This window comes from Budorcas taxicolor, chromosome 25, assembly GCF_023091745.1.
Source record: "Budorcas taxicolor isolate Tak-1 chromosome 25, Takin1.1, whole genome shotgun sequence".
Lineage (NCBI taxonomy): Eukaryota > Metazoa > Chordata > Mammalia > Artiodactyla > Bovidae > Budorcas > Budorcas taxicolor.
This window is the reverse complement of record NC_068934.1, coordinates 50,071,191-50,138,409: the sequence shown is the minus strand read 5'-3', so window position 1 is coordinate 50,138,409 and position 67,219 is coordinate 50,071,191. Positions and strand designations below refer to the sequence as shown.

The following is a 67,219-nucleotide window of genomic DNA, read 5'->3' as shown; positions in this document are numbered from 1 at the left end:
GCAGGCAAGGGTGGCAGCCCTGAGCATGCTGGGCCGGGGGTCTACAGCGCACTGAGGGGCGGCATAGGGCCCAGCAGGTGCCACTTTGCAGCTCAGGTGAAGAGGCCCGTGGAGACACCATGGGGTGAGCAGCCAGGTGCTTGCCCAGGGCCTCCAGCTCAGCAAACGCAGTCCCACCCGGGGCTCATGCTCAAGCCCAGGGCCCTTCCCGTGTCCTCTTCACTCAGCAGGTGGTCGAGGGACAGGCGCACAGGGCGCACTCCTGAGAGGGTGCTCAGGGAGCCGGACGCCCGCAAGGACAGCGGTCCCAATCTGGACAGAGGCAGCCAGCACCCAGGCCCTCAGGCAGGGACACCACGCGTGCTAAGCCAGCCCCGGGCCAAGCCATCACGAGGAATCTGCTTGTCTGCAAGGAAGCCAAGACCAGGGGCGGGATGGTCTATGTTTCAGAAGGCCACCTGGCCTGCGAGTAGTGGTCAGGAGTGGAGACGCGCAGGGACCCACCGGTGGGAGATGTGGCCCCCCGCCGCACTCTGTCCCTTCAGAACCCTTGGTCTCTGGAAGTGTGTCCTCATGTAACTCGTTTCCTCGATGACACTAACGGGATGGCCTACAACTACAGAAATGCAGTCTCGCCCAGTCCCCGAGGCCAGAGGCCTGCAGTCAGTTTCACCGGGCTAAAATCAAGGTGTCCAGGGCCAGGCTCCTTACAGAGGCTCCAGGCGAGGGTCCTTCTGCTTCCTGCCTTGTCCAGCTTCTGGGGTTCCTGGCTTGTGGCCGCGTCCCCCCAGTCTCTGTCCCATCCTCACACGGCCCCTCCTCTGCGTCCTTCTCCTATCCTGTCCCTGGGTCTGGGCCCTCCCTAAATCCAGGATGGTTTCATCTCCAGACCCTTCACTTCATCACATCGAAGACCCTTTGCCCAAACCAGGGCACACTTGAGGACTCTGGGGCTTAGAACTGGACATATCTTTCTGGGAAGGACACTATTCAACCCACTAGCCCACCCCGACAGAAGTCCCTAAATACTCCTTAAGTGAACGATGGTGGTCTCCGATCTCATTCCCCACGCGGGCCCCCTCCCCCTGCGGCAGCCCCAGTCCCAGCCCAAGATGCCCCAGTTCTTCACCCTCCCCCCAGGGGGCCACACCGTTGCCTGCTCCAGGCCCACATTCCTGAGTCACTCTCTCCTCCTGAAAATCACCCCAGCTTCTCCCTCCACGACACTGAGCCTGGGGCACTGCGCATGGGCATGAATGGACGAATGGAGCCCTAAGGGTGCCCTGAGAGTTTGCAGAGAAGGCGGAGGGGCAGAAAGGGGAGACTGGGCACACCAGGGCACCTGAGACCTGGCTGCACCCAGCCAAACGGGGTGGGGGTGGCGAGGGCAGTGAGCTGAGGCTGGGGCTACTCAGAAGGGCCACCAGAGCAGGGCTCGCTGCGCCCAGGGCTGCCCACCAGAGGGAGGTCACAGGGGTCTTGGGGGAAGCGGGGTGTGGGCAGAGGCGGGGGTGACTCGGCTGCAGTGGGTGAGCAGGATGGGCTGCCCAGAGCTGGGGGGAAGGGAGCCCGTGGACCCAGCAACCCGAGGGTCCCGAGGTGCGGGGGACACCGCGCTGGGCTGCACGCACAGGGCTGGTGGGAGACAAGCTCTGAGCTTGTCTCAGCAGCAGGCGGTGCTGGGGAGAGGGTCCCGAGCTGGGTCCACACCCCAACCCCAGCTCACGACGCTCCCCCATCCAGCACAGTGCTCCCATCATTCTTGATCCCACCTCCTCCAGGCAGCTCCCCCCCACCACACTGAGCTCTCAGTGGGCATGGGCAGCGTGGCCACCCCTGGAGACACCCTTCGAGACCCCCCGAGGCCACAGTTCAGCACCAGGCCAAGTGGTAAATATCAGAGAAGGAGCGAGTGGGTTTACGTGCAGGGCCTCCCCGACCCAGATGGGGCAGAGAGCCCTGGTTGCCCACCGGAGGCTGCCCGGCACCAGGCCCAGCCACTGCCCTCTGCCCACCGGCGGACCTGCTGACCAAGGGCATGGGGGTACATAAGCGGGGGAGGGTGGCCAGCCCTCAAGCATTTCTAGGCCAGCCTCACTGTCTTCCGAGAAGCGTGGGTACTTAGAAGTCAGAGGGGTCTGGGTGCTGGTGCAGGGCCAAGCGGGGGAGGGCTTCTGTCCTGGGGGCAGGGGCTCCCGTCTGCTCATGCAGGTGGGCACACAGGTGATGAGAGTCTCCAGATGTGAGCAGCCCTGGGTCTCCATCTCTGGCAATGGCAACAGTGTCCAGAAGCTTTCAGAGCCTGGCTGACCCCCTACACCCTGTCCCCCGAGGTTGGGAGAGTCCCCTGGGGTTGACCGACAGTGAAGGCTCTTTGCTCCTCATTAGTGGGCTCCTGCAGAAGCCCCCAGGACCCTGCCCACCCCTGAACTCTGAGGATCTGGGCCTTGAGATGGCCCTGGAGCCCCCTCCCAACTGCCAAGGGCAGCAGGCCGTCTGGTGGTTCTCCCTACACCCCATCGCTGTGAGGGCCCAGAGAGGTGCCCCCTGAGGGTCTCCCTGCCCCCTCTTCCTATCCCACCCCCTTCCCAGGACTCAGACTTCCCCTCCCTCCCCCGAGCAGGTACCCCAACAAAAGAGCAGAGGACTCAGAAAAAATAATTTTAAATGCTTTATTGGGATTGCGAGCGATAAAGGTTAAAGACAAAACCCAGGCTGTGGATTCTGCCAGAAACAGCAGGTTACGGGCGAGAGGAGGAGAACACAGCCGCGCGGTGGATGGGGCGGCGGGCACGATGATTCTAGGTGTTCTGCGCGTGGGGGTCCTCGCATGATGGCTCAGAGACCCGAGAGGGGGTCCCGCTGAAGACAGCTGGGGGACTTGGGGAAGAGACAGGATGGAGGGCCACGAGCTGGGCGCGGAGGTCGGAAGGGGCCCCGGGGTCGGGATGGAGCTGACCCACGGAGAGCTGCCCGCTGTGTCTGGGGTGGACTGGCACAGCCGCCCCCTGGGCCGTGCCAGCCCCGTCACCGGGGCCCCGAGGTGTCAGGCCTCTAGCTCACTAGTCGGGCTGCTGTGCAGGGGGACTGCGCTGGGGGCAGAGGCGGGGGTGAGGTAAGCCCCCAGCCGCCCGGGTCCCTGCCACAGCCCGAGGTGCCGAGAGTGGTGGCCGCGTCGTGTCACCAGACCCGAGGGCCTCGGGGCCCAAGCGACCCAGCGCTCAGAAAACTGCGCAGCTCTTCTGCTCTGCAGGGCCCGGCTCTCCCGGCCTCTCCTACCACCCAACCTCACCCCGCCTGGACGCCAGGAAGCCCCGCGGAGCTCTGAGCTTCCTGGGGGCAAGACGGGGCGCTGAGGGGGCGGGCAAGCTGTCCCCGAGGGGTACGGGGGGAGCCTCCCCAAGTGCTCGGAAGGCGGCCACCTGCTCCCGCCTGCTGGAGCCCTTCGCTCACACGTCTGTAGCCCCTTCCCCCCTGGCCCGCCGGGCAGGCCAGGAGCCCCACCTTGGTGGCCACCGAGCACCTTCCTGACACCTGGAGAGACGCCTCCCCGCCCCCTCCTCCGCCCCTCAGAACCCCCGGGGGACCAGCCACCGTCCCCCGGGGGCCAGGCCGGGCAGCGGCCGTCTCCATTCCCCTGACTTCTCTGGGGGGCACAGTGGCCGACACCCCCACAGAGGCTCCACTCTCCACTCAACCCAAGCGACAGGGACAGATTAAAAAAAAAAAAAATCAAAAACAGGGCGATAAATGGCGGAGGGCAGGATGGCGGCAGGGCCGCGGTGACGGCGGTGACTGTGTGTTCCTCGTCCTTGGTCACTGCCCCCCTGTTACGTGGGGTGGGAGCAAACTGATAAAAGAGCGCGCAAAAAGCTAAGGAGGGGTAAAAAAAAAAAAAAGGAAAGATGCCCCAGGAGTAATTAAAGAGGGGAGACAGATCAATTGGCGTCAATTTGGGTTCTGATTCCCGTCTGTAACTCTGCAAGCGCCTCGCCGTTCCTTCCCCCCGAACGTTTCTCTCCGAAATCTTGCTGGACCACTTCCTGCCTCGGAATGTCCCCCCACCCAGCCCCCACTGCCCCCCACCCACCCCGCCATCCTCCAGACTTCCCACACTCCCCGTCACCTTTGCCAGCCTCCGGGGGGGCCCCTCATTTCTGAGAGGCTTCCCCAGGAGGCTGGCAAAGATGATCCCTAGGTGTGCTCGGGGGAGAGGGCTCCCCAGATCTTGCAGGAGCACACCCAGGGGGTCAGGCCACGTGGTAGGGCTCGTCTCGCTTAGCTGCAGCCATCTCCTGCCTGGCCAAACCGTTCCTCGCTCTGCACGATGGTCGGTGCGTGGATGCCCCTGGGGTCTGGGGGCACCCAGGACTTACATTCTGTGGGCTGTGGGGTCAGGACAGGTGCCGAGAAGAGGTGGGGATCATCCTCTTCTCGGAAAGATGGAACCACCTGCCTGAGCCCGAGACACACCTTCCCACCATGGCGCATCCCAGGGGACCAGAGGGGAGCACGGAACAGGAAAACCTCATCTCGGGGCAGCTCAGAGAATAATTTGGGATGGAATTCGGTCTCAGCTGCACAAGGCTGGACACAGGTGTCCCTAGAGAGTGTGTGTGTGTGTGTGTGTGTGTGGGTGTGTGGGTGTGTGTGTGTGTGCGTGCATGGATGCATGTGAGGCTATGTGGGTGAGTGTGTGTGCGTGGATGTGTGTGTGCGTGCATGGATGCATGTGAGGCTATGTGGGTGTGTGTGTGTGCGTGGATGTGTGTGTGTGCGTGCATGGATGCATGTGAGGCTATGTGGGGGGGTGTGTGTGTGCGTGGATGTGCGTGTGTGTGTGTGTGCGTGCATGGATGCATGTGAGGCTATGTGGCTGCGTGTGCGTGCATGGATGTGTGTGTGTGTGTGTGCGTGCATGGATGCATGTGAGGCTATGTGGGTGCGTGTGTGTGCATGGATGTGTGTGTGGGTGTGTGCGTGCGTGCGTGCATGGATGCATGTGAGGCTATGTGGGTGCGTGTGTGTGCATGGATGTGTGTGTGGGTGTGTGTGCATGGGTGTGTGCGTGGATGTGTGTGTGTGTGCGTGCATGGATGCATGTGAGGCTATGTGGGTGTGTGTGTGTGCATGGATGTGGGTGTGTGTATGTGTGCGTGCATGGATGCATGTGAGGCTATGTGGGGGTGTGTGTGTGCATGGATGTGGGTGTGTGTATGTGTGCGTGCATGGATGCCTGTGAGGCTATGTGGGTGTGTGTGTGTGCATGGATGTGTGTGTGTGTGCGTGGATGTGTGTGGGTGTGGGTGTGTGTGCGTGCATGGATGCATGTGAGGCTATGTGGGTGCGTGTGCGTGCATGGATGTGTGTATGTGGGTGTGTGTGTATGCAGGGTTGCATGTGCTTTCCAAGGTACGGATTGTGATGTCAGATTTTGGAGGGTGGGGGTGTTTTGCCAATTCGATTCTACCTGCGCGATTCGGGGTTTCTGCTCCGCACTCCCCTCCTCTGGTCTCACAGCGTCCCCTCACTGCTCTGTAGGGTCCCAGTGATGGAAACTTGGAGGAGGAGCGGGTTGGGGTCTTTGGTGTCACACTGCCAGTGCCCGGGGAGGGCCTGGCGAGGGGGGCGGAGATGGCTGGCCAGCAGGGACAAGCCTACCTGGAAATTTGGTCCCTTCCTTTCTCTTAGATGATTATATCAAAGCCAATTTAAGTCCAGATCCAAAGGGAATGAGAAGGAAGGGGGGGGGCCGAATTCTTTTATTTTGCCAATTGTTTTTAAGCCAATTTATTTTTAGTATTTTTTTCAGCCAATTGATTTTTTTTTTTTTAAAGTTTTTGGAAAGCTAGTTTGCTTTTCTGGTGTTGCTAAAAAGCCAATTCATTTCAAGGGGGCTGATTGAGGGGTTTATGATTGCAATTTTGGTTGTATAATTTGGGGGTAATTTGGGGGGTGATAATTTGGGGGGATATTTAAAGCCAATTGGTTTTGTACGTTTTTAGAGATGTTGTTCTGATCCCCTCGGCCAGATGGAAGGGGCCGAGGGGGACTTGCCTGACATGGGGAGGTTGGGGCACAGAGGCCGGGTCAGGGGAGCCCGCAGACAGGACGGTACAGGGATTTCAGAGAGAGACCTAGTGGGGCGGTCCCGGTCAGGAGGACGGCGCGAGGTAGATGGTGTCACTTGGCAGAATTACGACACTTTGGCTCACTTCTAATCGCTGGATGCCTCGGAAGAGGCGCCCCCGTGGGTGGCAGGGTCCTGGGTAGGCAGGGCGATCAGCGGACGGTGACTCTTGGCCTCTCTGAGCGCCTCCAGCTCCTTGGCGAGCGTGCGACCCCGGCGTGCTCGCAGGAATGCGGGCAGGCCCCTGCGCAGGCGCTGGGTGGACTGCTTCCAGGTGTCATATTGGAAGAACTTGCCCACGGGGTATGCTGTGAAGTCGTCCTGGGAGAGGAAGAGTGAGTCAGGGGCTGCCCAGGCCCCGGGGAACGCGGCGGGGCGACGCCTAAGCTGCCCCGGGTGCCCCAGGTGTGATGGCAGGTGTGACAGGCCAGTGCCCACCCGCGCTGCTGGCCAGCGCCCCCAGTGGGCAGAGTGGCAGAGTGTCAAGGACTCCCTGGCTGCCCTCTCAGCTCAGCAGCTGGCTGTGCCCTGGTCCCCTGGCTCCAAGGTGACAGCCCCGCGGGGCTGCAGAGGGAGAGAGGGGAGGGTCCCCCTCGGGGCTGGGCTGGAGCTGGGGGGCTGTCTTACCGGAAGCACGGTCGTAGAGGCAGACACATCCCTCTCGGACTTGGCGGGGGCGGCACAGTAGGTCTCCAGCAGGGCCAGGTCGCAGCTTCGGAAGCAACACTCTTCCACGATGCCACGGCTGCGTCGGTTTATGCGGCTGGATGGTCGGCCTGGCGGTCCCCCAGGGAGGAAGGGCAGGACAGGTCAGTGCCCGCACCTGGCAGAGGCGGGGGTCCTCGGCCAGCCCCCCGCCCCCACCCTTGGGACGGGACCCCCGGCGGCCCTGCAGGCACAGCCAGCCGCAGCCTGGAGGGGAGGAAGGAAGCAAGAGGCGGGCCCAGAAAGGACAGAGGTGACAGTGAGCGTGAGTGACCGGAGCCAGCCCCTGGCGTCCTGCGCCTCCTCCCCGAACGTCAGGTGGGCCCCGGCCCCGCGTCCCGGGACCCCGGGGGCCCGGCCCGAAGGCCGGCTGGGACCCAGCTGCCACCCCGGAGCCAACCAGGAGCCCTGGAGACGCCACCGCTGAGACCGGCCGGAATGGGAGGAAGAAGGGGAGGACGGGAGGCGAGGAGTGAGGAGATGCACAGACCACGCCCTCCTTTCTTCCCGCCCTCCCCTCCCCCCGCCGCGGCTCCAGACTCGGCCACGCGAAGTCCCCGCCCTCCTTCCGCGTCCGTGGGGGGGGGGCGGGAAGGGAGCCCCCAGTAAGGGGTCCGGCTGCAGGGTCAAAAGGGCCGGGGGCTCAGCCCAGCCCACCCGTCGGGGAGGCAAGCCTGGTGCCAGGGCCGGCCAGCGCTAGGCGCTGCGGTGCCACTTCCTGCCCCCAAGGGTGGCAGAGAGAGAGGCCACGGGAGAAGCCAGGGCAAGCAGGGGCCTCGGAAGCGCGGAGAAGCGGGTGTGCTTTTCAGAGCGAAGCGCTGGCATGCCAAGACGGGCGTTTCCGGCCCATTTCAGAGGGTGGGTAAGTAAAGGCTGTGGAGGAAGGTGCCTCGTGGGCGTGGTGGGCCGGGTTCGAGCCTCACGGCCCTCGCCCGGCTGTCCCAGCAGTGTCCCGCCCCAATCCCCACGGCCCGGAGAGGCATCTGGCTGAGCCCAGGGAGCGCACGTGCCCCACCCTGAGGGCCAGGCTGCCCCTGCTCCCCCATTTCCCCTGGAAACCACGTGGGCACTCTCCCAACTCTCCTGACAGTAAAGAACCGGAGGCCCAGACTACGGGGGGTGAGGGCAAGAGCCCACGCTGAAGGAGAGGTCACTTCCATCGGGGACACGCCCTGCAGCACGGGGCCGCAGGGCGGAGGGGGGCAGAGGGGTCCGTGTGCCCAGCCAGGCGTCCCCGGTCCGAAACCATGAGAACCAGCCCAAACGCTCAGGCCAGCAGGCAGGCAGCTGCACCACGAGCCGCCCTCAAGTGTGGGTCCCGCCCAGGCCCCGAGCCCTCTGCCTCCCACCAGGGCAGCGGGCCCCCCTCGTGGATGGAGCCACGTGCCCCCCAGCACGCACACTCACACCCCCAGTGACAAGTGCTTTTATTCTTAATGGCATTCAACCCATTTGATTCCATCTCACATCTAAGAGTCCACAGATACGTGCCCATCGCCAAGACGTGGACAAAAGGTGCGGGAAGCCAGTGCCCACAGCTGCCCGTGGGCAGGTCAGGGAGAAGCAGGAGGGGAAGGGTTGTCTGCGCCCCCCGCCACACCGGAACTGGGCCTTCAGCCCCCTCCACACCCCACCCGCACTTGCGGCTTCAGGTCTGGCCACTTGTGGACACACCTGTCCATTCTCCCTTGACTGTGAGTCGTGTGGCTAGAAGCCTGGGCCCAGTCCCCCGAGCCAGGGAGGCTGGAGGGCCTGCAGAGGCGACTGAGGACCGTGAGGAGGACCCCAGCATCTACACGGGGCCTGCTGCGCCCACCCCTCCCCTGGCCCCAGGGAGCTACTCACTGAAGTAGAAGCCGCGGTCCCCACAGACAAACTGGAGGGTGTCCACCAGCTCCCCGCCGCACAGAGTCTCGCTGGGGCGGTAAGCAGCATAGCAGCACGAGGCGAAGGCCAAGAAGGCAAGAAGCACCAGCATCGACTTTCCTGCTGTGATCCCCATTGATGTCTGCGGGAGAGACAGAGGCGTGAGCCCACCACCCCGCCCAGGGCCGGCCCGCCCTCCGGCAGACCCCCGGATGGCTCAGCCAGGACGTGCCGGCTGCTCCCTTTGGGACCCTAAGCCCAGCCACCTTCTAAGTCCAAGCCCAGTTGCAGACTTAAAGCCTGGCTTTCTCCTTAATCTTAATTGCTTTAATTACAGGAACAACAAGAGCTTTCTCTGTTGAGGCTGGTGGGATGCAGAAATCACCCCACGAGGAGGGAAGGGCTGGGGGCGGAGCCTCTCTGATGGGCCCCAAGTGCTGGTCAGTACCTTCACGTGGGGATCACTGTCCCCCTCGTATTATTGCCGAGGCTTGGCCACACCCAGAGCGGCAAGGGCCAGTGCTGGACACTGGACCTGGCCTCCATCCTATGAAGTCATGGGGGCGGGGCCAGCACAAGGCAGTGGCCACTTCTTGAGCCTCCCTGAACCAGCCAAGATGGCAGAGGGCCCCACCCCAGCACAGAACATGTGCACCCCAGAGGCCCAGCCGGGCAAGGGCGCCAGGAGGACCAGCCTCCCTCCCAATGCGACGGCGGGGGGTCCCGGCCCCACGCCTCTCCCTCCCAGACGGCCTTTCCCAACTTCTCGGCCTGCTGGTGAGCAAAGGTCAAGGGTCTGGTGGTTGGCACAGGGTGCCAGCCATGCTCCCGGGAGCCTCGTTCTCCGGCGTCTCTTAGTCCCTGGACCCCAGTCTTCCCTGGGGTCCCCAAAACACACACGAAAACCAAAAGCGTTCTTTCCAGGCCTTGCATCGCACTCCCAATGGCCAAGGGCCTCAAAGTCCTTCCAGGAACACCAGAGCCGCTCCCCTCTTGGGATGCCAAACCCCAATCGGAGAGCTGAAGAGAGCAGGTCAGGCCCCACCCCACCCCGGGGCAGGGGGACCAGACACCAGGTTCCCTCAGGGCCCATCTGGGGGAAGAGATGCACCTCAGGACACACCCCCTCTCAAGGCTGCGAGGCTGAAGACTGGGGTAAATAGGCCCCGTAAAGGGGAAGGATCTTGGCTTCCCTTTAGACACAGCAGCCACTTCCGCCTCTGCAAAAGGTGGAAGCCCCCCAGGCAGGCATTCCCAGCCTGTCCTCGGCAGGCCCAGCTCCAAGCCCCTTCTGGGAGGACAGTCACGGCCCGGCGCCCCTCAGCCGTGGCACCCTGGGCTACTCAAGCAAGGGCCCGGGTGGGCTGCCGACATGTGTCCGTCCCAGACACTGCACCCAGTGAACACACGGGCGCTGAGCCGCACACGACTTCCCAGCCTGGAGCAAGGTTGTTGCCTGTTGGAATTTTGGTGCAATAAATCGTGTAGGAAATGAGAGGACTGAGGAGGAAACTCAGTCGCGCTTAAGCTCCTGACGAGCAGGGGCCAGCTCCATGGAAGATCTAAACGGCCACCTCGCCCACCACCCCTCGCTGGACGAAACCCCAGCCTGCTTCCCCGCCGCCCCACGGCCGCCCCCTCCAAATTCTGAAAACAAATTTGGCCAGCTAGGAATTCCCGCTGTCCCAGCGGCAACTCCGTCTTTCTGCAAGCCCAGCCACTTGGTGTGGGGTCCAGTCCAGGACACCAGCGGAGAGCCGAGACTGGACAGGAGGCAGGCAGCCACGCAGGCCAGGTGAGCCAGTGGGCAGAGGAGGGGTGGGGGACAGAGGCAGAGAGGAGGGGTGGGGGGCTGAGTGAGGGGCGGCGGGCGGGAGCCAAGCGGGCTGCGGCGGGCGGGAGCCGCAGCGCAGCGGGGTCCTGGCTCCAGAGCCGCTGTTACCTGCAGCTGGACAGGAGGCTCGCTGGGGCTGGAGGAGGATGAGGAGGAGGAGGAGTCTGGAAGGCTGCCTCCGAGGAGAAGCTAATGTCCAGTTTGCAGGCTGGTCAGTGCCTCAGCTTTTATGTCTGGGCCGGCTCCTCCCAGCCCCGGCTCCACCCTGCCCCCACCCCGCTCCCAGCTGACCACTCCCCCCGCCCCCTTCGCTCCCGCCCCCTCCGTCCTCCCGGCCAGCCCCTCCTCTCCTGCACCCCCAACCGCTAGCCCTAGCGTCTCTCAGCAAAGTACCAGGGCGGGGGAGGGGGGCTCCTCCTGCACCCCCAGCCCATCTCGGCACAAGGAAATGGGGGGGGGGGGGCGGTTCCGGAGGGGGCTGCTTTCCACCTCCTTGTATGGAAACTTCCATCTGCCCACGGGGGCAGGGGCAGTTACCCTCTCCGGACGGTCCATTCCGGGCCCCTCTGAGCTCTGGACCAGCCCCCCTCCACCCAGATTCCTGGTTGGAAATGTCGGGGACCGGGAGAGGGAGGCGGTGGGGGGGGCGCGGAGGGAATGTGGCGTCTGGCAGGACTTTCTTGCCAACTCGGCCCCCCTCGCTCCATCCTGGCCCCGCCCACCCAGTTTTCCTCTCTCGGTCTTGCTGGCAACGAGTCAACATACCAGGGTGGGTTTCTGAGATTTGCGCCCCTTCTCATTACACGGCCGCCGCCCCCCCCACCCCCCGCCCACGCCCGCCTTTGCCCCCGCACGGCACAAATCACAAACTTTCAGTAACAGCCCCCTGCACCCGCAAGGCGACCAGGAAGTCGGCGTGCACAGAGCTCACACCTCCCCCGGCGCTCCCCAAGTCCCTCCCCCGCCCCCCACCCCTCGCCCCTTCCTCCGCGGCGCGAGGGAGAGCGCGGGGTTCGCCCCGGGGGACGCGACCGCCAGCACCCCAGCCCCGTCTGCCCGGGCCCCGCCGCCCCGCCGGGCCCGGCCCGCACGCCGCTTACCTGGAAGCCGGCACCGGAGCCGCCCACCTTCCTGCTGCGTATTGCAAACCGAACAGCGGGCGAAGGCCCTCCTGCCGGACACTCCTCTGCCAGCGCCGCTCTGACCGAGTCGCGGGGGCCGAATGTGCGACGGGGCAGAACGGGGGGATGGCTTTTTTGGGGGGGGGGGGGAAATTTTGTCTGATTCTTTAGGGAGGACGGGCTGTCTGCGGGCCGGGGCGGGCCAGATGTTGTACTTTTAGGGGGGGAAAGGGTATCGGGAAATGAGGTCAGCTGTTGTATCAAGGACAGAGAGGGGCAGAGATAGTGAGAGAGACAGGGTGAACGTGAAAAGGGGGGGCCGAAGAGAGGGCGAGAGGGAGAGAGGACAGCGAGAGGCGGGCAGGCTCACAGCGGGAGAGAGCAGCGCAGAGAAACAGAAAGCGTATAATTAATCCACTTTGGGACGGCGAAGGCGAGAGGGCGGGCGTGGAAGGGGAGGGAGTTGGAGGCAAGGAGCTGGGGGGGACGGGAGGGAGCGAAGGGAAGGCTGCGGAAGAAGACAGGGGGCCGGGACCAGAGGCCGGAGAGGGGCCGGGGAGCGCAGAGAAGCCGAGGAAAGGGCGCAACGTCGGGGGCCGGGGAAGGTGCTGAGGGGGGCGGAGCGGAGGCGTCACCCGGGCCGCGGGCGCCCAGCTCGGCTTGGGCCGACGGAGCCCTCGGCCGTCGCGAGCCCGGGCCTCGGGGGGGGGGGTGGCGGTGGCGGCGCCGGGGCCGCTCGGGACGCAGCGAGGAGGGGGAGCGGCCGGGCTGCGCGCCGGGGGAGGGCCGGGGGGGAGCGCGGGGGGATGACAACGCCGGCGGCCTGCGAGCCGGACTGCCTGCGGGGGGGACCGCCTCCTCGGGCGAAGCGGGACGGGCGTTGAGGTAGACGAAGAGGAGGCGGCGGGGAATCCGCAGGCCGGCGGAGCGCGGCCCCGCCGACGGCGCCCGAGATGGGGGTCAGCAGCGCAGCGGACGGCGTCGACGCGGGGCCGCCAGCCGGGTGGAGGCGCTGGCGGGCGAGGGCCAGGAGGCGAGGGCGGCCGGAAGGGGGGGCCGGGGGCCTGCCTGGCCTCACGCAGCTCCGCCGGAGAGCAGGCGAACTCTGGGCGCCAACGCCCGGCTCTTATAGTCGAGCCACCCGCGGCTCGGCGCCCGCTCGGGCCCCGCTGGCCGAGTGCCCGCGCCAATGGGCGCTCGAGGGGTCCTCGCCCCGCCCCCGAACCGCCTCTGCAACTCGAGCCAAGGGGGGGCCAGGCTTGGGGTCCCGGGGGGCAGCGGTGAGGGGGGGGCTGTGGGGTGCGCGGGGACGAGATTGGAGTGGGGGCAGGGATCCTCAGAGTTCGAAAGAAATCTAGAATCACTATTCTAAAGTGTTTGGGGGCCCTGTCTGAGGTTCCGGGGTGCCAGAGCCCCGACACAGTACACGGGGGACCCGGGACGACCAGGGTGGGCGGCGTCACATGCCCTAGCGACGGCCGGATCCCCGCGCCCCACCGAGGGGCTAGGCGGCGAGGGTGCCCTGTGTGTGCGGGCCCAGGTGGCGGGTCCCCGAGTCCCGCCGGGGACCTGCTGGGGAAGTGGGGAGTCTCTGGGCGCGGGCGAGGCGCGCAGCCTCCACCTGCCCGAGCAGGCGCAGCACCTCGAGCTGCAGCCGGAGCCCGAGCGCCCCCCGGTGCCGCACGGGAACCGGGGAGGAGCCTCGGCGGACGCCAGGTGCGGAACGTGGAGAGGGTCAGCCGGGCCAGGCATGGGGCCGGCCCGGGCTGCGCCTGTGTGCCAGGGGCGAGACGAGCAGGGCGGGGAAACGTCGTTCAAATCCTACCTGAATGGCCGAGCTCACCGGGGTGCGTCTAAGCAGCTCGCCTTTGGGGCCCACCCAAAATATCCGGATAATGGTTCCCCTGTCCTCTATGCGTTGGACTTGCGTAGATTCGGGTTCAGCCCCGGGGGCCACCACGGTCATTTGAGGGTCTGGGGAAACCATCTCCTAGAGGGTTTGGACGATGTAAGAAGTCGGTGTGATTTTTTTCTTTTTACCAAGTCAAAACCACGCACGAGTCCCCGCGCCCCGCCCGCCCCAGGAGCCCCGACCACGCGCGCCTCTCCAAGGGGAAGGGGCTGCAGGCGGCGGAAGCCACAGGCCGGCTCGCCCCCTCGCTCCGCCATCAATCACGTCTCCCGCGCTCGGCGCGCGCCTACCCGAGTCCTCCGCCGGGCGGCTGGAGGCGCCCGGGCGGCTGGAGGCGCCGCGCCGCCTGAGCGGGGGTGCGCCTCTCCTCCGCGTCCCTCCTGCCCTGCGCCCTGCCGGCCCCGCTTGGAGGTCGCCGAGGCGCTTAACCCCCGTTGTGATCTTTGCACAGAGCAAAGGAAAGCGGCGCGGGTCTCCGGGGCTCGACCCAGCGCGCGGGGCGGCCGAGGGGCTGGCCCGCCGCACGGCTCCCGCGCCCCATGCCGGTGTCCCCAGCAGCCGCTCGGGACGGCGGGACGGCGGCGGGTGGGTTTGGGAGCCAGGCCCGGACGCGAGGCGGCGGGGAGCTCACCGCGAGGCTGGAGGCCGAAGGCTGCGTCCGCGGGCGCGGAGGAGTCGAGGCAGCGAGCGAGCGATCTGCGGCGGGCGGTAGGCGCGCTGAAGGTGAGCGAGACCCCGGGGCAGTCCCCAGCGTCCGGGGGCAACGCCCAGTCCGTTGGAAGACCCGGGGACAATGCCCAAATTTGGGGGAAACTGGGGGCAATGCCCAGTCGTTCTGGACGCGGGAGAAGCCCTGCCTACGTCCTGGCGGACAAGCTGCCCGACCGAATGTGTGTGAGGAGGACGAGAGAAACTTCCCGCATCCAAGGAGCTCCGGGGACTTCGTAGCAGACGCGGAGAGGCCCAGAACCGGTGCCCGCGGGGTGCGGGGCCGCGGAAGCTGCAGAGACCGCGCTGGGGCAGGGAGCAATGCCCAACTGCCGGGAACGCAGTGCGGAGCCGCCTGGTTTGCAAGGAAGAGAACGAAGGTCCTGAAGTGGGGACCCAAAGGAGGGTGCGTCGGGGTGAGGAGCTGTGATTAATGACTAAATTCGAGACTCCAGAAAAAGAACCCGAGTCTGGGGGCCGGGGAGGCCGCTCCCTGCAGCCGGGGGACAGGGGAGCCGAGTCTACCCTGTGAGGACCCAGGCATGTAGGTCAGCAGGCTCGTGGGGCAGCCCCATTTGTAGGGCAGTAGGTCTGCGGATGACCATGACCGGAGCAAAATCCTCAGTGTGGAACTTGGGAGGTTCCAAAAGGGCAAAGGGTCTAAAATTCGGGGAAGAAAAACAGTGGGTGGGCCTTGGGGATCCAGGTGCAGTGGACAGGAGTGGAGAATCATTTCCAAGATTTAGAAATTCAGGTTAGTGGACGCTTGCAGCGCCCGAGGAAAATAACTTCCATAATTGTGGCTTCTGGAAAAATTCTCCATGTCCTTGAGAGACTCAAGAAACAATCTAAATTTGGGGCAACCTAGGGTGTGATCAGTACATTTGGAGAAGGCAGAAAATCAATGTCTTTTTAATATTTTAATTTTTAAATTGGTTTCGATTAGTTTATTTTTGGTGAACAGGAAAAAAAAATTTTTCCTGGGCACTGTCTGCATTTGGGGACCCCCCTAGGAAGCATTGGCCCAAGTGTGGGGGATCCATGGAAATTGTTCAGTAGAGACTGATATCTAAATTTCAGGGAACCTGGTTAATAGCAAGGAATCTTATAGGATGCAGGCCTAGGATACCTGAGATTTCCAGGACCTGGGGGTATTTTTCGATATCTGGGCAATTTCATTTTGGGAGGCCTGTGGAAAATTGCCTAAATTTAGGACTCAGGGTAAGGATCATAAAATCAGGGGACCCATAAATCAGTGCTCAAAAAAGTTCAGTTGTTTTGTGGAGAAGGGGCAAAAAGTCTCAGTTTATTTTGGAGGGCTAGCAGGCAGCATCGCAATCCGGAGGCCCCAGAAAATAATTTTTGAATCTGGGGCTCCAAAGGAGTCTTTCAAAGTCCCCAGGAGAACAGAGGGTCAGTATCGAAGTTTTAGGGGGAAAGGATTAAGAATTCCTAGGTGGTGGGGCCTGGTGGTCTACAGCAGATCGGCAGTGTCTGAGACCCAGGAAGTGTTGACTGGGTTTGGGGTGACTCAGTGAGTGCCTGGAGAAATGCTCTGGACCCGAGAAATAGTGCCTTTCTGTGACACTGAATGTGTTTGGGGAGCTTAGAGAGGGCGATGCCTAATATTGAGAGCCCAATGTGTCCAAACAGAGGGCACCGGGAAAAGGTCCAGTGTCGGTTGGTCTGGAATTTGGGATCAGTTCTGAATTTTAGGAAACCCGGAATCTTGTCAGTAAGCTCGTGGGGCCCAGGGAATTTTTTAATATTCAGAATGTTATGAGGCGGAGAAAATATTCAGAATATTTGGTTACTGGGTCACTCAAAAGAGCTTGGTAAAACAAGATATAGGCTCTGTGCAAGGGTTTGTTTTGTGCTTGGTTTGACCCCGGGGACCTGAGAGAGACGTGATTTGGGGGGACCGGCCTGACCCACGGTCACAACTGAGCACACCTCGGATAAGTGCTGTGTGTGTTTGGGGGGCCTGGGTAACAGCGTCTAAATTTCAAGGAACCTGATTAGTGGCAGGAAGCTTGGAGAGCCCCAGAAATGAGTGCCCCATGTCTTTATGACCCACCAAAAAAATTGCTCGGTGAGTTTTGGGGACCAGAAACCATCTTCTCAATTTGGTGGAACTCAGGAAATCAGAGCACACACTGTTTATGATTCAAAAAGAGGGTCACTGTGCTTTGGGTTTAATGCGTAAATTTTGGTGAGGCACAGGCAGCAACCTTCCAACTCTGAGGGGCCTGGGGAAACTGCTCCGTCTGTTGTGAGGGGGTGGCAGGGGTGGGGGGACCTGGGATTCTTTACCTAAAATTTAGATAACCCAGTTTGGGGCCAATACATTTGTAGAACTCAGCAGATTATATCCTAAACTCTAATGAAGCGGGGGAACAGGGCTTTGGCAAGGGGGAGCTGGGACAGGGGCAGTAAGCTTGGGAGCCCCTGTCGACCAAAATTATGGGGACACAGGAAAAGAGTCCTCTTCTTTGGGAAAGATGCCTTAATGCCAAAAAAACACCGGGTTCATCCTGGGGAGTCAGCCTGAGCCCAGGACCTGGAGTTAATGTTTAAATTTTTCTGAATAGGGTTTGGCACTGTGTAACTCTGTAGAACCTGGGGGTGGGGGTGGGATGGGGGGAAACTGTTAAACTGTTAAGAGCCTGGGTGGGAGAAAACACTCAGTAAGTTTGGGGACCCAGGCCTTAGTGTAAACCTGGAAAAGCCAGTAGGGGCTTACGTGTTTTCAGGTCCCCAGAAATTAATGTCCAAAAAAAAAAAAAAAAAAAATCCTGTTACTTGGAGAAATGCTGAATGTATTGGGAGAGATCAGGGAGGAAACCTTAAATTTGAATAAGCCCAGAAAAAATAAAATAAAATAACGCCTGCCGTCAGCAGGAGCGGGGGATGCCGCGCGGTGGTCTGGGACCCTGGGGATGGAGAGCTTCGTTTGCGAGGCTGAGCTCCAAGCCAGGGAAGCACCGCGCCGCTGCGGATCCGCCGCCCCGGGGACTCGCGCGGAGCGGGGGCGCCCTCCCCGGGGATCGCGGCGCGGGTTGCACGCGGCGGCGGCGGCGGCGGCTCCAGGGCAGCACGCGGGGCTCCCTGGGACGCCCGCCGCCCGGCGGGGCTGGCACGTCGCTTCTCCCGATTTTGCCTCCTGGCCCCTGACAGCGCTTCCGTGCGGCAGCGCGTCGGGTGGAAGGGAGGCACCCCGGGGCGGCAGGGGAGCGCCGGGGCGCTGCTCCCTGGCGTTCCGGGGGGCTCTGGGCTCCCTGCTCGGCTGCCTCCGAGGAGGCCCGCGGGCTCCCCGCCGCCGCTGCGCCCCACGCGCTCCGCTCTGCGAGCCTAGGCGAAGCCGCGGCCCGGCGACCGCCGCGGGCAGGCTCGTCCCCGGCTCGGTTTGGGGGGCCCCGGAGCACCCCCGGCGGCCGTCCCCGCTCGCCCCCGGCGCTCCGCGAGCGCCGTCCGGGCCTTCTCGGGCCCCTCGACGAAGGCGAACCCAATTTTGGTTTGATAACGCGGGAGAGTTGAAGCACTAGGGAAGAGGAAGAGAATGGGGGCGCGGGGGGGCGGGGGGAGACAGGAACGATGGTGGTGGGGGTCAGGGGTCTCCTTTCGTTTTCTCTAAGAGAACGTTCACCGCAAGCCTCCCTCTCCCGGCTGTGAAAGTCGAGTTCCTTAAGACAAACAAGAGGAGTACTGAACCCTACCCAGCCCCACCACACTGGTGGGAACCGGATCACCCCTTTGGAATTAGGCAGTGTTGCGGGTGGGGGGCGGCCACCCCCTGCGCATCTGTGGGTTGAGGATGTTGCCAGCAAGGGGGTGCTGCTGGGGGCAGCAGGGTGATGGGGTCTCAGGGCCAGCACACCAGTCATCACCTGCCCCCATGGTCACCCCACAAAGGGGCCCCAGCTAGAAAGGAGGCGCCTCAAAACCTGACCCTCTGGGGAGGCAGGGGTTAATGCCCTTGGACAGGTGTGGGGACTGGGCAGGGCTGAGGCAGCCCTTTCAGAGGAGTTTGGCAAGATGGGGAGGACCCCCCCACACACACCATGAAAAAAGCAGCCCACTTCCCACCCGGAGCCCAAGGCACGTGGGGAATGTTCCCCCTTCAAATTCCAGTCCACATCAATCACCCCGTGTCCATTCCAAGAACATCTGGCCTGTCTCCCCCCACCCATCACTGCCCCGCTCCCTCCCCACCAGCCCTCTGCAGTCCCCAGGCCCTGTCGGTCAGGCCTGTGCCTATAGAAGGGAGGGCAAGAAGGGGGCCTCCCAGGGAAGCCTGGGAGGGTGGCTCCCCAGTATGTGGCAGTTGTCATTTGGGGATGAGGAGTGTTTTTAGTGTCTGTCTGCAGACCTCAGATCCCTGGGACCCCAGAGCGGATTTCAAGTCCTGGGTGAGGGTCTCCACTTCCCTCGCCCTACTCCCGGCTCCCCACCTCTCCTCCAGGCCTGCTTCCCAGGCTGGGGACGGCAGGGGGGCCGAGGTAAGGCCTGTGCCAGTCGGGCTTTCTGGGCATCTTCCTGCCGGTGCGGGGGGGCCCTTTGGGGACCCTTCCCTGCCTTCAGTCCTGAACAGGCGCCAGCCCTGGAGAAGCTGCGGCCCAGTGCTGGGAGACTTGTGCCTGGACCTTGGAGGTAGGAGGCCACCCTGGGGTGCTGGGCCGGCCTCAGGCCGGGAGGGGGCACAGAGGCACTTCCTCCTTGTGCAGGCCTTCAGGCTGAGCCCTCGCCTTATTTAGTCACAAGTGCGGCTAAAGGGGTAGGGTTGTTGGGGGCAGATCCCGGTCACCGTGGGGCTCAGAAAGGGCACTGGCCACCCCCAGCCCGGACCAGCCGCCCAGGTCGCCCCAACTTCTAGTCCCCCACCACAGTAGGAAGGGCACAGCCCTGGTATGTTGTGGGGCTGGGGGTTCCCCCAGCACAGGGCTTGGCTGGTGGAAACTTTGGCCCCAAGCACCATCACCTGCCCCTCCCTCCAGCTCTGCAGCAGCCCTGGTTTCCGCCGCCGCCCCCCCCAGCCATGTGCCAGCCATATTCCAAGAGGACAGTCACCCCGAAGACTCAGACTCACCCCAGGAAGCCCAGCCCCGCACCCCGACCTGGCTCCAGGCTCCGGCTCTGCAGCGGCTCCCTGCTCCCGCTCACCCTGCAGCCTGCCTTCCCTTTCCCCGCTTCCTTCCCCGGCTCTGGCTCCAAGCTGGCCGCTCCCCACCTCCCTGGGACCAAGCCCAGCATTTTACAAACCCGGCTCATTCTCCAGAAGTCCCCTGAGTGCCCCCTCCCTCAGCCCCCACAGGGCGCCCGGGCGCTGCCCTGCCCGGGTGAAGACCCTGCCCTGGATGTCAGAGGGATGCGCCTGCTCCCAGCAGCAAGGCTGGAAGCCCGGGGACCCAGGCCCCAGCCAGACAGAAGGCCAGGACCCGACGGCAGCACCAGTCACCCAAGGCCCCAGGCACCGCCAGCCCCTGACCAATGGACCAACGTCGGCTGTAGGAGTGTGGGGCACCCGGGCCCCAAGCTGCAAGGACCCAGGCGTGACCGCTGTTGTACCAATTTATGTAGCGTCTGAACTAAGGACACCTTTGAAAAACATTCTCGGTTTCTCTCTCTCTTTCTCTCCGGTGGGCAAATCGGCCTGCAAGGGGGCACCTGCTGGGTCCCCCACAGCAAGCCCTGAAGAGTGACCTCTGTGGTTTTGGGGTCAGGACCGGGAACACAGCCCCCTCTCCTCCGCTTCCGGAGACCCTGGATCGAGCCCGCTCTGGGGCAGCTCAGCCTGTTGCCCCCACCCCGGCTCCATCCAGCGGTGTCAGAGGAGGCTCTGGCCGCCCCCCAGCCTTTCCACTGTCCCCCTCCGTTCCCCCAGCCGGCAGCCTCTGTCATTACCTCGCACAGTAACCAACCACCCTGTGACTGTCCCCCTACTTTGACAGATGGGGACACAGAGAGGTCAAACCACCCATGTGAGGCCCCACAGCAGTGGCCCAGGGCAGGGAGGGCCGGGTCTGGCATGCCCAGCTTCCCAGGATTCCCCCTCAGCTTGCTGGAGATCTCTGCATGCTCCTTCCTCCAGCTCTGCCCTCACCCGTCACCCTTGACTCTCCCCTGGGCTGCCCGCTCCCCCTTCCTCTGCCCTACCAGGAGCACGCCTCTGAGGACCACTCTGCCCAGGCAGCAGGGGGCCTGCCCTGCCTGCAGCTGAGCCCCCAGGGGCTGACCACCGGAACCCAGATTCCTGCTGTGTCACCCTGATACGACCCTAGCCCCCTGGAGGCCCCACGCCTTGGGAAAGGGGTGATGGCCACAGGAGCTGCCCGAGGGGGCTCTGAGCCCCGGAGGATAGCAGGCCCCTGTCCAGAGCCTGTGGCACTGACTGGGCACGCGGTCCTGCCTGGGAGCGCCTGGAGCACTCACCTCTGCGGGCGGGGGCCACGGGCCTCAGTTCTGAGCAGGTGGGGATTGAGAGCCACGGGTCACAGCAGCTGACTTCCCGGGCTGGGGTTTCTGGCCTGCTGTGGGCTCTGGCCGGGGGGCAGCCTGGGCAAAGGGCTGACCTGGCCTGGGTGTGGGGCCCTGGGGCTGGGAGCCGAAAGCCACCTCCTCGTCCTCAAGGTGAACAGTGACTCTTCGTCCCCTGGGGGAGAGAGGGGTGTTCTTAAGATGGTGTCTTTTAAAACAAATCCACACTCGTGCACACACCCAGCCAGGGCCCTCGCCCCTGCCCCTCCACTGGCTGTCAGGTGGAGAGGCCCTCGGGTCACCTTGTCAGGGTTTGGGTGACGGCTCCCCTGCCTGTCCCTCTGGCTGCCCAGCTCTGCCTTTTCTGAAGAAGGGAGGAAGAGAAGTGTCCACAGTTCCCCAGAGCTGGACTTCCCCATGGGCAGGCCTGCAGAGGTGCCTACGGACCCGTCCGTGGGACAGGCTGCCCCGCCCTGTGGCAGACTTCTGCCTGAGCTCGGGGGCTAGTGGCTGCACACACAGCCTGCCTCCTCCCCCCAGCACATCCCCACCTTGAACGGAAGCAAGGAGGGAGCCAGGCACACACAGCTCTGCCATGGGGAGGCAGCTGAGGGTGGCGGGAGACTGCTTCTGTGGGGAAGTGAACCCCTTCCCCACAAACGCCACACGGGGAGTCTGGGTGGAGGGGAGGCACACACTCCATGCACAAAACAAGAATGACCCAGGGCAGGGGAGGCTGGGGGGGGGGGGGGGTGGCCCAGAGCAACCGGCACACTGTCAGGAACGTTCCTCTTTAGATCCCGCTCTGGGGCCTCAAGGGGCAGCGCCCCTTCATCGTCCTTCTCACCATCCTTTCCAATTACATGGTAGGATTCTCTGGGGGAAGGGGTGGTGTAGGGAGTGAGGACAGAGGGAAGCTTTACTTTTTACATGGTATGAAAATAACTCCCAAACCCCCGGGCCTCAGCGCCCCTGCAGTGTCTCTGGTTGGGATCCCGTAAGGCGGGGTCGCAGCCAGAGGGAACCTCTCACACAGGAAAATTCTTTTACTTTTCCAACAGCAGCTGTGCCCTCAAGCTGAAGACAGTGGCCTTATGCTCCAGCCCACCCCTCCCATTTTGCCAGCTCAGAGAAGGAAAGTGTATTTTCCATGCAAAAGGCCCTGTGGCTCTGGGCAGCTGCCCTGAAGGGCTCCCTCCCCACCTGTCCTGTCTGCTCCAAAGTGGAAGCTCGCTAGAGTCCTCTGGCAGCGCAGGCCCTCCCCCGCCTGTTAACTGCCCCCAGCCCCCTACCCCTGAGCACTCAGAAGGCAGCCTTCTTACCACCTAGAGGGGAACGTGCAGGGTAGGGACGCCCAGGCGCCTGCGCTCTAATTGCTGCGTTGTTGCTGAAGCTCCCTGGGGTGGTGGATAAAGAGGACCGGGATGTCGCTGGTGCCCCAGGCTCTCTGCTGGAACTGCCGGGGCGCTGGCTGGGCCAATAGTAGCAGTCGCTGCCAAGGCAGGGGGTGCTCAGACCCTCCAGCAGGCTTGACTGGGAGGCAAAGGAGGGGGATGAGACTGAGGCTGGAGAGACAGTGAAGGGCCTTTTTAGAGCATGCATTGTAATGGCCCCCAGAAGAAGAGCCTCTCCACCACGGAGCACCTGCCCAAATGCCAGCGGAACCTAGAGTGTGCCCCTCACCTCGTCCCCACCCCACGCCGTTCCCCAAGCCCCTCCAAATTTAGGTAGAATTGCGCCAACTTGGTGGTGCTGGGCCTGCTGGAGCAGCCGGCTCTGGCCCCTTCCCACGTGAAGGCATGGCGCATCAGAGGGTGGAGACTTGGCCCACCCTTAGCCTGGCAGAAAGGCGTTAGTGGGCATGGGCATTAGCCAGAAGTACTCGCTGCCAGCTGGGAGGTGGGGCTCTGCGGAGGGGGGTTGAGGGTGGGCGGGGCCTCCATTGACTGACACTTGGCAATCACCGGGCATGCCAGTGGGCGTGGCACGGGTAAAATGAGGGCGGGGCATCTTGGGGAAAAATTAGGGTTCGAGAACAGTCAGAAAAATCTTTCCTCAGGTGCTCCCAATGCAGCTGCAACACAGGGCGGCCAGGTTCGTCCTTCTTTCAGAGACAGGGGGCTCACCTGGGGGCTTTCTCTCTCCCCTGGTGGCATCTGACGCCACCCCCTCCCCACCCCATAGGTGTGGTGCAAGACACCGAGGGTGCTGCAGCAAGCGGCAGGTGGCAGGTGGCCAGCAACACATCCTGCTCACAGGCACCCCTGGGAGGGATGACTGGGGTCTACGGCCTTCTGAGCTTGGCCAGAACTCCAGCTGAGCCTGGAACCCAGAAATGTCAACAGCTGAGTGAAGGCCCACGCGGCCTGGACCAAGTCTCACTGGGAACTTAAACCTCCTCTCTGAGCCTTCAGGTGGAGCAGGAGGCAGAACCAAGGTGTCCTCGGAGGCGACGATGTGTGTGGCTCCCCGCAGATCGTGGTCCCCAGCCTCCCTGTGCCCCTGTGCCCCCGTGCCCCCAACTGCCAGGCTGTGCTGGCGTTTAACTCTCTCCTCTCCCTTCATCTTTCAAGCCCTCGTCTGAACTTCCTTCTTAGCTGGAGCGATAGGTCATCTGCTGAGAGGACAGGGCTTTCAGTGGGGAAGAGAGTCAGACTTGGCTGGGGGAGCGGGGGGGCTCAGATCTGGTGGAAGTGTCCTAAACAAGACGCAAAAGTCCCAGAGCCATACCATCCTCTGGGAGGAGGGCAGGTGGGCGTCTCCCTGGGCCCTTGGGTGGGTGAGGAATGCAAGGGTACCAGAGGTCCTGAGTCAGGCCCATCACACACAGAGGGGAGTCAGTGTGTGAAGTACCCATTTTTTAGGGGTGAAGCAGTCACTTGCTCATGCCACCCTGGCCCTGTCTGGGGACTCTGTGGCTTAGAGTTTTCACAGCCTGTGCCACGCGCCCCCGCCCCCTGGTGTCTGCTCCAAGACGCCCAGATGTCCCAGGGGAGCTGCTTGCAGATCCATATGGGAAGCCTTAGCTGGGGCTCCCCACCCTAAGGTGGGGCCAGCGAGGGGAAAAGGCTGACCCCATGCCAGATACTGAGGCTGCATGCGAGGCCCACCAAAGGGGGAATCCTCGAATTGAGAAGGTGGGGGCTTCCCCGGTGGTCCAGGGACTAAGACTTCACCTTCCAGTGCAGGGCTTGTGGGTTCAGTCCCTGGTCAGGGGAACTAAGACCCCATATGCCACAAGGCCAAAAGACCAAAGCAGTGAACAGAAGCAATACTGTCACAAATTCAATAGAGACAAAAAGGAAGCAAGAAGGTGGGCAGCTCAGGGGCTGAAAGCGGAGAAGCATCTCAAACCCACAGACCAACCTCCTGGAAAGTGGGAGTCCCCACCTCTAAACCAGTGCACTGGGTCTGAGCCCTGCCCCGAGTCCAGACCTCTGTTTCTGGCACAGCCCCAGAGGGGACCACACCCTTACAGGGCAGTTTTACTCCATCAGAACCTTGAACCCCAAAGTGTTCAAGCAGAGAAAGGGGCTCCGGGTGGGGAGGCCCCACGGGGGACTGACCAGAGCTTGGTGCCACTGAGGCAAGACTGGAGGCAAAGCGGCTATGAGGGTTGTGACCTTGAGCTTGACCTATTTACCGTCTATGGTGGGACCACAAGGCCTACGGGGAGAGAGTGAAGTAGGATGGAAGAGGCACATTTGGGGTGCAGGGGACACCTCACGACATAAACTTCGTTGCTCCACTGTCTCTTAGGCCTGGGAGGGGGCTACCCCGGCCTGGGGTTCTGGTCAGATCCTGTTTATGCAGGAGAGATTTGAAAGGCTCTCAGAAATCATTCCCTTCTGCAAGTTGCCTCCATTTGGCTGCTTAAGTGGCCTCATGCTGACACCTCGTGGCCACTTTTAGAATTACAGCGCACGCCCAAAAGGTCTTGAGGGGTGACTTGGGGCACCCTGGAAAGGGGGCTGGGGGGCAAACCAGTAACATTCTTCCCACAAGAAAGAGGCCCCCTGCACTGTTGGGGTTCAGGTGGGCCTTGCACCGTTGCACTCGGATCTGAGGCTTTCATCAGGGCCCCGCCCTGGCGTTACAGAATCGATGGTGGAGGGAGGTCCTGAGGGTTCCCCAACCCCAAGGGTGTGGCAAGGTGGGTGACCCAAGCGGCTGAGCCCGGGACGCCTTCCTGAAACATCCACTGTGTTCTGGGAATTAGAGAAAACTGCATTGTGTTTATACCTGAATACAATCAGATAGATATAGATAGATATAAGATAGGTATCTGATACCCAGCCCGCCCCCAGCTGCGTCCTCAGGCAGGGTCCCCGAAACCAGCGCGGGGGGCGGCAGTGGGGGGCTGACTCTGGCGTCTGACTCCCGCTCCCTGAACTGCTTTCCAAACCTGACCCAAGCCTGACACCTCGCGGCCACATCGAGAGATGCAACCACAGGCTTATTAGAAAGCACCTGGCTTTTCTAGAAATCGCTATTGCCGGGAGGCTAACAGAGGAGCCGCTTCACCAAACCCAAGAGCAGGGGTAACAGAGCCCCCATCCTGACATCCTAACATCACTAAGTGTCCCAAGACCCCTGCACCGTCGGGAACCAGGTGACCCGGCCACCTCCATGCAGGCGGCCGGAGAGGCCAGGGTGAGGCCGCCCTGGGCAAAAGAGCAGGAGGACCGGGGGAGGACGGGGTGGCAGGGGACCCAGAGGCTGCAGGGGCGAACCTGTCGCCCCCAGGCATCCGTGTCCCTCTGACCTCACAGGTTGACGTGCTGGTGCCTGGATGCCCATAGGTCGGCGCCCAGCCCAATCCACCTACTGATACCTGTGTATCATTGCTCATCATTACGCTGTCTCAGTGCGAAGGTACGTTTGCCCAGACTCCCTTGACCACACGGGCATTCTTTCCTGGGTGTCGGTAGCTGAGTCACTGCCAGGCTGGTCCTGGGACACTGTCCTCTCTTCCATCCCCTGCAGGTGAAACCTGCCACCTCACAGGGCTCTGGAGTGTGGCGGGAGGGAGTCTGGCCCTGGCCTCTGAGCACACAGAAGTCTGGCCCAGGCACACAGGAGCCCCCAGCCCCCCTGGGACGCACTCTCCTTCCCCCAGCCAGCCCTCCACCTCCTTTCAAGACATGTGGGCCCTGCAGGCCCCCGAGCCCTGGGCCTCTTCCCTTGGGGGGCTGGTCCGCCTGGCAGCCGCACCCACGGGGCACCCCGGGAGCCCTGGAGCCGGCTCCTTTGCCGTGGAAAGTGTGTCAGCGGCCTCTTGCCTCTGCTGCCTAGAGGAGCGGCGGGCCTGCGGAGCCCTGAGGCCCAGAGAGAGGGGGAGACCTGCTGGAGAAGCAGAGCCCGCAGCCGCAGGACATGCCCTGCGTGGGCCGCCCGCCCTGGGCATGCGTCGCCCACACGCCCGGCCCACAGGCGCCAACACGGCACGTGCCGGGGCTGAGCAGGACGTCTGAGGCCATGGCCTGTTCCACTGGGCGGGAGCCGAGGATGCGATTCAGAGGGCCCGCTGTCGCCACGGCAACAGGCCTGGGGGTCCCTCACTCACACGTGTCACCTCGCTGGACCCTCAGCCACAGCAGGGAGAATCTCCATGGGTTCCCTTTTGATGGATGAGGAAACCAAGGCTCAGAGATGCTGAGTAACTGTGCCAAAACCACACGGTCAGAGCAAGGACTTACGCCCAGCTTGCCTTGCTGACCAGCTCTCGCCCTTCAGCCCCGCACTGGCCCGGAGTCGACCCTCCTCCTGGCCCCAGCACGGTGAGGGCTTCTGGGGAGCTGGGGCACCCACAGGACTTGGCTCCCTGTGTCCTCCAGACCTCAGCCTGGCCATCTTTGTGCCCAGACCTGGAGGATGGCATCTCTGCATGAACACAGCTCCCAGTTGGAGCCAGGGAAGGCAGGACCAGCTGTATTTGCCCCACAGCTATCCCTAGGTTTGGTCTGTACCCACGGCAGTGAGAGCGAGCGTGGACTCGATCTTAAGGTCAAGGCGCCGGACTGGGGACATGGGACACCTCCTTCAGGAAGCCTCCCAGCCTGCCTGCTCTGCCTCCTCCGATCTGTGCGGCGGGAGGGCGGCACACTGGACCTTCCGGTCTCCTGACTCTCTGCTAACTCTTCTGCCACTGAGCCTGGCCTCTCTGCTTCTCTGTCCCCAAAGCAGGACCTGGGTCCAGGAAGCACCCCCAGCAGGCAGCCAAACACAGACCCGTCATCTAGGCCCCAAGGAGGGAGCCCGCCTTCCACCACCTCCCTCTCCCTGACACTGGAGGCCTTCCGTGGGCAGGTGAGCCGGAGACTCAGGTGGCGCTACAAAGGGTGGAGAAGGCCGGGGAGGCCATGAGGGCTGAGGGGGTCAAAGGAGACTGAGCGACCGCAGAGGACGAAGGGGAGCAGCGGAGGCTGAGACTCCACGGAGGACGAAGGGGACTAGAGGAGGCTGAGAGACCGTGGATAATGTAGGGGACCAGAGGAGGCTGAGGGGGCCACGGAGGACCTCGGAGGGTCGGGAGGCCAGGGAGACCCGGGCCGTGGACTCAGGGCCTTGGGCTCAGCTGGGCCCCCACATTCCCCTCCTCCCTGCCCTATTCTGACTGCCCACCGAGCCTCCTCTCGAGCCTGACCCCAGCTCAGGACCTGAGGCCCAGAGAGGGAAGGGGACTTCCAAGGTCCCGGGCAAGTGGGCCTCGGGTGTGGGGGGCAGGCAGGGTGCTCCGGGGGAGGCCGGGCTGGAACGGGGTCAAGCTCTGAAGTGAGGCCGGACTTTGAAGAAAGCCGTGTGCTTTGAGACGCAGTGTGAACAGCCCTGGGCTGCACAGCCACCTGGGGATGCCGGCTCTGTTTTCTAAAAACACAGATGGCCCGGGAAGGGGGTCAGAGTGAGGCGGGCGGAATGTGCCCCTCCCGCCGCCGCGAGGTTCCGATGGCTCAGCAGCCTTGGCCTTGAGGGTTGTGGAGGGTGGGCCCACCCGGGGCTCGTGCGCTCTGGACCCCCGGGCTGGGGGCCTGGAGGCCCATCTTCGTTTCTGGCAAAGCACAGAGCTGGGCTCCACCAGGAACGGATGACCTAGGGTCTGAGCATCTCTGGGTGAGGGGGGCCTCGGAGGCCGCACCCACCTCTACCCCAACCCTGAGGGCCCAAGGGTGGCCCCAGGATCCCATATCTCAGCCTTGCGCCTTGGAGGGCGGGCACTGTGTGGTGAGAATCCCAGGCCCAGCTTCTGGGGGCCGCATCGGGGACCCCTCCATGGGCTGCCTGGGTCAGATCCTGGACAGCAGCAGATGGTAGAGAGTGGGGCATTTGAGCCTCTGCGGGGAGGGGCCAGGGGACTGCCCGGGGGGAGGTGAGCTGAGGACCTGAGGCATAGGGGCTGGCGCTTGCCTGCGGAGGGGGCCGTGGGGAGGGGCCTCCACCTCGCCACCCTGCGCTGAAGCCAGAAACCACAGCACCGAGGGAGGGGGCCCACCCCCCCGCTTTTCTGTTGGCTCTCTCCACAGCTCCCGGACCCCTGGCAACCCCCTGCCCCCAACATCCTCTCTGAAACTGGCCTCTCTCTGCTCCCAGCACTGGGCAGCAGACGGACCTGGACATGAGAAAGAACCCTGACCCGGCTGGACCCCCCGCCCGTGGCCTCCTGGGCCCCGGTTCCTATCCTCAAAGCCCCCGTCTCGTGTGAGCCTCTGGCTCCAGGGGTCGAGGTGGCTACGAGCAGAGCAAGGGATGCTTTGACGGCGACAACCACCCCCTTGCCCCCAGCCTCAATTCACCCAGGCCCAGGAGACTCTCAGCAGAGGCTGAGTTTGTTCAGCCGCGAAGAGGGCAGAGGGGGAGTTCACCCCCACAGCCTCCCGGCCCAGGTCTGATTCTGCAGCCAGAGGGTCAGACTCTCCTGGAGACATAGTCCAGAATGCTGGGGACCCGGCACCTTGTCCAGCTGCTCCCCCAGAGAGCCTGGGCTCTAGAGGGGTGGCTTGACCAGGTGGGGTGAGGCTTTGGGCACCGTCTCTCCTTCCTAAGCTTTGCGGCCTCCAGAGCCCCCGGGAGCCAGCCTGCTGGGCATCCCGCACAGCCCCTGCGTGCCTGCCCTTGGTAATGTAGGCGGCGGCGGGGGCAACAGACCCCTGCAGAGGGGACACCACTGGGACTGCCGCCCAGCGCAAAGGAAGTGCCGCAAAAGTGAGGCTTTGGTGCCCTCTGCTGGTTCTACCTGCAAATTACCGCTCTGACTGCCCGCCTGCTGGGCACAGGGGCCCACCCTCCCAGGGTCAAGGGGGCTCCAAGGTGAGGACTCCCAGTCTAGCTGGACACAGACTCTGCTGGGGGCTCAGCCTGGGCTCTGCACGGGCCTTCTGGAGGACCTCAGGCCACCATATCCTGGTCTTTCTCCCTCTTCCCGGCCTGGCCCTCAGTAGGCACAGGGGCCCTCAAGGGCAGGGGCCCACCCCAGCATCCTCGCGTCCACCGGGGAACACAAGACAGCAAATATGCGCTGCCACCCGGAGAAGGCAGACACGGCCAGCTGTAGGTGCCAGGTCACTTGTGCCAGGCACGGACACAATCTGGGGTCTAGCCTGGAGGCCGCCACCCCAGCCAACGTCCTTAGTGGGTGGACAACAGGGGGCCTGACCCCAGCCTCCAGGTCCCCACCAGGAGCACAGGAGGAGCAGCCCCACCCCTGCCGTGCGTGGACAGTGCAATGCGGAACAGACACACAGGGGAGTGAACCAGACGTGTGCGGGGGGCCGCACTCGGTCCTTGGACCCCCCGTGGCCACACCAGGGTGACACACAGGGCTGGACACGGCGGGCGGCCACAGTCAGCCCCGAGGGCCAGTGAGGCCCAGCTCCCAAGGGCAGCCCAGGTCGGGCCTCCAGTTCCCAGAAGGGGCGGAGCCGGGGCCTGGGTGGGTGGCAGAGCCAAGGTCCGTGGGCCGGGCTGCCGCGGGGGGCGTGCAGGCTCCGGGAAGCAGGGGTGTCTGGGGTTCAGCGGTCAAGGGGCGCCGCACAGGAGATCCAGCCTGACCTTGTCCTGGCCCCAGGGGCCCAGGCGGCCACGGCAGCCACTTTTCCCTCCCTCTGGGACCTCGTCCCCGCCAGGGGTGTGGAGGGCCTCCAGCCCTCCTGCTCAAAACCACATCACCCAGGCCCAGGGGCTGGTGGAAGAGACTCGGGGGGGTGGTCCCTGGTCTCAGGGCTGGGACGGGTCTCAGGAGGCGGCAGGGAGGCAGGCCCCTCCGGGGGACCGTGACCCACAGCCTTGCCCCCGTACACCCCTCCCCCGAGCCCCCAGCCCACGTCACCCAGGGCATCCTGCACCAGGGCATACTGGGACGGCCCCACGCACCCCGGGACCCTAAAGGCCTCCTTGCCCTCTCTACAGAGTCTGTTGGCACCAGAGGGGGAGGGGGAGCGTCCAGGTGGTCCCCAGGGTCTAACCGGCTGGCAGGGCCTTGAGGGCAGCCTGGCGATGACCAGCCCACTTCCCAGCCCCAGTTGCCCCCTGCCAGGCCGCTCCAGGCACCCACATACCTCAGCTCCTGCGGGGCACCCCTGCCCCAATCTGCGCGCACAGGGCCACCCGTGTGAGCCTACGGGCAGATCACTGCTCATCCCAGCCCCCCGCCCCCTCCTCTTCCGGGTCCAGTGTCCGGCCGGCCACCTGCCTGCACAACCCTGGCCTTCCCCAAGGGGCGGGGCCTTCTGGAGGCCCTGGGGGGTGTTGATGTAGCCCCGAGGAGGGGTGACAGGGTGAGAGCCTTTGGGGTACACAGAGGACTGCCCCGCCAGCCGGGCACCAGGCTGGCATCTGAGTGGTCTGCAGCCACGGGAGACCAGGTGCCCAGCCCCAGGCCCAGCCACCCCAAGCCCCGGCCCGGGTGGCGCCTTCAGGAGAGGAGGAGATTGGTTTGGCCTGGCCGGCTGGCAGGCTGGCCAGACCTTGGTACAGCCAGGTCACCCGCTGACCTCCGGAGCCATGGCCAACCCGGGCAGCCCCGGGCTCTTGGGTGTGACGGGTGGTGGCCTGGGCAGGTGCCCTGTGAAGCCCACCTTGGGAGCAGAACCCCTGAAGACGGGAGCGTGCCACCTTGGAGGGCCCCGCCTCGTGCACCCAGCACGCGTGGAGGCAGCTCAGAGAAGCTGGCGCAGCGAGACCAGAAAGGGGTCTCGGGCTGAGGGCCCCACCCTCCCCGCCCCCTCCCCGCCCCCTCTCCACGGGCGCCGGGACACCAGGCCACACAGGGACGACAGCAGGCTCGTCACGGCTTTATTGGCGGCGGGGCAGGCCTAGTTGCAGTAATTCTCCAGCTGGTAGAGAGAGCACACGCCGGCACAGCACTGCTCCACGATGCCACGCTTCTGCGGGGGCCCCTCCAGGCCGCCCGCGCCGGGGCCTCCGGCCAGCTCCAGCGCCCCCGCTGCGGGGAGACGGTCAGGTAGCGGACGCCCCGCCGCCTGCCCTACCTGGCCTTGGAGCGGGGCCCTGCCCAGGCGCCCTTTCCCCCCTCCCCTCCACCCCCCTCCAGCCCACCCGGAACGGGGCCCTCTCTCCGGGTGACGGGGCGTCTCCCATGGGCACCACCCCATCGCCACCAAGGGCTGCCCACCGAGACCCTCGGCCCCTGGATTGGCCTCGCATCGTCAGATTCCCCCCAGAGCTGCCCTCATGTGAGGAAGTGAGGGGGCCCGGGTAAGAAGGCAGGATAGATGGGGTGAGGCCCCCTTGCGGGTCATCCTGGCTTAGCCCCTAGGGAGCTGGTCACTTCCAGGACGTGGACAGGACATGGTTTTCCTTTTTAAAAATCTCTCTTGATTTCCCGCCGGGCGCCAGCAGGAGGCCAGGGTAGGGGCCAGGGGGACCGGGGGGACCGGGGGGAGCGGGGGCTCACCCTGGGGGCCCTCCACCTCCCGGCGGGCCTTGGGCGTGTAGAAGAAGCCGCGCTCTCCGCACACCAGGTACAGCGCCTCCACCAGGTGGGAGCCGCACAGGTGCTGGTTGACGAAGGCGCGGGCCGGGGCGGGGGCCCAGAGCGCCAGCAGGGCCAGCAGGGGCACCAGGCGTGTCCACAGGGCCATGGCGGGGCTGCGAGGACCTGGGCAACAGCGGGGGCTGAGGCTGGGGCGGGGCACCCAGCACCCTCAGTCAGGGCTCGCCCCCAACCCAGCGCCCTCAACCAGTGCCTGCCCCCCAAACCCAACAGCTCAACCAGGGTCCCCAACCCAGCGCCCTCAACCAGGGCCCCCAACCGAGCACCCTCAACCAGTGCCTGCCCCCCAAACCCAGCCCCCTCACCCAGGGCCCCAAACCCAGCACCTCAACCAGGGCCCCCAACCCAGCGCCCCCAGTCAGGGCCCCTAACCCAGCGCCCCCAGTCAGGGCCCCTAACCCAGCGCCCCCAGTCAGGGTGCCCCCCACCAGGGTGCTCCGAGAGAGCACACATCCTCCTGCTGCTCGGTGGACCTGGGCCCCGATGCCCTGAGCCCCAGCGGGGCAGCCCCGGACCCAGGCGGACGCAGAGCCCAAGGACGGACCTGCTTGCTGACAGCCTCGAATGCAGCCGGTCCTGAGGGCAGGGGGCTGCCGCGGCCTGCCGGCTTTATAGCCCCTGAGCCCGCCACCTGGCCTGTCATCAGGGCCTCCAGGAGTGCGGCAGATGGCCCGGGGGCTGAGGCTGCAGTTTCCGGATCATTTCCCCGCTGCCAGGGCTGCGGGAGCCTCTCCTTGGCCGTCAGCACCTCTCGGGGCCGTGGGGTCATTAGAGTCTTAATGAGGGGCCCAATCCACGCCAAGCTGTCCCCTCGCACCGCTGGGGGCGAAGTCCTCCGCCCGGCCCTGCCTGGGCCCATCATCCACGTTAGTCCAGGCAGTGGGGCGAAAGAGGGACCCCTCCTGTGTCCCTGGGCTGCCCCCGAGGCCCCAGCGATGGTTCAGGCCGTGGGGTGGGCAGCGGGCATGTCCCAGCCCCACCCACCCACCCCAGCACAGCAGCCTGGCAAGACCCCCGGCTTCCCAGGGGACGCTGAGGGGCTGAACCCAGGGACCCACAGCCGTGAGGCCCCTCAGGCTGGCCCCGATTCTCATCTTCAGTTCGGAGGCCACAGGGGCCCCCACCTGCCCACCCAGCTGCCCTCTAGGCCCCACCCCTCTCCCTGGAGCCCCTGCCCACCTCTTCCCGGCTGGACCCTTTCTTTTTGATACGTTTATTTACTTATTTAGCGTTTGGCCACCCTGGGGCTTCGTGTCTCTAGTTGGAGAGGGGGGCCTGCTCCCCAGGGCACTGACTTCCGTGTCGGCTCCCCGACTCCAAGGAAGGGGCTGGGCCCTGCCTTCCCAGGACATCACAGTGTCCGGAAGCCCCCCTGCAGCCAGGAGAGATCCCGTGGCCTCTTTGAGAGGGGTGTGCCGGGCAGGGGCTGGATGCGGGAAGACCCAGGGGGAGGGCAAAGCCCAGGGCCCAGCGGGGCAGGAGGGAGGGGAGCCAGCCATCAGCCCTTCCCCGGGGTCTCGGTGGGGCACGTCACCCCAGGAGTGACCCCATTGGGGGCCGCACAGGCTGTGGGACATGACTACGGAAGGGCTGGTCACAAACCAGGTACTTGAGACGCGGCTGGAAGGACAGACCCTCAGGGAGGATGAGAGGGGAGGGTGTTGCCTGGAAGGTCTTAACGGGAAGGAATTTCTGGGATTAACATCCCCAGAGCTTTGAGCCAGGGTCCTGGCAGTGGGAGGGGGCGATGGGGGGCACCAGAGGGAGTGAGAGGGCCTGGAAGATAGGCTGGTGTCTGCCTTGTGCAGGAAGTAAGGAGCCAACCGCCTCCCGGGAAGCCCCAGGCTGCTGGCTCCGAGGGCCAGTCCTGGAGGAAAAGCTGGAGGTTCTAGCTGGAGGCTGTGTCCTGACCCGGCAACGAAATGGAGTGCAGAATCTAGCACCCGCCCACCTTGCTGGGTGACTGAGGCCCGGAGAGGCCCCCCGGAGCCAGCCCAGCAGAGTTCCCTGCTGGCATGTCCTTTGTGGGGGCCGTTCCCAGGTCCCGCTCTAGGCGGGTGGGGTAGGAGGATCAGAGAGACCAGAGCTGAGAGCCCTGCCCCTGGAACCCAGACCAGCCCCCCGCCTCCAGGCCGTCACCCTACCGAGACGGGACAGCTCAGCCCGACTCCCGCGGCCCTCTGCGGGTCCTCTGGGTGAGCAGGTGACCCTGGGCTGCCTGGAGGAGGCTGGCAGCAGGGGGAGCTTCTGAGCGGGACTGGGGCAGTGTGAGGGGGGCCCGGGGCTGTGTGCTGAGCCCACGGCACGGACACAGACCCCGGGCGGGCACTCAGGGCCGAGTCTCTCTTTTATTGAGGTTGCAAGCAGGCAGCGCAGCACAGGGGCAGCAGGCGGGACAAGGAGGCCGACACGCAGCTGGCAAGCGCTGGGCAGGTGCCCTCTGGCAGGGGCTTCTCTGCGGGCTCTTGGGGCACCCTGTGAGCCAGCCCCTCATGTGGGCAGGCGGGGGCAGGCTGGGAGCCCCAGGCCGGCCCACTGGGGCCTGTGGGTGGCACCCCGTGTCTAGCTGATGGCGTTCAGAGCGTGGGCCAGGGCCTGCATCTCATCCTGGACGCCGTCCAGGGCGCGCCGGATGGCGCGGGGACTGTCCAGAACGTCGATGGCCAGTGTGTACGGGTCAAACTTCACAGAGAAGGGGCGCTGGGTGCGGGCGGCGTAGCTCCTGTGGGGGGGGAGGGGGACAGCCGGCAGGGACCTTCAGTCACTAGTGGGGTGGGGCTGGAGGGCGGGAGCCTGTCTCCTCCATCACAGAGGGTTCAGAGACTCCAGGACTTTTCTGAGCCACTTGGGCCCCCAAAGCTCATTCCGTCCAGCCACCCAGACAAGTCTGGGGACCAAGACGTCCTGCAAGGGCTGGGGGGTATTTTCAGTGGGGAGGACAGGCCTCTTCCAAGCGAACCTCTACCAGGCACTCCATCCCGCCCTGCTCCTTCCCAAGGGAGGCACAGCCAGGCCTCCTCCTCCAGGAAGGCTTCCAGACATGCGCTCTGGAGAGTCTATTATGTCCCTGTCCCTAAGCTCGCGCGTGAGAGCCACAGCCCCTGTACTCCAGGCTCAATAGATCCTGGGCCTCAGTTTCCCTCGTGACAATGGGAGTCTGGCTAGAAAGAGGCCCCTCCCAAGGGTGACCGGGTGGGGTGTGTCGAGCTCTGCCACCCTCCCCTGGGGAATGCTGGTCACTGCGCCCCCAGCCCAGGAAACCCCCTGCCCACCAGGCTCCCCACCTGGCCCTCAGCCATCCCAGCAGCCCTTCCCCTCTGTCCCCTCCCACCACAGCCTCAGGTGCTCAGGGGGCAGGAGGCCAGGAAGGACCCATCTTACAAAGTCAGACACAACTGTCTTTCAGAGTCAAACTTCACCTTCTGAAAGTCTGGCCTTGGCCTGGCCGCCAGCCCTGCAGGTCTCCCCTCCCAGCCTTGTAGGGGGTCTCGCTGCGGGAGGGGCGCTGTAACTGAGATGAGCCCAGCTTTCTCCCCTGTGAAATGGGTCCGCAGGCCCGGCCTGCTGACTCGCTTGCCCAGTTCGGAGGCACAGTGTTGTGGGGGGTGGGGGTGGGGTCTCTGCCCGGGAGCCCCAGCCCACCTGAGCTTGTCCTTGGCATCGCTGAAGCTCTCAGACACGAAGTAGACGGGTTGGTAAGTCTGGTCCTGGTAGGGCTGCACGGCCGCTGTGTCAGGGTCGAAGGCCCGGATCTCGGGCTCCTCGGAAAGGGAGTGCTGGCGGGAGGCGGGGGGCCGGGCTCTCAGGACCCGAGGCGACTGGAGCCCCAGGGCCGGACTCACGCCTGCACCCCCCTCGGGGGTCCTCCCAAGGCCTGGGGACAGTGCGCGTGGGAAGGGGTGGGGGCCGCTTCTTCCGTCCCCCAGTAGGCCAGCGCCCTGCTCAGCCTCCTGGGCGGCCTGAGTCCTCCAAGGTGGCCCTGCCTGCCAGGACCTGGCCCGGCCCCTCCCTAGGGGGATTCTCACCAGGAGCTCCCCGTAGGAGGACAGCAGCCCTGCTCCGTAGGCCTTCACCTCTCCATTCTGTTTGCACAGCCCGAACTCCACAGTGAACCAGTACAGCTGATGGGGTCGGTGGGAAACGCTGTGGTCAGCACAGCTGACCCGCTCACCGAGGCCCCAGCACTGCCCCCTCCCCAGGCAAAGCTGAGCCAGGCTCTGGGGCGGTGGGGGGGCGGGGGTCACGGCGTGAGAAGTGGAGACCTCAGCCTGCACAAGAGGGCCCGGCCTGAGCCCAGGGCCCTGCAGGGGACCCAACCCACCGTGGACAGCTTCTCAATTTCCTCATCCGACACTCCCAAGGATGCGAGCCCGATGTCCTGTGGAGGGGGGAGCGGTGAGGGTGCTGGGGGTGTCTGTGCCCCTGCCCCCGGGTCTCCTGGAAGCTGCTAGGGTGCAGAGAGCCTCCTGGGATCCGCTGGAGGCCGGGGGGACCGCTCCCCGACGTTCCTGGGAGAGCCAGCAGGTGGCAGCACAAGGCCCGGGACACGGCCCCCAGCCTGGGCCCTGGGACTGTGGGCTCCCTGGGAGGGTTCTTCCTGGACACTGAGCTAAGGTGGTCTCCCCGCGTGGGCCTGGCCACCAGCCCTCTATTCCAGGACAACGCACGCCCCCTGAAGTCTCACGGCCCAGGTGGGCACTGTGTAGCCCTGGGGGGTGGGGATGGGTGGTGGGAGAGGCCAGCAGTGCCCGTTGGTGGCCAGCCCCCGGGGGTGGCTGGGCTCCCGAGGCCCCGGGACACACCTGGGAGAACTGGGCGAAGGTCCGGTCGGCGAGCATGGGCACGTGCCCCAGCAGCTCGTGGCAGCAGTCCCTGTGTTGGGGGCGGAGAGTGGGTGGGGCTGGGGCCCCCAGGGCGGGCAACCTGCCCCCCCAACCCCAGGCTCGCCCTCCCGTCCCCCTCCGCAGGCCCAGGGGCAGGGGCTGGCCACTCACGGCTCGGGGGAGTGCATGGGCGAGGAGGCGTGGCGGATGTACTGGGTGCACTGGAACACTCGGAAGGCCAGGCTGGCCAGGAAGTCCCGCGCGGACAGCAGGCCGGCCACGGGCCGCAGCTGGAAGCCGGTCCGCTCTGCTGGGGCGGGGGCGGGCGGTCAGGGCCCGGGGGGTGGGGTGGGGCGGAGGGCGTGGCCGGGCGCGCTGCCCGCCCCCGGGGGCCCCGCGCGGGCACCGCACCCTTCAGGAAGCGGGAGACGTCCTCCAGCTGCGGGATTCGGTCCTCGCGGTACCCGCAGAAGCGCTCCAGCAGCTCGAAGGCCTCCAGGTGCTCGCGGCAGGCGTGGGTGGGGTACAGGCCCCGCAGCGTGGAGTAGACCTCTTTCCTGCGGGCCAGGGGCTCAGGCCGGCGCCTGCTCCCCACCCTCCCTGCGCGCAGCAGTGCCCCCACCCCGAGGGCTCTGCTTTGCCCCCTGCAGGCCCCGGCAGTCTCACGCTGCAGGCCTCTCTCTGGCCCGTGGAGCCGGCCACTTGGTGCGGCTTTGGGGGGTTTGGGGGGAGCTGTGGGGGGTCCCGGGAAGTCCCTCCTCCACTCGGACTTAGTCTGTCTTCCTGGAGGTCGCTGCCTCCCACGGGGATTCGTGGGTCTTCCCCGGAACCCTTGTCCCCGCCCTGCCCCGTCTCTGCCACGGGGGTCTCACCAGGTGGCGGTCTCCTCGGCCGTGTACTCCACGTGGGGAATGGGGTCGCCTCTGGGGAGGGGTCTGCAGTCAGTCCAGGCCCCTTCGGGGAGGACGTGTGGGGGGTGGACGGGAGGCGCCCAGGCTGAGCGCGCGCCGGCTGCGGGGCTGAGGTGCGCGGCTTAATCGCTCTGGGCCGAGGTTTCCCTGCTGCGACCACAGGGACAGCAGAGGCGGCGGTGCTCCTGACAAGCACATCCCGCCCCTGCCCAGGAGGGAGCGCTAGCGTGGGGCCCGGGGGTGGGGTCTGGCTCCCAGAGGTCGCACCCCCAGGGGGGTGCCTTACTGCTTGTACTGGAAGGCGATCTCGGCGATCAGCTTCCTGCGCTGGCGATACGCCTGGTCGGAGAAGCCCTGGCGGCAGAATGGACGCAGTCGGGGGCCGCCCGCCCCGCCCAGGCGCAGCCGGCGACCCCGCAGGCGCTGGGGGCCTGCACCCAGCCAGGGCTCGGGGAGGGGGGCCGAGCAGCAGAGCCCGCAGACCCGGCCTCCTCAGCCAGGCCCACGGCCACCGCCGTCAGCCCTGGGGAAGCCAGCTCACCGGGTGATCCAAGTCCAGGTCAGGGTCAAACTTGGTGACGAGGTGGTGACACTTGTCCAGCTCGGACACTTTCCTCGGGAACCAGAGGACTTCGGGGGGTCGCGGGGGAGGTGGTGGGAGGCGGAAGGACAGGAGTGGGTGCTGGGCACACGGGGAGGGGCCCGCGGCCGCAGCCTCCCGCTCCATCTATGGGGGTGGGGACTGGAGGCGACCCAGGCCCCGACAGCTGAGCAGGAGGCTGCCGACCCCGGGCCAGCAGGGACGGACCCCCGGCTGTGCCCTGGTCCCTGCGGTTTCCCGTCTCCGGGGCGCGCGGCCCCGCTGTGGGGCCGAGGGCCGCCTCACCCTTGCTCTCCCCGGCGGCACGCACGTCTTCCGCCACGCGGCGCAGGGAGCTCAGCAGGGCGGGCACCACGGGGCCAGGCACCTCACAGCGGACGAAGCACTCCAGGGGCGGGCTACCCGCCCGCGGCGGGTGGGCCGGCCGGGTCTCCAGGTGCTGGAGGTGGGCTTCGAATGTCTTGGGGGCGAGGGGGTGAGCGAGGGACAGAGAGAGACACAGACGGACCGATGCAGACAGAGGAGGGGGCGCATGTCGCTGCCCCGCCCCTCCCGGGACCCCGGCGGCCAGGAGCACACAGACCATCTCCCAGACTCGGGCGACGCCCGCTGCCCTGGCAGGTCTCGTCTGGAAAACCGGGCCTATGCACTTGTCTCAGGGTCCCCCAGACCCAGTGTTCCGGACGGGGCCTCTGTGTGCCCCCGGCCACCCGCAGGCGGCCTGACATCCCTCCCTGCTGGCCTCGTCCAGGCCCTGTCCAGAGCCCCGCAGCTGAGGGTGGGCGCTGACCCCACTGCAGCCTGGTCAGGGGGCTCTGGTGCCCGCCAAGCAGGGTGGGGGGGAGGGATGGTAGGAAGGGTCCCCTCCCCCTCAGGTGGGCGGCGCCAGCAACCAGGGAGCCTCCGTCTCCCAGGCCCTCGGGCCACACGGCCACGCGGGAGCTTGAGCAGGCTCTGTGGTACAGTCTTCGGGCGTCTGTGGGGAGAGCCAGTCCCTGCCCCCCGCCCAACCTGCTGGGACTAGAGCAGCTGCCTCAGCCCCGCCCCGCCGGGGACAGGCCTCCTGCAGGCGTGGGGACCGGCCGTTCCTGCAGGACCCACGCCGCCTCCCACCCGGAGTGAGGTGGTGGGCGCAGGGTGGGCGGGAGGCCGGGCTCAGAGAGCCCCCAGGGCGGGAGGGGCACCTCTCCTCGAGGCCCCCATGGCCCCCGGCGCCCCTCACCTCAAACACCTTGATGGCCCGGGTCAGCGCGGGGGGCTTGGTGGGCCGCAGGGCAAACAGCAGCGTCAGCACCGCCTTCCCGTCCCTCTCCACCAGGCTGCCCGTCTCTGCGGACTCCGAGGATGAGGCCGCAGCCTCTGCCTTCTCCCGCTCCTTGCGTGCGTCCTGGATGAGGCTCTGCCGCCTCCCAACGAAGCGCGGGGACTGTGGGGAGAGGCGTGCCAGCTGCCCCCGCCCTCGGCCTGCCCGCAGCCCCGGGCCCGGCTCCAGCACTGCCCCGCCTGGGGCCGGGGGCGAGGGCGGCCTCTGCGCCCACCTGACCAGGTCAGGGGACGGGAGGCAGTGGGTCAGGAGCTGTCCGGGGCTGCCCCGGGGCCAGAGGACACGGCGTCCGGGGGTCTGGGATGACCCTCCTCGTGGCCCCACCTCTAGTCCGGCCTGACGGCACCTTACCCGCCATCTGTCCCTGAGACCACGAGCCCCCGGGGTCAGTGTGTCTGCCTCGTCCACCCCTGAACACAGAAGCCCCTCGGCTCACCACCTGGAGCTGAAGTTCTAAGACGGTCCTGGCACCCTCGGGTCTCAGAACACAGCTGGGCCTGGGGGAGTCCTCCCCCCAGCCGACCTCAGGCAGGGTATGGACAGAGTCAGGGGCCTCCGTGGAGGGGGGCACCTCCCTGGGACCCCTAGAAGAAGGAACAACCCTCTACCGCACAGCGGGTCCCCTGAGACAGTGCCTGCAAATTAAATTTCCAGAACTCCACCCACGTTTTCACTAAAGCTCTGTAAACGAGCCGATCATCCCAGCCCATCCCTGAGAGTGAACTGGAGACCCTTCCTCCAGCCCGGGAAGCCCCCGGTCCTGCAGTCTCAGAGAGGGGGCTGGCCCAGTGTGTCTTCCCAGCATAGGCTCCCTGGAATTCGGGGCTCCCATGGGGTGGGCTGTGCCTTGGGGGCCATTCCTGGCGGCCACAGAGGCTCAGGGTTGCTGGAGACGGGAGGGGGATTTCAAGACTGGAGAGTCCACGTGGGACACAGAACGTGTGGGAGGTGGATGAAAGAATGGTGGGTGGACAGGCGGACGGGCAGGTCATGGATGGGAATGGCCCTGAGCGCAGACTGTCTTCAGCTCAGCAGAACGGGGGCTGCACCCTGTTAGCCCACCTCCCCCGCCCCATGAGCCTCTGCCGGGCCTGGGACCCTGTCACACACACACTGGGTCCAGCAGGACCCCCACAGAGATTCAACTGCCCAGGTCCGGCACAGGACGCGTTCGTGGCCAGGACTGGATGCCAGGCCTTGGCCTGGGTGTCCGTGTGGACCCTGAGCCTGGGGCCACCCGCCAGACTTTGGGGGTCACCCCTGGGCTTCAGGTTCATTCTGGCCCGTGGGCACCAGCCTGCCCTCTTACCATGATGGCCTCGGCCTGCTTGGCGTCCAGCTCAGAGACGGCCCGGCGGAAGCCCTTGGCCTGCGGCGAGGCGGCGCTGGGGGTGGGCATGGTGCTGGCGAGGTCCGGGCTCCGTCTCCACAGCCCTCTGCCCGGCGGCCTTTATAGGCTGGGCTGACGTCAGAGCCCCCCAGGTCCCCCACCTCCACCTCCTTCACATCTCCCTCCCGCTGCTGCCGCCTGAGGGAGGCGGGGTGGGCGCGGAGCACGGAGCCGCTGAGAAAGGGCTCTATCCCATTAAATCTAATTGCATCCACTGTCGCAGGCCCCCGGGCGGGTGGCCTGCCCGCCTCTGAATCATCTGGGCTCCGGGGGCGTGCTCTGCAGGGCGGGGTGCAGCCGGGCCCTTCAGCCCACCCCAAGCGGGTGGCAGGCGGCTTCACAGGGAGGTGGTGTTGCAGACACCCCAGGGTGTCCGGCACACAGAATCGTGACCTTTGGTGGTCACTGGTCCAGATACGCAGGCTCAGACCACAGCTGTCTGGAGGCAGTTTGCTTTTCCGGAAGATCTTCACCCCACCACATTTCCCAGCGGGGTCCTGAGGTCTGTTTCTGTTCGATGCCCTCGGCAGGAGCATTTTCTACCCCCACGCTAGCCCGCTGTGCCCGGACCCCCAAGCACGCCCAGCAGGGCCCAGAACATTCCAGCAGGGCCTGTCCTCCAGTGTGGAGGAAGGTGAGGGAGGCAGGGCCATGCAGCCTCAAATAACTGTCACACTTGCCCCTTCACGGCCATCTCCCGGCCCCCCTCCAGCCCACCTAAGGCCCTCTGACTGCTTCTCCTTGGGGGGATCCCCACCTCGGGGACACCCCAGCCATGAGCACCATGCTCTGGCCCCTGCAGCCCTTCTCGGGTGAGGCCCTGCACCACGGGGCTCCCGGGACAGCTCCCGCCCAGCGTCTCCTGAGCTCCAGGCATGAGGCCCCTCTGGTGGGACCACCACCCGCCCCAGAGGCCAGGGGACCAGGTGGGACGCACCTCAGCGCCAGGCAGGCGCGAGAACTGCGGTGTCTACGCTGCAGCCTGGCCCGTTCCCAGGCGCGTTCAGACTCAGCTTTGTGTGGGCTGGAGGGCCTCCTGGCTGTGAGCACTCCCCAACCACGGGCGGCCCCGGGGCCCCTCAGGAAGGCTTCTTCTCTCTGAAAAGGGAACTCTTGGAGGGGGTGTCTCCCCGTGCCCCTGGGCCCTGTGGGTTCCGCAAGGCTCACCTCTGCCAGGGCCTCCAGGAAGTGGCAGTGGGGAGCAAGGGGGCTGGCGTGCCTGACCGGGCAGCCTCCGGAGGCGGACTTTCTCAAATCTGGCCGCCCAGGGCGACGTTCTGGACACAGAGGAGCCAGCTACCCTGGACTCCCTTTCTCCACTCCTGCAGGCCCGTCCCTGGCTGGTGACCGAGTGCTCTCCACCCACCTCCCTGGCACCCCTCGGGCCCCAAGCAAGCGCCCACTCTTCATCACAGTGGCCAGCCACAGCCCTCGCCTCCTAGAGCTTCCCCAGAGTGGTCTGACCGTGACACTCTGTGGCTCCACAACCTTCTGTGGCTCCCCATTGCCCTTTGGAAGTTCCTGAGAGACCCTCCTCACCTCCCTGCTGTGGGTCTCACTTCCCAAAATCGCCGTTTCCGGCTCCAGAAGAGTTTGGGCTCCGTGGTGCCCCGTTTGAAATGCTGCCCCCACCCATTTCTTCTCCTGGCGCGCTCCTACACACCCCACAAAGCCGGCTCAGCTGCGATCCACTCCACGGTGCCTGCCCCTTCTTGCCCCTGACGCACCTACTCCCCTTCCCTGCCCCCCTGGCTGATTCCTCCCCCTCCGCACACTCCTCAAAGGCAGGAGCCCTGCTGGCTTGGCCCGTGACTGTGTGCCCGTCTCTCGCACAGGCCGCTGCCTGTCTCACTTCCCAGACCCTGCGCTCCGGGAGAACGTGTCACAGTGGCCTCAGTCCCCAGGGCCCCGTCCAGAGGCGGCTCCCCGGGGATGTGCGCTCCTAGCGGAGCTGAAAGGATCTGCCCGAGACCCCGGTGGGACGAGGTGGAGGCTGTGGGCGCCCTACTGCCGCAGGCCAGAGCCGCCCTGCCCAGGTCCCCGGTGGTCTCTGGGGTGGCCGGCCTCCACGCACAGCATCAGGCTGCAGCCCTGGACAGGCTCCCTGTTCCCCCAGAAGCCCGCGGACTCAACTGTGTCCCCCCTTGGTACTCGTGTGCCCAGCGGGGGCCCCGGGCCGGGAGGTGACATGTCCGCCAGACGCTGCACAGGAGGAGCACGGCCTCGCCTCCGGGTGTGGACTTAACCTTTCGGCAAATGTCTCTGCCGATACAAATGCTCTTTCTAATCCCCTTGCCGCCCTGAGCCAGTGCTTGCATGGAAGCTGTGTGGAGCCAGCTTTCCGGGCCTGCCTTGGGGCCAGGTGACCCCTAGGTGAGACCCCTGGCAGCAGGCAAGTGGACACACTCCAGAAGCCAGGTCGGGCCCTCTGGCCCCCAGTCCACACCTGACCACGTGTCCATCTGCCCTCCCGTCCTGGGAAGCCGTTCCCGTTCACCTGCCCTCCCCGACCCCAGGCCTGATGCCGGGTCCCCCAGAGCACAGAGGCGCCCCCTGTCCTTTAGCCGTGACCCCCACTGTGTGCAGCACCCTCCCCCGTCCCGGATGCTAAGGGGGCCCAGGGTCGCTCAAGCCTGCCCCCGCCAACCTCCTCCCTGGCTCTGCACCCTGCTCTCCTGCCTGCTCATGGGTCTGGACCTTCACAGGCCCATTCTGCAGACAGGAAGACTGAGGCGAGCGGTTCCTTTGGATCACACAGTGAGTCTCGAGCCCAGGTTTCCCATCTCCTGAGATACGGCTCTTTTAAGGACTCAGCGGTGTCCGTCCCAGGGGCTAAGGGGCTTAGGCCCCAAGGGGAGAAATGTAATGGACCCCAGCTGGGCAGGCAGGCAGCCCAGAGGAGGGTGGGGCTCGACAGGGGTCCCCAGGGGAGGTCAGGCACAAGGGAGCCCTGCAGCCTGGACACGTCCGCGGGGCGGGAGAGGGCTGAGCACTGCAGGCTGGGCTTGGGGGTGAGTTGGGAAGAGAGGCGAGGTGTGGAGGTGAGGGGCACAGGGATGTGGTACAAGGCCAGGTCTCCACCCTTCCGATAGGGGTGAAGTGAAGGGACAAAGTCGGTAATTAAACAGCTAATCCCGCTAGGGGATGGTAAGTAAAGAACAGGCTATGGGATACCCCCGTTAAGTCAATAGTAACTTAAGAGAGCAGGTGGGCTTAACCGCGAAAGCAAGCAGGCTGGCTGAACAACAGAACCTCACAAGCGTGAGAGATGCCCCCAGACAGGAACACAACGCCATCGGGAGACCCGCATCCCGCCAGAGAGCTCGGACGTCAGTGACCTCTAGGACACGCTTCTCCGCACACATAGGAAACAATAATTTATGGAAAGGTGACATTTCAAAGCAAAGACCCTCAATGCACTGAGACGTGGAACGATATTTCCCCAGTGCTACAACAGTCCCAGCGAGCCGTGGAGGGTCAAGTGGAGCAGCTGCCCGACGTGGAGGAGCAGCTGAAGATGGAGGCGTGACGTCTGCTCCCAACTGAGGAGGGTGGTCTTCTCCCCTTCCCCACTTTCCCTTGGGTTAGAAAACCGTCGCCTGCTAACTTCTTGGGCGGGCACCTCTCGCCTGCCCAGCTGTGAGCCTCACCAGTGTCCTTTCTGAATAAGACTCTCCTCATCTCTCCCTCTGCCGCATGCTGCACGGAGACCTTAGGCACTGTGGCACCAGAGCTCTCCGGAGCCCCCCGAAGCACCACCGTGGGTCTCCCTCCAGCCGGCTCTGGGCCTCGGCCCTTGCTGCTGCAACCACCCACCTCCCCGAGCACCCCCACCCCCGCAGTCACGCTGGGTGATCACAGCTGTCTTGCTGGGCAATTAGGAGGCGCTGAGCTGGAGTGTTTTCTCAACAAGCGAGGCCCCGGAGGAGGTAATAGCCTGTAATGATAGTGTACCCGCTCCTGGCATCGGGCGGGCACTGGCGGGGGGCAGGGCCAGGGCAAGCAGCACCCAGCCCCACTTCCTGCCCGCTGGCCAGCGCGAGACCTCGGGCTGACCCCCCAGGCGCAGGCGTCAGCGCCGTGGGACCCCAGCCCTTCCTCTCCTCCCTAAACCCTCTCCAGAGGGCCGCAGCTCTGGGGGTCCCCATCCCGGGGCTCTGCAGGGGCCCCCATAGAAAGCACAGGAGCCTTCCGGAGAGCCGCCAGGAAGAGTGTCCCTAGTCATCTGGGGGCTAAAGGTCACTTCCAAGGTGTGACCAAGGTGGTCTTTGGGCCCCCGAGTGCTGTGAGTCACGCACGCAGACATGGCACACACGCCTCTGGGACTCGAGGGCCCTCGGGTGTCCCGCTGCCTGGGCCGGTGGTCTAGGGCTGCAGGAACGGAGGCCTGCATCCCACCCTCCCCGCTGGGGTCAGGGGCAGACCCCACCTGAGCCGCCTGCCCGCCTCCAGCCTCTTCCTGCCGGACCCCTCCCGGGGACAGGCCCGGAAAAGCCGCCCACCGCCACCCAGACGGGGAGAAGGTCCGTGATGTCCTGGCACCCGGGCCTGTCAGCGCTGAAATGTCAGAGCAATTAGCCCTGATGAGCGTCGCAGGGAGAGAGGGGACGGCAGAGCCGGGCCCGGGGCTGGCCGCCCCGCCAGTCGATGCGAGGCGCCCAGGGATAATTGGGTGTTTGGAAGTCGGGAGAGAGCCGGCAGAGTGGGCCACGTGTCCCCGCCGCTCGGGAGCACCACCCCCCAGCTCCCATCCCAGCCAGGGCCTCAGGCCTAGTGGCTGCCCCTGGCCTGCCAGGCACACCCTCCTCTTGCCCGCTTTCTGAGCTCCCTTCCTGTGTCTTCTCATGGCTGGAACTGGCCTTGGCAGGAGGGCCCTGGTTTGGTGCTGGAGATGTCTTTAGGGGGTGAGCGGGGGTCCTGGCTCAGCCCCTCACGCTCCAGACCCCATCTTCCCACCCACACGGGCGCTGGTGTTCTCACGTCTCCCGAGGAGCCCTCCGCACCTCCCCAGGGTCCCCATCCCGGGACCCTCCCAGCAGAGATCGGTCCAGCGCTGAGCACGGGCGCCGCGGGGTGGAGCTGCAGGCGAGGTGGGGCCAGGAGCCGAAACGCTGCTGCCGGTGTGCGTCCCACAGTCGGGAGCTGCGCCTGCGGATCTGCTGGCCTGTATGTCCACGCGTGTGCGCGTGCACGCTTGTGCAAGTGCCTGCAGGTGAGCATGTGTGCACACGGCGTGCAGCAGGGGCTTAGCAAGCCTGGCCAGCTGCGGTCAGCGGCACAGAGGGCGGCCCCTGGCTCCACGGCCCTCCAGACCCTCACCTCAGGTCACAGCCATGGCCCCGGGTCCTGCCAGATGCTGTTGGCTCTTGCGGGTCCCTTCTCAGACCCCCTCCGCCTTGTCCCCATGCCAGTGACTCAGCTCGCCCGGGGGCCCTCCCCCACGGCTCCCTCCCCTGGTCCTCTCAGCCCCCTGACAAATTAGCCGGAGAAAAGCAATAAGAGCCGAGTTCAGTTGGCATTAGTCAGCCCAGGCAGCTGTGCTTTGACAGCAATCAGATCTAACAGCAAGACCAGAGTCCCTCCCGCCCTGGGGCCCGGACCTGTGTCCAGTCACCTGGCCCTGTGGCTGCTCGGGCACCCAGAGCCCTCGAAGGCGAGGGGCTGCCCCATTCCGCGTCTCCACCCCCCAGCCTCCCACACATCCTGTGGGGAGAGCCTGGCTCCCAGCACCACCTCATTCACCGTGACCTGGGGCTGTATCAGCAGAAGTATCATGGCCAAGACGTGGGAGGAGACAGCCGTGCTGTGGTCAGCGTGGGCCAGGCCACAGCAGCTGACCCTGTCGGCAGGACGTCTGGGCAGCCAGTGTCCCAGGCTCTGCTCCACCCAGCTGTGCCAGGCTTCCAGCCTCTCTGGGCCCCCCTCAGACCTACCCCCCGGGGCCCATGGGAGGCCTCCCTGGTGCTTCCTGCAGCTGGGCTGGGGTCCCGGGGCTGCCTGTGTCTGACTCCACCCCTCCCCTGCCAGCCTCACTGCCTTTCCTCCCAGGGGAGGAGATGGCAGGGCAGCTCCCTCCCCAGAGGTCCTGCTTCAGGGACACTAGGGGAGGCTGCTCTGAGGTCCCCCCTCATTCCCAACCCGGACATCTTCTGGGTTCAACGACAGAGGTGTTGCCTGCCTCCTGCCCGAACAGGTGGCCTCAGGAAGCTCCCCGGTCCTTTGGGAGACACAGTCCAGCCACGAACTCCTGTTTCCCTTCTTGTGAGCTCCCTCTGGCTCTGAGAGCCCAGAACTGGTTACCAGCATGTGGCGCTCCAGGTGGGGAAACTGAGGTGTGGGGTGTGGCCTGCTGGCTCTCCAAACACACAGCACCTCCCCCCAGGAGGGTGGGGCCTTTGCAGGGGGCCCGGGACTCCCAGAGATGCCATGCACTGGAGACCTCAGTGAGACGGCTGGGACAGGGCCCCTGCTGGCCCCTCTGCACCGGCCTCCCCGCTGGTGTCTCGGACGGACAGACCTCTCCCTGGGACTGCCCGCCGCCCCGACCCTGAGCTCTCAGTCTGGGCCTGTGTGTCCCCGCTCGGGCCAAGGCCCGCGCCCTGCCGTGCACATTCTGTCTGGGGACCCGAGGGGCTGGAAGCAGGGGCCAGGCGGCCGTGACCCTCTGCGCCTCTGCCCGGATTCCAGCCGGGGTCTTGGGTGGGAGGGGGCCCCGCCTCAACCCCCCACCCCCAGTTGCCTCCAGCTAATCCCGGCTCAGAGGAGCCCCCGCCGCCGGCTGACATTTCCAGGCCGCGTGCCGCTGACCTGGCTGGCTGTGATATTTAGACAGGGCTTATTTGCTCTCCTCTGTGATGCCTCTGGGGCCCACGGTGAGCTCGGCAGAGACTGAGCTGGCTCACCTGGATCTAAGCTTGTGTTTTATAAAATGAACGTGTCCAGGCAGCTCCGGCTCCCCCTGCAGCGTGGGTGGACAGGGGCGAAGCCCGTGTGCTTGGGGACGTCGCCCTGGGCCTGGGACTCTGCACCAGGGTGGGTCTCGCAGAGCCCCCAAAAGCCGAGGCTGCCACCCCATCCCTGCCTGCCCCTCCGCCAGGGGAGGCCAGCGGGGCGGACAGGCCACACTCTCCTCCATCCAGGCCCTCTGCCCACTCCCATGCCCACCTGCCTTTGCACCAGGGCCCTTTCCGTCAGGGGTCTCGTGGCTGCTGGGTGAGGCCCATGGAGGGTCCTGACAAGGCGTGTGTGAAACTTCCGGGGCTTCCAGCCCCCAGGCCGAGTCCTGAGTGGGGAGCAGGGGGCACTCCTGTCCCTGGCCCACACCCAGCATGGCTGGGAGAAGTGGGACAGAGGGAAACCCCCCACGCTCCAGGGAGACAGCAGCCAGGGGTTGCCCCACTGGGGTGGGGTGCCAGAGGATGGGAGAGAGGGGGGTCACATCCCCTCACCCCAAGGTTTCTGGGAGAGATTTCCAAATTCTTGAGAGTTCCACCGATTTCTGGGCCTCAGAAAGCCCTGATGAGGGGGTGGGGATTCCTCTGAGTCCTTCTGACTGCCTGGCTGCTCCCCAGGGGCGGGAGGGCCATGAGGAGCCTCAGAAAATAGGCTGGGGTGAGGCCACACTGAGCCCAGGAGAGCTGGGTGAGCCCCTTCCCAGCCCAGCCAGGCCGAGAGCGGGGCAGGGCTAGGGGTGCAGACCACCATCCCCAGCAGCCCCTGTGACCGCTCGTAGTGGCCCCTGCCCTCCTGCCCCCTCGGCGGCTCCAGGGCTGGGCCCAGCCCCTGGGCACAAACCTCTCCTTGGCTGACCCCAGGGGAGGCCGGACCCCTGCCTTGGACCACCACAAGGCAACGGGGGGCGCTGTGTACGGCGGCCCTTGGGGGTTCCTGGAGAGGGGGCTGGGCTGCAGGGGCAGGATTGGGGAGCTCCGGGCACAGCCGCGGGACCCCTCCCGCTTCCCCAGGCGAGGGGATGCTCCTGGACCCCGGCCACCGCAGCACTTGTACAGCCGTGACTGTGCTGTCTCCTTCTGTGACTAATTGTCATAAGTCTGTGTCTTTCCCCTGGAGGGTGGTCCTGGTGTCCCCAGGCCCCTCGTCTCCGCAGCACCTGCACCACGGGGCCCTCGCTTCTGTTAAATGAAGAGACAGATTTGGGGGGGTGAGGGGCTCAATCAGGTCCCAGGTGTCAAAGTAGAGGGGCTGGAGCCCCCCACCAGCCAGGGGCCTGTGGGCCAGCGAACCCCCAGCCTCCCTTCCCGTACCAGGCTCCCCACCGCTGTCTCAACACCTCTAGCCCACCCACCCCTCCTGCTGTCCCGGGGGTGCGCCCCAGCCCCACCTCCCACACTCTCCCAGCTGCCATCCCAAAGGCCCTTTATATTACTGTGCTTGTAAAGTAATTATTTATTTATGAAAATTGTGGTGAAATACACATAAAACAAGAATCACTGTCTCAACCATTTTCAGCACACAGCTCAGGGACATCAAGTGCATTCGCTGTGATACACAGTTGCTGCAGCCACTTCTGGAAATCACTCCTCCTCCCAACGGCCACATGTCCGCCCTGAACCCTCACTTTCCGCCCCTGCCCGACCCCGGGTGCCCATACCTAAGTCCTGTCTCCAGGGATGTGATTCCTCCAGGGACCTCTCAGAAGAGGAAGCAGGCAGGAGGGGTCCTTCTGTGTCTGGCCTCTTTCAGTGAACATGACGCCTACAAGGTTCATCATGTTGCAGCTGGTGTCAACATTCCTCTTCTTTTTAAGGCTGAGTAATGTTCCATGAGGTGGAAATACCAGACCACCTGACCTGCCTCTTGAGAAACCTGTATGCAGGTCAGGAAGCAACAGTTAGAACTGGACATGGAACAACAGACTGGTTCCAAATAGGAAAAGGAGTACGTCAAGGCTGTATATTGTCACTCTGCTTATTTAACTTATATGCAGAGAACATCATGAGAAACGCTGGGCTGGAAGAAGCACAGGCTGGAATCAAGATTGCCGGGAGAAATATCAATCACCTCAGATATGCAGATGACAGCACCCTTATGGCAGAAAGTGAAGAGGAGCTAAAAAGCCTCTTGATGGAAGTGAAAGAGGAGAGTGAAAAAGTTGGCTTAAAGCTCAACATTCAGAAAACAAAGATCATGGCATCCGGTCCCATCACGTCGTGGGAAATAGATGGGGAAACAGTGGAAACAGTGGCTGACTTTATTTTTCTGGGCTCCCAAATCACTGCAGATGGTGATTGCAGCCATGAAATTAAAAGATGGTTATTCCTTGGAAGGAAAGTTATGACCAACCTAGACAGCATATTAACAAGCAGAGACATTACTCTGCCAACAAAGGTCCGTCTAGTCAAGGCTATGGTTTTACCAATAGTCATGTATGGATGTGAGAGTTGGACTGTGAAGAAGGCTGAGCGCCAAAGAATTGATGCTTTTGAACTGTGGTGTTGGAGAAGACTCTTGAGAGTCCCTTGGACTGCAAGGAGATCCAACCAGTCCATCCTAAAGGAAATCAGTCCTGGGTGTTCACTGGAAGGACTGATGTTGAAGCTGAAACTCCAATACTTTGGCCACCTGATGCAAAGAACTGACTCATTTGAAAAGCCCCTGATGCTGGGAAAGATTGAGGGCAGGAAGAGAAGGGGACGACAGAGGATGGGATGGTTGGATGGCATCACCGACTCAATGGACATGAGTTTGGGTAAACTCTGGGATTTGGTGATGGACTGGGAGGCCTGGCGTGCTGTAGTTCATGGAGTCACAGAGAGTCGGATACGACTGAGCGACTGAATTGAACTGAACTGAATATTCCATTGGGCTTCCCTGGTGGCTCAGATGGTGGAGAATCTGCCTGTGATGCAAAAGACCCAGGTTCCATCCCTGGGTTGAGAAAGTCCCCTGGAGGAGGGCATGGCAACCCTCTCCAGTGTTCTTGCCTGGAGAATTTCGTGGACAGAGGAGCCTGGCGGGCTGCAGTCCATGAGGCCGCAGAGAGTCAGGCACGACCAACCGCCTGACACAGCCACAGTGTCCATCGCACGGGTGGGCCACGCTCGGTGCATCCGTCTCCTGCAGAGGGCCCCAGGCTGCTTCCACCCTCGGCTGTTGTGAATGAAGCCGCTGTGTGCACAGGGGTGCGCGTATCTGCTTGAGACTCTGTCTGCACTTATTTCGAGAGCAGGCCCGGGAGCGGCATTGCTGGGTCCCGTGGGGATTCCATGTCTAACATTCTGAGGGCCCTCCATCCCGCTGTCCACGGCGGCCGCATCACTGTACGTTCCCACCAGCTGTGCACAAGGCTCCCATTTGCCCACTTCTGTGTCGTCGTTTTTAATTTGAACTATACAGACAGCAGACTCTCTTTCAAATACAAACAAGTACACATGCCCACACGCACGTGTGCTCACAGGCACATAGACACGTGTGTGTGCAGTGATTAATGCAAAAAAAAAGAGGAAACCAACAGAATGGGAAAGACTAGAGATCTCTTCAAGGAAATACCAAAGGATATACCAAAGGAAACATTTCATGCAAAGATGGGCACAATACAGATCAGAAATGGTATGGACCTAACAGAAGCAGAAGATATTAAGAAGAGGTGGCAAGAATACACAGAAGAACTGTACAAAAAGATCTTCATGACCCAGATAATCACGATGGTGGGATCACTCACCTAGAGCCAGACATCCTGGAATGCGAAGTCAAGTGGGCCTTAGGAAGCATCACTATGAACAAAGCTAGTGGAGATATTGGAATTCCAGTTGAGCTATTTCAGATCCTAAAAGATGATGCTGTGAAAGTGCTGCACTCAATATGTCAGCGAATTTGGAAAACCCAGCAGTGACCACAGGACTGGAAAAGGTCAGTTTTCATTCCAATCCCAAAGAAAGGCAATGCCAAAGAATGCTCAAACTACCGCACAATTGCACTCATCTCACAGGCTAGCAAAGTGACGCTCAAAATTATCCAAATCAGGCTTCAACAGTATGTGAACTGACAACTTGAGATGTTCAAGCTGGTTTTTAGAAAAGGCAGAGGAACCAGAGATCAAATCGCCAACATCCAATGGATCATCAAAAAAGCAAAAGAGTTCCAGAAAAACACCTACTTCTGCTTTATTGACTACGCCAAAGCCTTTGACTGTGTGGCTCACATCAAACTGTAGAAAATTCTGAAATAGATAGGAATACCAGGCCACCTGACCTGCCTCCTGAGAAACCTGTATGCAAGTCAAGAAGCAACAGTTAGAACTGGACATGGAACAACAGATTGATTCCAAATAGGAAAAGGAGCATGTCAAGGCTGTATATCGTCACCTTGCTTATTTAACTTATATGCAGAGTACATCATGTGAAATGCCGGGCTGAATGAAGCACAAGCTGGAATCAAGATTGGCAGGAGAAATATCAGTAACCTCGATATGCAGATGACACCACCCTTATGGCAGAAAGTGAGGAAGAACTAAAGAGCCTCTTGGTGAAAGTGAAAGAGGAGAGTGAAAAAGTTGGCTTACAGCTCAACATTCAGAAAACTAAGATCATGGCATCTGGTCCCATCACTTCATGGCAAATAGATGGGGAAACAATGGAAACAGTGAGAGACTTCATTTTTGGGGGCTAGAAAATCACTGCAGATGGTGACTGCAGCCACGAAATTAAAAGACACTTGCTCCTTGGAAGAAAAACTATGACCAACCTAGACAGCATATTGAAAAGCAGAGACATTTCTTTGCCGACAAAAGTCTGTCTAGTCAAAGCTATGGTTTTTCCTGTGGTCATGTATGGATGTGAGAGTTGGACTGTGAAGAAACTGATAGTGATAGTGAAGTAGCTCAGTCGTGTCTGACTCTTTACAGCCCCATGGATTGTAGCCTACCAAGCTCCTCCATCCATGCGATTTTCCAGGCATGAATACTGGAGTGGGTTGCCATTTCCTTCTCCAGGAGATCTTCCCGACCCAGGGATTGAACCCGAATCTCCCACATTGTAGGCAGATGCTCTACCATCTGAGCCACCAGGGAAGATAAAGACACTGAGCGCCGAAGACTTGGTGCTTCTGAACTGTAGTTTGGAGAAGACTCTTGAGAGTCCCTTGGACTGCAAGGAGATCCACCCAGTCCATCCTAAAGGAGATCAGTCCTGGGTGCTCATTGGAAGGACTGATGCTGAAGTTGAAGCTGAAGCTTCAATACTTTGGCCACCTGATGTGAAGAACTGACTCCTTGGAAAAGACCCTGATGCTGGGAAGGATTGAGGGCAGGAGGAGAAGGGGACAACAGAGGATGAGATGGTTGGATGCCATCACTGACTCAATGGACATGAGTTTTAGGAAGCTCCACGAGTTGGTGATGGACAGGGAAGCCTGGTGTGCTGCAGTCCATAGGGTCGCAGAGTCGGACATGACTGAGTGACTGAACTGAACTGAACTGAACATTCAAACATGACTACTGGGAAACCCATAGCTTTGACTCAACGACCTTTGTCGGCAAAGTAATATCTCTGATTTTTAATATGCTGTCTAGTTTGGTCATAGCTTTTCTTCCAAGAAGGAAGCATTTTATAATTCCATGGCTGCAGTCACCAGCTGCAGGGATATTGGAGCCCAAGAAAATAAAATCTGTCATTGTTTCCATTGTTTCCCCGTCTATTTGCCATGGAGTGATGGGACCTGTCTGCTTATTACTTGGTTAATGGAGCCTCTTCACCAGGAGGGTTTGGCTTTGATGTGAGGGGTCAGCCTTTCCCTTCATGGTCTTTGCAGTCTGGGTCTTACCTGGGAGCCCCACCCCAAGTGGGGCAGAGACCCCTCAAGAGGGAGCCACAGCCCCTTGGGCAGCCACATGAGAGGCCCCCAATTTCACTGACTCGCGCCACCTGGCATTTGGACAAGAACAAGTCAAGGCTCGGCTGCTTTCCTTTTGCAAACCACAGGTAGGACCTGCTGGTCTGGGGTTGGGGCGCGGGGTACGGGGCCGTGACCTCCTGGGAGGATGCTGATGTCTTGATCGTCAGAAGGGTCAGGGGTCACAAGAGGCAGAGTGATAAGTGTTGAGATACACCAGGCACCCTGAAGAGGGAGGGGCAGGGCCCCACTTTCTGGAGGGGGAGGGAGGCAGCCATCCCCCACCTCGGTAACGTGAGAAGCCCTCAGACTGTCTAGGGGCTCGTGCAGTAGGCTGGGATTCGGGTCGAGTCATTTCTGCTTCCCTGAGGACATCAGAACCCCTCCAAAACAAGCTGCAGGAACTGGGTCCACCCGCCAGTTGCCCTGGGAAGCAGGGGCTCAGGGACGGAGCTGGGGCGGGGCTGGGGTGGGCGTGGAGAGAGCGGCAAGGTGGCCTGGGGCGCACAGGACCTTGTTTTGGGGTGCTGGTGGGGGTCAGCAATGCCGACCGACCCCCTCTGGGAGGAAGTCCTTTCCATGTGGCTGCAGCTCCGTCGGCGCCTGGCCTCCTGGTCTCCCGGGCTCTGGAGCCCCCAAGCCTGGCCCTGGCCCTCCAGGCCGTGGGAGGTCTGTGTGCTCACCCCTGCGCGTGCTCTTCCCCTGTGCCCGGAAGGGGACCTACGAGGACAGAACCGTCCCCCCCACGCGGCCCCCTCTCGCCCAGATGAGATCCCGGCGTTCGGGGCTCCGCCTCCCACCCAGTCGGCCCAGCCCCGCTCCTGGGGTTCCGAGCGCTCGGCCTGGGGGCTGGTCTCCTTCCCCGCATGCCCACAGGCTTCTGGGGTCACAGGCGAATGCTGCGGTGTGTGCAGGGCAAGGCCCAGACCCATGCGGCCCCGTCGGCGGGCCAGCGCCTTCACAGTGAGTCTGCAGGCCTCTCGGCTCCGCCCAGCCGCCCCCACCTGCCGTCTGACTCCGGGGCTTTGGTGGTCTCGCCACAGCGAGTCTGGTCACTCTCTCTGTCAAGCACCTCCCGTGGCTCCCAGCGCGTCCAAGGCAGCGTGATCCCGTTGCCATGGCAACCCCGACCCCCCAGGCTCGCCCAGCCATGCCTTTTCAGAGCGTCCCCTCTCCTCTGCCTGCCTCCTCCCACCATCCTCAGAGCCCAGAGGAGGGGCCTCCCTGGACCCAGAAGCAAAATGTCCGGGTGATTGTGAACATCAGTAAGGGTGGGCATGCGCGCTGACCTGCTTCAGCTGCACCAAGAGCGCTTGTTGTATAAGCTGCCCCGCAAACCGGCCTTCTCAGCCGTCCCTCCCGGGGCTTCCGGGCCGGAGGAGGTGGGCACCACACAGACTGGGACCACTCTGACAATATTTCTCCAAATCACCAGGGACCCAGCACCTCCACCCGGCTTGGTCCTCCGGGAAGTCGCCAACTCCAGAGAAGAAAGAGGCGCCAGCCGCTCAGGTCCCCGGAGGGGCCGCTGACACACAGTGGCCTCGGAGCTGCAGAGGAAGGGAGGTGTGGGCTGGCCTGACGATCGGCCCACAGATCAGTGCTGGGGGGACGCCCGGGGCCAGCTTCGGAGGGCCTGCTCCTTGTGATAAGCTGCTAAGGAGATAAACACCGAGGCATGTGCGCGTGTGTGCACACACAGGCGCCCAAGGGTCCTTCCGCACACAACAGCTGTAGTCTCAGGGGAGGGACCTGTCCACCGGAACCCTGCTCTGGATTCTGTGAGGTGCCTGGAGGCCCTGTTCCAACGTGCAGAGGGGAAAGAGGGCTTAAGCAGAGGCGCCGGAGCGGGCGGCGGGGAGGGGCTGGCTCCACACTCACCTTCTTTGGCCCATTTGGAGGTTCGCATCCGATCAGCAAGCCCAGGGCAATGGCCAGAGGTCAGTGGGAGGGCTGAGCCATCCTTCCCTTGGCCACACTCCCAGGAGCTGGGCAGCTGTGGGACCCTTCTCCCTCCCTGGGGGTCCCGTGAGGGGTCAGGGAGGCAGGACCCTGGCAGCCTGGCCTCCCTCTGCGGGAGAAACACCCCATCTGGGCGCACAAGAACCGCCCGGAGTGCAGAGCCCCCCAGACGGGCTCCCCCTGACAGTGGAGTGGGGTCCCAGGGCAGGGGGTCCCCCGGTTACAGAGCCCCAGACTGGCTCCCCAGGGGCCAGGTGACGGAGCCCCTCCCTGCCCTTCTCTCCTCACAGGGGCCACTGTCTGGGGTCACAGAAGGGGGCAGAGAGGGAAGGATGGGCCCTTCCCTGGATTCAGGGACGCGGGCTGCCAGCCTCCAGGCACCAGGTCTGATTTGATTAGGGCTTCAACTCCCCGCCAGGGCGGACACAGCCCGGAGCTCGGCGGGCAGGGCGCAGAGCTCTGTCGCTCCAGCCCGTCCGGCTCAGCTTCTATTTATTGCGTTTTCCATTAAAAGTGTCGGGACCGTTTATTGATTTTCTAAATACTGACGTGCTGTCTCCTGTTACACAGTGAAGTGAACGAGAGCGGGACAACAGCGGCCCGGGCTGAGCCCCCACGCGGCTGCCCTGCCCACCTGCGCCCCACGCCAGCTCGAGGGTCTTCAGCGCCATCCGAGAGCGGGACCCACAGGGCATCACACCCGCCGCCACCCGCCTGCACGATTGAGCCGGCCCAGCGTGCCCGCACACCACCCAGAGGATGTGGGAGCACGCCTTTCGCGGCCGCTGCCTGGAGGGTGAGGGGCTGATTTCACCCGAACTGCCGTTGAAGAAGGCTTGGAAATCGCCCATCTCATGACGCACATTCACCCAGTATCTACGGAAACAGCTGCACATTAATGGTCAGGGCAGGCGGCTATCTTCCCCTTTATCAGTCCAGGATTGGCACCAGGGCCACGTGGAGCCTAGCCTGCTGAGTCCTCGCACAGGCTCCAGGGAATCATCACAGGGACATGGAAATCCAGCCCCCACCCCAGGCTGGCGGTGCCCCTTGGGTGCTGAGAAAGCCCAGAGCATCCCTCCTGGGCCACCTGGGTGGGCTGGAGCTGTGGGCACCAGGGCCGGTCGGGGAGAGAAGGGCCCTGCCTGGGTCTGCACCGAGCTCCCCAGGTTCTCAGAGCTGGGCCCTGGGCCCCTCTGCAGGGGCAAAGAGAGGGACCGGGTTTCCCCCATCCCCTCTTTTTTATACATTTGCTTCTTTTCATGTTTCCTGATGACAATCCGTGTTCATTAGAAAAACTGAAAAGGTACAGAAATGCATGAAGGAGAAAATGATAGATGCTTCTAATGCAGACAGACAAATGTGTAACAGCCCACAGGGGCCCAGGTAGACTGGGGTGCTCCGGGGACGCCCCGTGTGCAGGGCGCAGAGAGGCACCCCTGTTCAGGATGGTGCTATACCCCCCTGGGGGAGGGGGCACGCTGGCCCTCAGCTCTTCCTGCTTCTTATTCTTTAAGGCAGGAGGCGATGGGCTGTCCCAGGGCCCAGGCGCAGGGCTCAGTGGATGCTGGTGTTGACTGTGAGCCCAGGGAGCTCCTAATAAACCCCCGGCGTGGGGGGGCCCGATCCCACTCTCTAGGGCCCCCCACCCAGAGACCAGGGCTCCCCACCATCCCGGCACCCATATTCCACACCCAAGGGGAACGTCTGCATCGCAGGGAGGAGGTGGCGATGGCCAGTGCGCCGGAGCCCCGGGCAGGGGTGTTCCTGCAAGGAACCGCCCAGCCTGCGCCTGGTGAAGGCCCCTGTGGGGTGAGGGTCCCTGCCCAGGAGGCCTGTCTCCAGTTCCCACTCCTGCCTGCAGGAGCAAGGAAGGTCTGGCACCTGCAAACACACCCCTGCCTGATGAGGGGAGGGGTGTCTTGCCAATTGGTCCCCCTGCCCCGGGCAAGTGGAGCTCATGGGGGCTGGTGGCGGGCAGAGGCTCCGCTCCCCACTTCCGCTTCACTTTCGCGGGGCCAGCCACAGTCCCTGCCCACCGAGGGTGAGGGGCGCTGGGGAGGGCTGTCTGCCTGTATTCCAGGGAGAGGCGGGGGTGGGCTCGGCTCCAGGCCCGCGGGCCCCTCCCAGGCGTGGACTGTCAGCTCTGATGCCACGCAGGAAAGGGCCGCGGCGGCCCCACCGCGGTTGGTGACAGGTGACAGTTGGCAGGTGACAGGGTGGCGCGCTGAGTCGGCTCACAGCGCCTGGTGACCCCCAGCCCCGGCCGGCCCGCTGGTGCAGGCACGGGCCATGTGGCGCGCCTCCCGATTCACGTCCCGACCTTGCCCGCGGGCACCTCGGAGCCGCTCCGCTCCCCGGCCCTCCACCCGCTGGCCCTGGTTTGTGTCATCCTGGCAAGTGACACTGCTCCTCCACCAGGAGCCGCAGGCGGGGGGGCAGGGGGGCGGGAGGAAGGGCAGTGGGAGCACCGCAGAGGACGGAGTGCAGGCGGGGGCCGGGGGCCGGGGGCCGGGGGCCGGCGGGAGCAGGAGAGGCCCAGGCAGGCAAGGCAAGCAGCAGGAACAGATGGCAACGGCCGGGAGCCGGGGGCTCGGGGCAGGGGCTGAGCCCAGGCCCGCTGGCTATCGCCAGCTCTGGGCCACAGCGAGGCTCTGCTGCCCTGAGTGCCAGGGAGGACAAGAGGTTGACCAGGAGGCCCTTCTCCCCGACACTGCCCCCTCTGGGACCGTCCAAGACAAGGGGGCAGTGACCCTCTGGACCTCAGCCCCGGGCTCCTACCCCTGGGCAAACGAGCTGTGGGATCCTGGACCCTGCCATCCTCTTCCTGAACTGCGTGTGTGTGGGGGGGTGGGTTCTGGGGGGTGGGTGGGTGTGGGGGTGTGTATGCACGCACGTGCTCCTGCCCAGAGTAAAGACAGCGGCAGCAAGAGGTTCCGAGCAGGCCCAGGGGAGGGGAAGGGACAGCAGATGTGGGCGTGGGGCACTTGGGCCTGTGGCCCAGCAGGACCTGGGCCCACCCGTGGCCGTCAGCTCCAGCGCCCTCCAGCAGTGGTGGGCTGGGGTTGAGGACACAGCCATGGCCTCCAGGAGCTTGGAGGCCCCTCTGGGCACGAAGTTCTCCCACCAGCGAGAGGGGTGTGTTTGGGGGGTGTCTGTGAGGGTATGAAGGGTGTGTACAGTGGGTGTGTCCATGGAGGGGTGTGTGTCAGAGGGTGTCTGTGGTGTATGAGGGGTGTGTACAGTGGGTGTGTCTGTGTGGGGTGTGTGGGGGTGTCTGTGGGTATAACAGAGGTGTGTACAGTGGGTGTGTCTGTGTGGGGTGTGTGGGGGTGTCTGTGGGTATAACAGAGGTGTGTACAGTGGGTGTGTCTGTGTGGGGTGTGTGGGGGTGTCTGTGGGTATAACAGAGGTGTGTACAGTGGGCGTGTCTGTGAGTATATGAGGGGTGTGTGCAGTGGGTGTGTCTGTGTGGGGTGTGTGGGGTGCGTGGGTATATGAGAGGTATGTACAGTGGGCGTGTCTGTGAGTATATGAGGGGTGTGTGCAGTGGGTGTGTCTGTGTGGGGTGTGTATGGGGTGTCTGTGGGTATATGAGACGTGTGTACAGTGGGTGTGTTTGTGAGTATATGAGGTGTGTGTGCAATTATTGTGTCTGTGTGGGGTGTGTGTGGGTTGTCTGTGGATATATGAGAGTTATGTACAGTGGGTGTGTCTGTGAGTATATGAGGGATGTGTGTGTGGGGTGTGTGTGAGTATATGAGAGGTGTGTGCAGTGGGTGGTCTGTGTGGGGTGTGTGTGGGGCGTCTGTGGGTATATGAGAGGTGTGTACAGTGGGCGTGTCTGTGAGTATATGAGAGGTGTGTGCAGTGGGTGGTCTGTGTGGGGTGTGTGTGTGGGGCGTCTGTGGGTATATGAGAGGTGTGTACAGTGGGCGTGTCTGTGAGTATATGAGAGGTGTGTGTGGGGGGTGTCTGTGAGTATATGAGAGGTGTGTACAGTGGGTGCATCTGTGTGGGGTGTGTGTGGGGGGTGTGTGTGAGTATATGAGGGGTGTGTGCAGTGGGTGGTCTGTGTGGGGTGTGTGTGTGGGGCGTCTGTGGGTATATGAGAGGTGTGTACAGTGGGCGTGTCTGTGAGTATATGAGAGGTGTGTGTGGGGGGTGTCTGTGAGTATATGAGAGGTGTGTACAGTGGGTGCATCTGTGTGGGGTGTGTGTGTGGGGTGTGTGTGAGTATATGAGGGGTGTGTGCAGTGGGTGTGTCTGTGTGGGGTGTGTGTGGGGCGTCTGTGGGTATATGAGAGGTGTGTACAGTGGGCGTGTCTGTGAGTATATGAGGGGTGTGTGTGTGGGGTGTGTGTGAGTATATGAGAGGTGTGTGCAGTGGGTGTGTCTGTGTGGGGTGTGTGGGGATGTCTGGGGGTATAACAGAGGTGTGTACAGTGGGTGTGTCTGTGTGGGGTGTGTGGGGGTGTCTGTGGGTATATGAGACGTGTGTACAGTGGGTGTGTCTGTGAGTATATGAGGGGTGTGTGTGTGGGGTGTGTGTGAGTATATGAGAGGTGTGTGCAGTGGGTGTGTTTGTGAGTATATGAGGTGTGTGTGCAATTATTGTGTCTGTGTGGGGTGTGTGTGGGGTGTCTGTGGGTATATGAGAGGTGTGTACAGTGGGTGTGTCTGTGTGGGGCGAGTGTGTGGTTGGTCCTCGGGGGGATTCCGCGTGCACACTGGGGTCTGTGCGGTTGAGCTGGCGGGCCGGTTTCTGGGGAGGATGTGGGCACGTGTGTGCACGTGCTGGGTGAGGGCCTTGGGCCGGGCTCCTCAGGCTCTCCCAGGGCCCCCAGTCCACCCGGAGCCTGTCCCGTGGACCCCAGCACCTCACACGCGGGCCTGGCTGCCCACCGGGCAGTCGCGTGGCCCGGGGCCCAGGCTCTGCCGGCGGAGCATCCTCCGTCCAGCAGATCAGCCGCCGCCCTCATGGTCCCGCCTTCCCGGGCGTTCCCTGTGCGCTGCTGCCCCCTCGTGGCCATCTGCGGCGTGGCCTCCCTCTTGGCCCACCACCCAGGCGGTCTGCAGGTGCTGCCTTTCAGGCTGGGGTCAGCAGCACAAGTCAGAAGCAGCCCCAGGCACTCAGGAAGGAGCAGGAGGCCACCAGCTTTTACCCAGGGACCCCCACAGCCCCACCAGCCAGGCCAGCCGAGCCTGACCTGACCTGAGCAAAGGCAGGTCCTCGGACGGCTGCCCGCCTCCCCTCCTTCCCCCCCACCAGCCCTGGGAGTCTGAGGGCACCACTGCCCACTGGGGGCTCCATTGTCATCACCCTCACTTGACAGGTGAGAAAACGGGGTCCGCAGGGCCAGGGAGTGGGGGTGGGACCCAGCTTTCGGACCCCCCGGACCAGCTTCTTCTGCTACCTGGGGGAGGAGGTGTCGCGGGAGGCGGTGTCCTGCCTCTGTGGGACGGCGGCTGGGGTGGGTGGCGTCCATCCTCATACCCAGGTGATAAGGCTGCAGGGGCGTGTGCCCACCTGGCCCATGTGGGGGGTCCTGGGCCGGGCTGGGCGGAGGCCCGGCTAGCGCAGGGCAGGCCATCTGTGTCCTGCCGCTACAGCCCAGCTGGCTTGGGGCCAGTTCGACAGTCTCCCTGTCTCTGTCATACACACATGTCTACATACAACTCGGTGCACACGTGTATACACACAAACAGGCACACACGTGTATACAAACAGGCATACACATGTATACAGACACACACGTGTATACACACAAACAGGCACACGCGTGTATACGTACAATTAGACACACATGTATGCATACAGTTAGGCACACACATGTATACATGCAGTTAGGGAGTGAGTGACCAGGGCTGCAGGCTGGATCAGGGGACTGACCTGCAGTGCGCCCTGGTGGCCACACGGGGGAGACCTGGCCCCGTTTCTGGACTCTGGCCCAGAGCAACGGGGAGGAGGCACCGGCTTCCTGGGTGCTGGCAGAGGGATGGGAGGGGTCAGAGGTCAACAGGTGCCCGGGAGGGGGAGGAGGACCTGTTGAGGGGAGGCGTGGGGCCAGGCAGAACAGGGTCACCCCTGCTTCCAGGAGCAGGTGGGGCGCAGGGGGCCCCAGAGCCCCCCCAGCCTCCCACAGGTCGGGGCGCCCCCAGACCCCAGCCCAGGGCCACCTCACGGCTGCGCGTCTCCACTGTCGCCATGATGATAACCGGGGCCAGGCCTGAGGATCCGGGGCAGAGCCAACACACACCATGTGCCCACTCACACGTGTGCCCACGCGCACACACGGACGCACACTGGCCCTTCACTCACACGGCGGAAGACTGAGGCCCAGGCTGTGGGGGAGGGGCTGTGCCCGGGCCCCCGCTCACCAGGCACCCACGCAGGCTCCCATTGGGGGACCGGCAGGGCCAGGCCACCCCCGGGCCCCCGCAGGACCCCCTGAGCTCCGCTCCCTCCCAGAGCAGAGCCCAGTTTGGGGAATGCAGGGACCCCATCGTTTCCCACGGAGCACGTACCTGGGGAACAGCTGTCCATCCCCAGAGGCAGCCTCAAGCCCAGAGTGCTTCCCCGGGGGCCAGAGGGCGGCAGGTGGCCCCTCCTGGGACTCTCAGGGCCTGGGTGGGCTCAGGCCCATGCCCTTCCGGGAACAAGGCGGGGCCCCCACCAGGGGCAGGTCCCGGAGAGAAGGTGCACCTCTCTTTACAACGGCCCTGGGAGGAGGGCGACCCCCACTTCATGGACCTGGGGGCCAGGCCTGTCAAATGGCCCTTCTCAGCCCGGGCCGTCCAGTCCTGGGAGGACAGAGGGGGAGGCCGCCGAGGTTCTGAACCTCTTACCAACCCAGCATCGCGTCCCAGGAGGGGAGGAGGGGCAGCAACCCCCTGCATTCGGTTCCAGGCCCCTGTCAGCCCCAAAGTCACCCACGTCTACAGTCCCCTCTTGGTTGTCCAGGGCTGACCCAGAGCTCTCCGCAAAGGCACACCCAGCCCAGGATCCTGGCCACAGCTGGAGGCAAGACCTGACTGCCTCAGCCCAGCCTGTCTGCCCGGGCCCACCTGCCCAGGGCCGCCTGATAGCCGCAGACGGACAGCCCAGGGGACTGTTGCCACCTGCTGCGGCTGCCAGACACCCACTGCGTATACCTCTCAGAGCAGAAGCATCAGACTCGGCCCAGCCCCGGGGGCTCCCGCCTGGGGGCGGGTGGAGGCTCTGCGGAGCTCAGATCTTTGCACTTGGTCTGCAAACCTGCAGGAGCCTGGCTGGGACGGCAGGAGGGCGGGAGGCCAGCAGAGCCCAGGGCCCTGCACAGCCAGAAGCCTGGTCCTTCCTGAAGGCAGCCCCACTCCATGAGGCCTCGCTGACCCTGCACCCTGCCGCCTGCCCGCCCAGTGCCCGTGCCAGGGGGGCCCACACTGTCGGGCGGGCCAAGGAGCCATGGGTGGAGGCCTAGGGCACTGCCCCACACCCTGGATCACCAACATTGGGGCCCCTTCCCTCCTCAGCCCAAGTCGCCAAAGACCGGAGCCTCTGGGCGGAGCCCCGGCCCGCCAGGTGTCTTTTCCCTGTCACCATCTCCAGTGTGATGACTGTCCCCCGGGGACCCCTGGGCAGCCGCGGGAGTTCCCATGGTGGCGGCCACCGCCTGGGCCGAGGGGGCCATGGGGCAGCACCACTAGGCCGGAGTCTGACCGGCCAGTGGGCCATTCCTGCACCGGCCGCTCCCCCAGCTGGGCGGACGGTCCACTCCTCCAATCACTGCTGGGCCAGCCGGCGAGCTGGGGGTGACTCCAGTCCCAGACACCCCGAGGCCCAGAGCCCCCAGTCGCTTGATCCTCGGGGGCTGGTGGGAAGGGCCCTTCTGGCAAGCTCACAGCCCTCACCCCCGAGGCAGCCCCCGCCCTGCCCGCACCTGCCCATCTCCTGGCCTGAAGGCTGGCTGGGGAGAGCCTGACCTGGGGTGTGTTCCCCGAGCCCACCCTGCCCCCTGACAGCCTCTCCACACACACCCCATCCTCCCACTCTCCCCTCACGTGTCCAGCACCTGCGTGTGCCCCTGGCCTTGGTCACACACGAGAAGAACCTACGCAATGGGCAGGGACCACCCACTTGCAAAGCAAACACAGCGCCACAGCTGACTTAACCCAAACCCGTCAGTCCCCTGGGAAGGTGAGCAGCAGATCCTTTCAAAGCAACGGGTTGGATACAAGAGTCCAGTTGCTTGCGAATGCGTTCATTCATCCAGCGAAGGTTTCCGGGGAGCCTGCTCTGTGCTGTGCCTCTTCGGGCTTCTAGAGACATGTGGACTCTGCCCCCAAACTTCATGATCTAATGAGAAGTAAGGTGTGTTTTAACTCATGTCCATTTGCCCAGTAAAAAGGGTGAGAGGTAATGGATCGATCGATGGATAACAAATAGATCAAGGCATAGATAGACCCGCGAATATGAGAGGGAAGGAGAGAGGGGACCAACGGGTGATGGACGGAGGGAAAGATGGCGGATGGACGGCACGTGGAGAGATGGATCCATGGACGGATGGGGGGTGGATGCATCGATGGATGGGGGGTGCATGGGTCGACGGATGGGGGGTGGATGGGTCGATGCGTAGATGGAGGGGAGGAGGAAGGGAGGGTGCAGGGATGGAAGATGAGTGGGCACATGAAGGACAGAGGATGGATGGAGAAACCGAGGGGACAGGCCTTCCTTGTGTTCAGTTCAGTTCAGTCGCTCAGTCGTGTCCGACTCTTTGCGACCCCATGAATCGCAGCACGCCAGGCCTCCCTGTCCATCACCAACTCCCGGAGATCACTCAGACTCACATCCATCGAGTCCGTGATGCCATCCAGCCATCTCGTCCTCTGTCGTCCCCGTCTCCTGCCCGCAGTCCCTCCCGGCATCAGAGTCTTTCCCAATGAGTCAGCTCTTCGCACGCGGCCCTCTGAATCTGCATCCCTGCTGTAGACGCCCAGCTTCTTGAGCTCCAAGATAGACTTTTGCAAATTGGCCCAACGGGCCTCCAGCTCACCAAGGCCCAACCCTTCCCAAAGTCAAACCTGGTAGAGAGTCAACACGACCCCCAAAGCCCTGGTCACCTGGGTCCTCGCAGCTGGGGCAGGCAAGCTGCAGAGCGGCTGACCTGTGACCTGCCAAGCCCTCCGCTGGCCTTCGCACTGGGGCTAAGTGTAAAGGGACAGACAGACCAGGGACTGTGTACACCCCTGCACCTTTCCAGCTCCCTGGAAAGGCTCTCAAAGACCCCTGGGTAACGCGAGATCACCGCTGCCCGTGTCTCTTGCCCCCATCTCTCAGGCCCCACTGAAAGGGCCCTCCTCACCCCATTCCTCCGCGGGACCGTGGAAAGCCCCCTGGGCTCTGTCCCCCAAGAAAGGAGCAGGATCTCCGGGCAGGTGGGAGGCAGAGGCCAGACTCCCCACTTCCCGGGGACCTGCATTCACCTGATGCCCCCAGCAAAGACCCTGCCAGACCCCTCCCTTCAGACCAGCCCACCCAGGGTTCAGAGGAACCAGACCAACTCCCTCTAGGCAGCCTGGCAACAGCAGGACAGCCCCTGCCACACCCTGGCCCGTGCCTGGAGTGCCTCCTGGGGAGGGCTCCTCCTGGCCCCTGCGTACAGGCCCTCACCTGCCTGCAGGGGCCAGGGCATGGGAGCCCGCGGGGTCCAGCTCCAGGGTGGGGGCAGCCTGGGGTGGGGCAGGCTGGTCCTGGCCCTGGTCCAGCGTTTAGCACCCCTCTGCCTCCCCTCTCGGGGAGGTTTGCGATCCAGTGTCATAACCAGTTGGTCCTGTTTGGAGGGAAGGGCAGCGGGTTCTGGGGCAGCCGGGGGCTCAGGCGTTGGTTGGGAGAGAGGCGAAGCGTGCAGCGAGCGTGGTGGCCCGAGTGCGTGTGTGGGGCCAGCACACGTGTCCAAGCACGTGGCCGCACAGGAGGCCCAGACACGCACGTGGGCGCACAGGCCAGTTTGTGGCCCAGGTGTGTGCTGTGCGCATCAGCGGATGAGTGCACGCCTGTGTGTGCCCCTCCCGGCACCACTGGGCACACACACGTCTCTGATGGAGACCCCAGGCCTGCAGAGCAGCTGCCTGGCTGCCCGAGGGCCCAGGCCTGAGCGGGCACACCACCGACTGGCCCCCCTCAAAGGGACGAGGCAGACCCAGGGGCCCGGGGAGCCTCCACCTGGGCACCCACGCGGGCTCTGCATTGAGCTTTGGGGTGGCCCCTCCCAGGGCAGGGTCCAGAAGCTCCGGCCCAGTGCTTCTCCATGCAGAGGGCCCGCCCTCTGCGGGTCTCCCGAGAGTCTGGGCGTCCCAGGAGGTGGTGGGAGACTTCTGCGGGGACCGGGAGGGGTTTGATCACAGGCTCCAGGCCAGGAGACCCCACCAGACGCGAGCCCAGAGTAGGCAGGGCCACCACCCGGCCCAGGTCAGGATGGCTGTGAACGCCTGCGGTCAGCATCAGCGTCTCAGCGTCTGGGGAGGCCCACGGGGAGCTGCTCACGCCATCCCCGGGGCCATGGGAGGCCACGGGGGAACCCGAGCCGGCACCCGTCCTAGAGGGACATTCCCGCAGGACCCCCTCGGCGCACACCAGTGTGGGCAGTGGAGGCCTCTGCGTTGCCACGCGCACCCGGAAATCCCTGCCGGCCTGCACCACAAAGAGGCCGCTGCCCTTCTGGTTCTGAGATTTTATAGCAAAATGCAGAGATAAGTCAGCTTTGATTCTGCTATTTTATGAGGCTGTGTTCTCGCTGGCTGTCTCATTCAGGGGAACAAACGGGTTTATGGCCCGTGCCCCATCTCGCCAGCAGCGGCAGGTGGGTCGGCGGGCGGCCGCTCTGATAAGATGGGCCCTGCCCATGCTGCGCGGCTGCTGGGGGGAGCCTGGAGCCTCCCCAGCTGGCTCCTCCTGCCTGGGGGCACCGGAGGTCCCGGGGCGCCCTTCACCACCCATCCTCACACTCCTCAGGGCCAGGACCTGCGCGGGATGCCTGGGGCTGTGTGTGAGCAGACCCCATTGGAGGTCAGCCTCCACTGAGCTCTCCCCACCCTGGAGACCCCTGAGGTGGGCAGGCCAGGAGCCACACACCTCCCTGGAGACCTGGGTGAGCTCCGTGCCCCCCCAGGTTCTGCCTTGGGGGGCGGCCACAGAGCTAAGCTGCCTTCAAAGGGGCGGGAGGAAGCCTTGGGCCCCACCCTTGCCCGTCTGGGGACATAAAGAACCTGCAGAGGGGCTCGAGCCGCCCAGCGCTCCGTCTCCAGAGGGAGGAGCCTCCAGCCTGGCCCCGCCCTGGGTCTGGAGGAAGGTCCCCCCATGGTGACCCCAGGGCACCCGCCTCGGGCCTCTGGGAAACGCCTCGGGGTGGGGGGGGATGGCGCACTCAAGACCAGGGCCTACTCCCAACTGGTCGGGTGCTGGTGGCCTCCTGGGGGCTGGGACACAACCCTGGGTCACCTCACGACCACCCAGTGTTGACCGAGGTCCAGGGGCTTCGAGAAAGGCGGGGCTTTCGGCCCCAGGGTGTCGGGCCGGGGACCAGGAGGCCGGCTCAGGCGGCAGGGCGGGCGGTTTCTTTC

General features: G+C 63.9%; 3 protein-coding genes across 4 annotated transcripts; all 3 read right to left on the bottom strand.

Annotated features, from left to right (window-relative positions):
• Positions 1-4,105: 4,105 nt before the first annotated feature.
• IGF2 (insulin like growth factor 2) lies at positions 4,106-12,137 on the bottom strand. 2 transcript variants are annotated; one of them, XM_052661771.1, is made up of 4 exons: positions 11,636-12,137; positions 8,681-8,843; positions 6,758-6,906; positions 4,106-6,451 (listed from the first exon to the last, which is right to left on the bottom strand). In XM_052661771.1, the coding sequence occupies exons 2-4, from the start codon at positions 8,835-8,837 to the stop codon at positions 6,218-6,220; spliced, it is 540 nt and encodes a 179-aa protein (XP_052517731.1). In that variant the 5' UTR covers positions 8,838-8,843; positions 11,636-12,137; the 3' UTR covers positions 4,106-6,217. The 2 variants fall into 2 exon arrangements, with proteins under 2 accessions (XP_052517731.1, XP_052517732.1); XM_052661772.1 differs by lacking the exon at positions 11,636-12,137 and adding an exon at positions 10,644-10,721.
• Positions 12,138-31,057: 18,920 nt separating this feature from the next.
• Positions 31,058-31,846, bottom strand: INS (insulin). The gene is made up of 2 exons (XM_052662503.1): positions 31,660-31,846; positions 31,058-31,188 (listed from the first exon to the last, which is right to left on the bottom strand). The coding sequence occupies exons 1-2, from the start codon at positions 31,844-31,846 to the stop codon at positions 31,058-31,060; spliced, it is 318 nt and encodes a 105-aa protein (XP_052518463.1).
• A 2,474-nt stretch (positions 31,847-34,320) lies between these two features.
• TH (tyrosine hydroxylase) lies at positions 34,321-40,816 on the bottom strand. The gene is made up of 13 exons (XM_052662220.1): positions 40,727-40,816; positions 39,316-39,519; positions 38,379-38,553; positions 38,034-38,122; positions 37,779-37,846; positions 37,454-37,504; positions 36,993-37,138; positions 36,753-36,888; positions 36,561-36,630; positions 36,080-36,136; positions 35,784-35,879; positions 35,401-35,534; positions 34,321-34,480 (listed from the first exon to the last, which is right to left on the bottom strand). The coding sequence occupies exons 1-13, from the start codon at positions 40,814-40,816 to the stop codon at positions 34,321-34,323; spliced, it is 1,476 nt and encodes a 491-aa protein (XP_052518180.1).
• Positions 40,817-67,219: the final 26,403 nt, after the last annotated feature.

What these genes read in the sequence shown, in the direction of transcription:
- TH (XM_052662220.1), bottom strand. Translation starts at nt 40,816, where the DNA reads ATGCCCACCCCCAGCGCCGCCTCGCCGCAGGCCAAGGGCTTCCGCCGG. An exon ending in GCCGAGGAGACCGCCACCTG is followed by an intron (nt 37,139 to 37,453) that starts GTGAGACCCCCG and finishes CCTGGCCCGCAG; the next exon opens with GAAAGAGGTCTACTCCACGC. An exon ending in CCTTCGCCCAGTTCTCCCAG is followed by an intron (nt 36,137 to 36,560) that starts GTGTGTCCCGGG and finishes CCCCCTCCACAG; the next exon opens with GACATCGGGCTCGCATCCTT.
- INS (XM_052662503.1), bottom strand. Translation starts at nt 31,846, where the DNA reads ATGGCCCTGTGGACACGCCTGGTGCCCCTGCTGGCCCTGCTGGCGCTC. An exon ending in GGAGGTGGAGGGCCCCCAGG is followed by an intron (nt 31,189 to 31,659) that starts GTGAGCCCCCGC and finishes GTCTCCCCGCAG; the next exon opens with CGGGGGCGCTGGAGCTGGCC.
- IGF2 (XM_052661771.1), bottom strand. Translation starts at nt 8,837, where the DNA reads ATGGGGATCACAGCAGGAAAGTCGATGCTGGTGCTTCTTGCCTTCTTG. An exon ending in GGACCGCGGCTTCTACTTCA is followed by an intron (nt 6,907 to 8,680) that starts GTGAGTAGCTCC and finishes GGGGACCGCCAG; the next exon opens with GCCGACCATCCAGCCGCATA. An exon ending in CCTCTACGACCGTGCTTCCG is followed by an intron (nt 6,452 to 6,757) that starts GTAAGACAGCCC and finishes TTCCTCTCCCAG; the next exon opens with GACGACTTCACAGCATACCC.